This window comes from Malania oleifera, chromosome 1, assembly GCF_029873635.1.
Source record: "Malania oleifera isolate guangnan ecotype guangnan chromosome 1, ASM2987363v1, whole genome shotgun sequence".
Classification (NCBI taxonomy): Eukaryota; Viridiplantae; Streptophyta; class Magnoliopsida; order Santalales; family Ximeniaceae; genus Malania; species Malania oleifera.
Window position 1 is genome coordinate 110,616,646 of NC_080417.1, and position 72,089 is coordinate 110,688,734.

General features: G+C 36.4%; 2 protein-coding genes across 3 annotated transcripts; one reads left to right on the top strand and one right to left on the bottom strand.

The window, feature by feature from the left end:
* The first annotated feature begins 378 nt into the window (after positions 1-378).
* On the top strand, positions 379-26,640 carry LOC131164030 (translation factor GUF1 homolog, mitochondrial). 2 transcript variants are annotated; one of them, XM_058120947.1, is made up of 11 exons: positions 379-890; positions 3,495-4,245; positions 5,128-5,284; positions 5,400-5,454; positions 24,288-24,355; positions 24,432-24,536; positions 24,626-24,697; positions 25,073-25,186; positions 25,640-25,780; positions 25,871-25,930; positions 26,292-26,640. In XM_058120947.1, the coding sequence occupies exons 1-11, from the start codon at positions 558-560 to the stop codon at positions 26,455-26,457; spliced, it is 2,022 nt and encodes a 673-aa protein (XP_057976930.1). In that variant the 5' UTR covers positions 379-557; the 3' UTR covers positions 26,458-26,640. The 2 variants fall into 2 exon arrangements, with proteins under 2 accessions (XP_057976930.1, XP_057976938.1); XM_058120955.1 differs by having other exon boundaries at positions 382-890; positions 26,030-26,640.
* A 19,792-nt stretch (positions 26,641-46,432) lies between these two features.
* On the bottom strand, positions 46,433-50,453 carry LOC131159195 (probable WRKY transcription factor 72). Its single transcript, XM_058113916.1, has 6 exons — positions 50,219-50,453; positions 49,879-50,109; positions 49,295-49,375; positions 48,489-49,055; positions 48,246-48,359; positions 46,433-47,480 (listed from the first exon to the last, which is right to left on the bottom strand). Exons 2-6 carry the CDS (start codon positions 49,987-49,989, stop codon positions 46,656-46,658), a joined length of 1,698 nt encoding a protein of 565 aa, XP_057969899.1. The 5' UTR covers positions 49,990-50,109; positions 50,219-50,453; the 3' UTR covers positions 46,433-46,655.
* Between the last annotated feature and the right edge of the window lie 21,636 nt (positions 50,454-72,089).

The window sequence follows — 72,089 nt, forward strand, 5'->3', positions numbered from 1 at the left end:
TGACCAATCTTCTAAAATTGAACTCACGCATCACGGTATATTTAACAACATTAAATTCCCCTTATCAACGAAGATTTACATCCTCTCCTAACCATGTGTTATCCATCAGAATGACTAACCTAGGAACACGATGGAGGGATGGACTTAGTGTATAATTTCCCTTTCCAAGTGTCTCTTTCAATAAAATTTATTTTATATTTTGAGAAATTTTAAATTTTAAATTAAAATTACAATTAATATTGAATTTAGATAAGACATTATATATATGTTGAAATTTGTCAAAATTTAAATCAAAATCAAAGTTACAAATCTACACTTCTAAATGCAACTTAAAAATCTCCCGTTACTTTTAATGTACCATTAAATTGCTGTTTAATTATTGTTTACGAGAAATAAGGCAAACACGCCCTAATATTGCGAAGAGCTTCTCTGTCTCTATCTTCGGAGACGAGGCTGCGCTTCTCTTCCCCTTCGAACCATCTCTCCCAACTTCGACAATGCCATGTAGCGACAACCTCAGTTCTACTCCCGGCTAGCCTTCGCTCGTAAATCCCCAAATGGGTCTTCTCTATAGAGCTTCGAAGACCCTTCAATCATCCAAGAATGTGCCCTTCACGCTTAGCCCATTTTCTGCCATATTTGGAGCCAACCCAGTGAAGAGCAGATTGAATAGGCCTTGCTTCGGGCTGAGTCGTGCTTTGTGTTCTCATTCTCGCCAAATTGCCAGAGAAAGTGTAGATTTGAGCGAGTACCCTCCAGATAGAATTCGAAACTTCTCAATCATTGCACATGTTGATCATGGAAAGAGTACGCTCGCTGACCGCCTTCTTGAGCTCACTGGGACTATCAAGAAAGGCCATGGTCAGCCTCAGTACCTTGATAAATTGCAGGTATCTATCTTTTTAGGATCATTTTTGCCCAAACGATATCACTGGTTTGAAGGTTTTTTTTTTTTTTTTTGTTGTCTATGTTATTTTTTCCTTTTGTTTTTGTTTGTACTCTCTTTGTTTTTTGTTTCTGTTTTGTTTTGTTTTTTGTATTTTGTAAAAGCAATACCAGTAAGAGGAACGAATGGTCAAAAACGGCAAGGATATACGGCACCCAAAACAGCATCCTCAATATATCAGAATGCCCTCACGACCTTAGCCAGAAGCACAATGCACCACTCTATACGCCTTCCAATAGAAATGGTTTATGTGAATTCATACATTGCATACTTGAAGTCGAAAACATGAATTTGTTATGGTTCTTGCATTGATTTGAATAGATTATTTTAAGCGTTTGTTTTGAGTTGAATAAAATGCCGTGTTAATTGTAGTTTGAAATTCGAATAGGAAGCTTTGCACCGGTCGGGTTATATCTTGACTTTTCTTAGTTGTAGCTGGTGCATTGTGTTTGGTTGTTTGCAGCCCGTGTTGTACTTGTTCTTTTGGTTAGGTAAATTGCCTACTCGTGCTAAAAATTGCTATTGTAAATGAAAATTTGTATTAATGGATTCTTTGAAATTAGTGCGGAAAATTATATTTTCAACTTTTTGGATTTGGCATAGAAAGTCATTTCCATTTCTTTTTAGCTGGGAATACAATTGTTGCTGAGACAATAGGAATTTGGCTGTTTGGGAATGTTTTTGCTTGCCTGTGCATTTTCAATGATATTGGAACTCATCACAATTCATCTTGTAAACAGCATCCTACCTTGTGCAGCCAAAAAGCAAGTAACGTAGAGTTACAGAACATATAGGGCCTTTAATCGCCTTGAGAATGAGGTGCTAGTGTCTGGGATATTGGAAGTTGGAACACTTGTGAGCATTGCTGCATTTGTATGTTGAATGAAAGAAGATCGTTTATGTGTAATGTCTGTGTCTTGCACTTTATTTTGCTTTATAAGTTGGAAAGAGTGCAAGTTGTTTATATTGCTAGAATATGTGCTGCTTGTTTGAGGATTTTTTTTTTTTTTTTCAATTAACAATTTGCATCCAAACTTTTTAGGAAAATTAGGGATGTTTTTTTGACATTGTGGGTACTATAATATAAATAACTCTTATAAAAAGTATTTAAGTCTGAGTATATGTATTTTAGCAATGTTTTTTTTCTTTTTATTATATGTTATAAGATTAAATTGATATTTGATGAGGAAAACCCAATGATTCTACCCATTATTTTTTTTTCTTTAAACATAAAATATTTCTTTGAAGTACAATTGTTGAATAACTCCACGAATGGCACATTTTGGAGATGTATTTATTGGAAAAGGAAATTGTATCTACCTTGAGAAGGTGACAGAAATTTATAGTGATTTAGGTTTATTGTTTTGTTTTGAACTGACAAGAAAATATGTGACCAAAAAATAAAATAAATAAGATAAAAGGATTTTTAAACAAAAATAAGGATAGGAACCTTATTGTACAGGTTCAACATCGTTTGCCCCATTGTTCTATTTAAGGGTGGAGTCGGTGCACTGCACTTTTGACCCCCATAATTAGTTTCACACTTTCACTTCAAGCCCCAATGCCTCAATTTTAACACGTAATTCTTAGATTATGCTTGGTTTGTGGAGGATAGAATGAAATAAGCTGGGAATGTTGTAAAATTATATAAGGATATAATAATAATTTAGGAAAATGTCACCCATGCAAAAATTTGTCTACTCTTCCAACATAGGATAGGAACAAATATTCACGTCGTAAAGTTTGGAAATAGTTAGTCCTTATCCATTCCATATTATAGGTTAATAAAAAATTTTACACTGTCATTTGCTCCATGATGACAGCACATTTGCTTCGCAAGCTATCAAATTCCATTTGGAATAGACATTCCAGAAATCAAAAGCAACCTTAAAGTTAAGTAATTGCTTCTAAATTTTAGTAATCAAATCTATCCAACATATGATGGGCTGGATGGAAAAGGTTTGGGAGCATCTTGTGATTTCTAACATGTGCTTAGGAGATGGATTACAACTGTAAAATTTTTGATTGTTCAAAATTAGTACTTGTTCAATGGATGACAATTAGTTCCACATCAATTTATGCACTTCTCTAATTCAGTGTTTTATTACCACAATTTGTTTGTGAAATATGTTAAAAGGTCATATGGTGCTAACACGAGTCTTTTCCATCAATAAGTAAATGCTTGTTACTCATTAGAAATTTAGAATGATCTGAAAGAATTTGTTAATTCAAGGGTTCTATGTGTGAAAATTGAAGAAGGAGGGTTAAGGGTTTAATTATATTTAGTTAGTTGAAATTTAAAAAAAGAGTTATATTCATTTTCTCAGGGGCGTTATTAGTCCCTTGAAAAAACCCAACCTAGGCTTTCTGTTTGCTGTTTTTCACTTTTGAAATCTCTAAAATGCTTTACCAACTCAATTAACTTGAGATAATGGACTTTGAAATAAAATGTTTTATGCTGTTATTATTATTTTTTAATAAAAAATTAAAATCCTTCAGCACTTGCTTATATTTTTTACAGTGTCTTCATCCATTTGAATTTGTTTAGGTAGAAAGAGAAAGGGGAATAACTGTTAAAGCTCAGACAGCGACAATGTTCCACAGGCACAAATTTCATGGCCCTGACAAAAGTGATGCTCAAGAATCGCAGAGTTTTTTACTGAATCTGATCGACACACCTGGTCATGTCGATTTCAGCTATGAAGTATCTAGATCCCTTGCAGCTTGCCAGGGTGCCCTGTTGGTTGTTGATGCTGCCCAAGGTGTTCAGGCACAAACTGTTGCCAACTTTTATCTTGCTTTTGAATCTAACCTGACTATAATCCCTGTAATAAACAAAATTGACCAACCAACTGCCGATCCAGATCGGGTTAAAGCTCAGCTAAAGTCCATGTTTGATCTCAACCCTGGGGATGCTCTTTTAACATCTGCTAAAACTGGTCAGGGTCTTGAGCAGGTACTTCCTGCGGTAATAGAGCGGATTCCCCCTCCTCCCGGAAATAGTAGTTCACCTTTGCGTATGCTTTTGTTGGATTCATATTATGATGAGTACAAAGGAGTAATCTGCCATGTAGCTGTTGTTGATGGAGCTCTGAGCAAGGGGGATAAAATTTCATCTGCGGCAACTGGCCAAACTTATGAAGTATTGGATGTTGGTTTCATGCATCCTGAACTCACACCTACTGGAGTTCTTTTTACTGGGCAGGTGGGATATGTTGTGAGTGGCATGCGTTCAACCAAAGAAGCACGTGTTGGAGATACTCTATATCATAGCAAAAGCAGTGTAGAGCCCCTTCCAGGTATTTTATCACCTTTTCCCCTCTTGTAGATGCTAAATTTTGGTTCTTGAAAATGCAACATCAGAATACTAGGAAGTTCTGGCAACCTTTATTGCATTAAGCTAATAGTTGCTTCTTGTTATCATTAAGACTTAGGGAATGTTGAGTTACATGTGTACTAAGGTTGACTGGATGGTTTACTTTCCTGAAGCAAAGAAGCACTTTTTTAGCAATGTATGCATATGTAATTCAGACATTTTGAGTTGTGGCTCTTATTCAGAGGGTTCTTTAGTGGAAATCTTTAAGAGATGGGAAGGTTTTGTGTGGAGGGCTAGAGGCCTAGAGAGACTTGAGCTTGGGCATAGATATGGTGGTATTTTGGAGTTTTCACATGGAGCTTTATACGGTTGTAGCTGAGGATTGAAACCTATGGCAATTCATTTTACAATATACTGTAGATTCAGCAGGAGCTCCATGGATGTAGGCATGCATCAAATTACATAAATTTTCTGTTTTCAATCGTTCCATGTGTGTGTGCATCCTATGAGATTGTTTTCAAAGCAATACAAAATAAAAAAAAAATGTTTCTGTGCCTCAAAGTATGATATAATAACAACTTTGGACAAAGGTGAACCCTGCCGCCTGCAGCGCACATCCGCGATTTACCTCCTACGTGTTGGCTGAGGGCACAGCTGGCGTAGGCGTGGGATTAGTCTGGCGTGCAAGCCTAGAAAACTTGGCGTATCAAAAAAAAAAAAAAAATAACAATTAAAAATAAGGACAAGGTGGTAAATGGAAATTAGACAACATGTGAATCCAAAGGAAGGGAAGTTTATTACTTGGAAAAGATACAAAAAAATTTAAACCTTCCTGGTCCTGAAACTTTCTTTTTGTGCATTTTAGGTTTCAAGCCTGCAAAACACATGGTATTTTCTGGTCTATATCCAGCTGACGGGTCCGACTTTGAGGCACTAAACCATGCAATAGAGAGATTGACATGCAATGATGCCAGTGTTTCTGTTACAAAAGAGAGTAGCACAGCACTTGGTCTGGGCTTCAGGTGCATTATTCCATTGAACAATTTCTGTTTACTATTACTTTTGAGGATTTCTATTCTGCTTATGTTTTCTCTTTCATTGGGAGTGTTGGTGAAACACGCAATGTTATTGGTGCAGATGCGGTTTCTTAGGCTTACTTCACATGGATGTTTTTCATCAGCGGCTTGAACAGGTAGTGTTTCCCAATTCTGTGATGGCATTTCTTGTAGTTCGAGTAATGATTCAATGGTTAAATTATAGTCTCATTACATAAAGTTATTTTTACTAATGAAATATTTGGGAAAGTAGCAATTATTGATGCATTTGAGGATTATATCCTGACTAGGATGAAATCACTTTTATTTTTACTAATGAAATATTTGGGAAAGTAGCAATCATTGACGCATTTGAGGATTATATCCTGACTAGGATGAAATCACTCAGCATTCTACCCTAAGATTCTTCTTTTCTATTGGGTGCTGGGCTTCTATCCTAGGATCTCATCCAAACTCCATGGTTAAGCATGATTGGGTAAGAGTAGTCAACGTGAGATAGTGAGGAGAGAAGAAAGAGAAGGAAGAGAGACAATTAGAGGAAGAAAGGAAAGGAGGATTGATAAGGGAAGGGAGAAGTAGTTGTGACTTGTGATGGGGAGGAAGATAGAATCAGAGAGAATGATCTAAAATTAATTCCGTACATCCAGAAGTGTATATTGTTTAAAAAATAAGAAACCTTAAAGAAAAAAATAATTAAAGATTACAAAATAACTTCAAAATAATCAAATATTATAAAATAACTCCAATGTAAAGTATCTGCCTTGATGTTCAATGAAGATTCTGTGGAACTCTTATTTAGCATTGTTCAGTTTTGTTGTATAGTTCTCTTTTGTTTTGATATATATCCTTTGTAAACTTTCTCTTCTTTCATGTTAAGCCAATATAATCATTCTTACCTTTTCCCCAAAAAAAAAAAAAAAATCTCCGATGGAAAGTAATTAAATATCAGAAGAATTCGCTAAAACATCTAGAGTTCATAAAATCAGCTGTCCCAAACTAATATAAAACTGTTAATTTTCTAGGCATGTGCTTCTTACAAAAATGTATAAAAGAGAGCACAATTGGTTTTGTATCATACTTTCCTGGTTGAAAAGAATTAGACTTTGGAGAGTTTGACTACAAATACCACTCTGCTGTGCGCTAAACAAAACTAATATCTATATGAGTTGGCCCATATGTATTAATTTTAAGGAGATTGGTGGAGTTGCGGTTTTTTTGGGTGTTCATTTCTGTGGAGTAGTATAGTGTTGTCTATGAGTTTTAACTCAAACTTCAAATTGCAATTTCATCTTAGATCACATCCACTTGTGCTACCTCTACGATAGTTAACTTTCACCGTCATCAATTCAAACATCCATTAGGCCCATGGAAAAAAATATGACTTACGCCATCATCATTGTTACCTGATTTTACCCAATTGAACCCTTGCAAACACCATCCCCACTGCCAATCAGTCTTAACAATATCCCTTCAATAGAAAATCTTCAATGTTCAATTGGTTGAAATCTAGCCCCACAATTGTACCCAAATTCTTTGACTCATTGACTGATCATGGTCCCAACCCCTTTGGTTAACATCCCAATTGAAACACTAGCACTGTAAACACGAGCCAACTTAGATCATTTCAAAGACCTAATGGAAGAAGAAGATAGAGATGTCATTAATCTGGCTAACATCATGCTAGGTTCAAAACTTGCATCACCTTTGACAAGGAATCTTGATTGTTTGAAGCTTTTAGAGTCATCATTCAAAGCAAAGTTGTCAGAACCCATTTGACTTCCTCATATTTTCACTTTTGTGTCATAATGCGCTTCATCCTTCTTGATTCTTGATAGGGATTGTGTTTCTTGGGATTTCACTTTTACATGAATGTTTGATAGGGAGGCTGTGGAGCTTTCTTTCGCTTCTTAGTTTGTTGAACTTTTTTTCTGAGGTTGACTCTTTGTGGCACATGGTTATTAAAGCAAATACGGAATGCACAGGAATGGGTAGGGTACTAGGGGTAGCGGCATTGTTTTTAATGCGGCTATGCCAGCCCTAGGAAATTTATTTCGCAGCAACACATTTCTTTTTTCTTCTTACCTGTTATTTTGTAGGGAAAGGGAATCATTCGGTTGGGAAGATGTTTTGAGTGGGTGAGGTTTCTTTGGAATCTATGTTCCCTTGTCTTTTCAGATTGTTTCTCTTGCATAATGTGTCAATTGGTGCTTTTTATTCTTTTAAGGGGGGATCTCTTTCTTTGGATTTTATTTTCTTTAGAAATCTCAAAGAGAGAGAGGTTGAGGATATGACCAAGTTTTTGCAAATGCTGGATTTTTGTTCCTCAAATGGGTGGTGACTAGAGGATTTGGATTAGGGATACTTCTGGTTTGTTTTTCACAAAATCTTTTCTTGCCCAGTTGTTGAAAAGACCAAGTCCTTATAATTTTCCCTTGAACCATTTGATTTGAAAGGCCAAGGTTTCCTGTAAGATCAGGGCTTTTGTGTGGACTCTGATTCTTAATAGGATTTATACTAATAATTTGCTGCAAATGAGGATACCATACAAGGCCATAAGTCTGAATAGATGCGTCATGTGTTTGGAAGTGAGCGGGATCAAAGATCAATTTGTTTCTCCATTGTAGGGTGGCCAGGCAGCTTTGTGTTTTTCTCTTCTTGTTGTATGAGGAGGCTCTGGTGCTTCCTAGTGTGCTGATATTTTTCTGAGTGCATGGTACAAAGGTTTTGGGAGGAGTAAGAGGGGAACAGATTTTTGGAGATGTGCAGTTTTTTAGCATTTTTTGGACTCTGTGGAATGAAAGGAATGCAAGGATCTTCAATGGAAAAACAAATTCCGTGCATTTCTTTTGGGATAAAGTTGCTTTTGAGGCTTACTATTGGTCATTCAGTGGGTTTCTTTCAAGGAATGTTGCTGTTGGATCTTCAGAGGGATTGGGTAGGGGCTTTGATGTAATTGTTTTATTTGTTTCCTTGGTTGCTATTGTTTTATGAGGATATCTTATCCTCCTTTTTTTCTAATCAATTTTTTTTCAGCCTTCTTATTGAGGGATGTTAGGACTTGGACATTGGATATTTCTATAAATCTTTTTGTTCTCTTTCGATTCATTCATTTATCCTTTTCCTCTTTTTGATCATTTATGGAAGGCTAAGAGACCCTCTAAGGTTAAGGCTTTTGTGTGGATAATCATCCTTGATAGAATTAATACCAACAATCTGCTGCAGATTAGAAGACCCTACATAGCGTTGTCTCCTTGTGTGTGTTGATGCGTTAGGCTAGTGATGAATCTCATGCTTATTTTATTTTGCATTGCTATGTGGCATAGAATTTATGAAACAAGCTATTAGATTTGCTTGATTTGTGCTGGGTTGTGCCCTAGTTCTTTGGAAGCCTTCTTATTGATGCCTTTTAGAAGTTTTGGGTGCTGTAAGGATGTGAGAAGGTTATGGTGATGCATAGTTCTTGCTGTTTTCTAGGTGGTCTGGTTGCAAAGGAATTTGTGATCGTTTGTTAATTATCATTTGATTTGGGAGAATATTGTTTTTTTTTGCATCATTGTGGGCATTTCCTCCCCGTTGTTTTTGTGGCTTTTGTCTCTTTGATCTTCAAAACAATTGAATGCTTGTATTAGCCTAATTTTCTTCTATTTCGTTGGGTTTTTCTTTCTTTTTGTGTTTTGATGTGGAGGAATTCTCTTCCTCCTCGTACATTCTTTCTTCTTTCAATAGAGTTTCTTTTTCTATTAAATGAAAACACTTGAAGCCCAAACAGTCAGCTTATTCTGCAATCTTTTATTTTAAAGTTTTAACAAATGATGATCCAGCACATTCACCCCTTTGTGCTGTTGAGTTCTTAATACACAACTTGCTTGACCTAAATAGGCTAATATCTTAGCACTATATTTGGTTCTTTAAAAAAATGATGATTAAATTGGCCTCTTCCATAGCTAAATGGGACATGCTTGAATCGCTTGATTCTAGGATGAGCAAGATTGGATATATGCTTCTCATTATCATATGCATCATTTATCGTAAAATGGATCCGGTGAATAATGAATCGGTAGGCTTTCCAAAGAGGAGGTAGTCCAGAGAGCAGAAGCTGTTCCAGAAGCTACTATTGATATTGAATAACCACCTAAGAAATTAATGAACACATCGAAGCTAGAGCCTGAACCACGAGATGTTGAATTCATTACTCCATTTAAATTTGTTAGCTGCACCATATATTTAAAATTCGAGGTCAAGTTCTTTCTAATTGGGGGAGAATGATGTAGCGCACTATAGAAATTATTTTATTTTTATAATTTTTATTTATATTTCTGTTTTTTCTTTATTTAGGGTATTTTATTGGGATTATATCATTTAGGTTCTAGAATATCATTTGTTAGGAAAGTGTACAAGGTATTTTCTCTCTAAGAAAAATGATAATGTTGTGCTCTTCCTCTCCTCTCTTCTAGCCTTTGGATTTGTCTGGTTTGTGTTTGATCATGCATTTTTGCTTGCCATAAGAGAAGGTGTCTCTAATGGGACTGTCCGGAGTGAAAAGAAATCCTTCGATCTGCATTTAGAAAGAGTAGGGAAGATGGTTTCATTTTGTTCTTTGAAAGGAGCCCTAACCGAAGGTTAGGGTTTCCCTTGTGGTAGCGAAGGGGTTTGTCAATGGTTTGTGTCTAGTATTTGAGCTGGTGGGGAGTTTTTCTCGTAGTTAGGTGAAGGAGGAAGTATACGTTCTTGGAATTAGGGGGTTGGGGTGGAATTGGAAAAGGTTCCCCATCTTCATCTCATGTGTGCTCATTGTTGATAGTCATTTTTTATCCTACAAGACGAAGATAAAGTTGAATATATAGAAAAATTAAGGAAAAAAAATATAAAAGGAAAAAAAAAAATAATATTTGGGGCGGTTGACTAGCCCCATTTCCCATCATTTTCTAGTTAGGCACTTGCGCCCCAATAGGTGGTCGAGCAGCTCACTCAGGCAGCTGATCGGCCCCATCAAAATTCAAAATTTTGTGTTGTTCTCTTGTGATTGGCTGGGGAATTTGCACATGTGATCTGTCCCAATGATACCACATGTCAAGCAACAACATTGACATTTGGTGGTTGGTAGTTATTGGTAGATAATTTTGAATGTGATTTTTAAAATTCAAATTCAAAAGGGGTTTTCCCTCCCTTTCGTTGGAGGTCTATAAAAGGACCATTTTGGGGGGGGGGGGGAAGAGAAATGGGTATGACCAAGTAGGGCAAGGGGAGATTTTCCTAATTTTATATAAGGTTTGTATAGGGGATTTGCTTAAAGGAAAGAAAGAGGGAAATTCATTTCTCATCAATTTGCTTAGGGGTATTTGGGGAGTGATTTGAAAAAGAGGGGTCCACCACTTGATCTATAGAGTTAATTTCTTCATCAAGGTCAGTGCCTAACTTTTTTTTTTTTCCTTAATTTTCATTCATTTTCATGAATTGTTGAATTCATGATGTATGGAAGCTTTTGGATGTTTATGATTAGATGTGTTATGTTTTTGTCATCATTTCATGTTAATAATTACATGTTAGTGGTGTTAGGATGTTTTTGCCTCAATTCCACAAGAAAAAAACATGTTAAAAAATAAAAAAATGCATTTATATACGATTTTGGTCTATAGGCAATTGATCAGCCCATCAGGCGGTTGACCACCTCTTTGCGAGTGGTCGACTGCTAAATCCCGAGTGTATATTTTTCCACTTTTTCATGTTTTCCTATGGGATTCTTCATGTTTTTTGAGTCTCTACACTCATTAGAGTGTACTTGGTTGAGTCTGACCACTATTTGATTGAGGATTTTCATGGGGATTTTTTTTTCTTTTTTTCATAAAAAATCATATTTCGCACGTCAAAAACAAATTCACTCAAGTTTTCTCAGAGTTCTCTAGTTTTTGCAAAAAATTTCAAACTTTCTTGGAGTCATACATCCGTGATGTGGCTTTTGGATGTTCTCCAAATCGTCAAACATATATTTCAAGGCAGGTTTGTGGTTTTCCCACAAAAAATCCACAACTTTTTTAGGTTTAAACAATGAATAATTTTTCAAACTAATCACTAATGAAGTGGCTCGATGGTGGAAAAAGGATTTTTTTAAATATTTTAACTTGATTTCAATCTTTGTTTTACAGGGTTTTCATTGAAAAATCAGTTTTCTAATCTAGAACAAATGATTTTTCAATAAGATTTTAAGTGTTTTCAAAGATTTCTAAATGTTTTCTAGTGTTTTCTTAAAACAATCAGCAAAATCTTTTCTAAAACCATATATTTTTTTGCAACTACAAGTTTCTTGATTCCTTCGATGGAGGATATGTAGGCAATCTACCTTTGTGGATTCAGCCACAACTTAAAACCTTAGTGCTTTTCTTTGTTTTTCTTCTTTTCTCTTTATTTTTGTATGTTTTGTTTGAGGAGCTTGCTAAGGCATCCAAGTAGTGGGATTTCCATGGGGTTTATACCTTTGTGTGAATTCCATGAAAGCCTTTTTAGATGGGTAAAGGGCAGGAATTTCGAAATTCAGCATACAAACGGAGCAAAAAACCAACAGGGGCATAGAGCGGTCGACTGCCTGATGCTGCAAGCCTTAAATTGGGTTGTTTTTCAACCTTTTCCTCAAAATTTTAAAGTGCAACTTACACGCACTCACATAGGATAAGTGCTGCAACCATTCTTGGAATCGGTGCTTAAGGGTGCTAGACCTTTAAATCTCAAATCAGAGAGATTTAAAAGACTACCTTCCCTATTCACAACGGAACTCCTGAACTAGATCTTTTTCTAAGAAAGCTTTTCCTTTATTTTACCTTTTCAAAAGTCAAAATAAAGTGCTGACTTAGTTATAAATAAAAAGAGTATGTAAAAGAACCTAAGAATGGTTCATTTTACTTTTTTTTTTTTCCTAAGTCACCAAACGTTGACAACAAAAACAGGTCCTCTAAATCCAGTGTGGCCACTTGTGATGATGGTTGATGGAGTTTTGTGAGAGGGCCTTGTCTGTTGGTGGTGGATTCATGTAATGAAGATAATTGTACTGTGATTGGAACTTCTATTCGAGGGCAGTGGGCACCTCAATCATGGAAGGAACTCATGTCGTCAGATAAAGTGCATCTTTGTGAAATGTATGGTGAGAATTCGCAGTAGAAGACAACTAGTGTTGTGATGGGACAATTGGAAGGTCAAGCTGAAGGGCTGGGATCAGGCCGGTAACTAGAGGTGGCTTAGGGTTTCACAAGAGCTAGTCTAGGATTGAAGATGAGCTGGTATGGACTTGGATCTCTCACTGTTTGTGTTAAATTATATTACTTATTTGAGTCCCTTCGAAGTTTGTGTCTTATTTTTATGATTATTTCCTTGCAAAACTCTAGGATATCGTGGGTAATGGGGAATTAATTCATCTTGGGAGGACCATTGGGTGGGGGAGATGCCGCTGGCTATTACTTTTTCTTCTATTCTCGGTTATCTAATCTTCATGATATCCCTATTTCTGCTTTTCTTCTTTTGCAAGGGGATGAACTTTCTTTGAACTTCCATTTTGGGAGAAATCTTAATGAGAGAGAGATTAATGAGTTGGCTCTCTTAACCAATTTGCTTGACTCTTTTCATTATCATTTGGGTTCTTCCTCTTCTTTTTTCTAGCCTTTTGATTTGTTTGGTTTGTGTTTGTTTGTTGATTCTGCTTGCTATAAGAGAAGATGTCTCTAGTGGGATTGTATAGAGTGAAGGCAAATCCTTCAGTTTGCATTTAGAGAGAGTAGGGGAAGGTGGTTTCATTTTGTTGTTTGAAAGGAACCCTAACCCTGGGTTATGGTTTCTCTTGTGATAGCGAAGGGGTTTGTCAATGGTTTGTCTCCAATGTTTGAGCGAGTGGGGAGTTCTTCTTGGAAAATAAGGTATGGGAAGGTGGATTATTGGATGGTTGTTAGATGGAGGAGGAAGGATAAGTTCTTGGAATTAGGGGTTGGGGTGGAATCAGAAAAGGTTCCCCATCTTCATCCCATGAGGTGTTTGTGATGATGGTTGGTGGAGTTTTGTGAGAGAACTCTGTTTGTTGGACTTATGTAATGAAGATAACTGTACTGTGATTGGAACTTTTGTTGTAGGGCAGTGGGCACCTTGATCGTGGAAGGAACTCATGATGTTGGAGAAAGTGCTTCTGTTTGAAAATTGTGGTGAGAATCTATAGTAGAAGACAACCAATGTTGTGGTGGGACAATTGGAAGGTCAAGCTGAAGAGGCTGGGATTAGGCTGGCAGCCAGAGGTGGCTTGGGTTTCACAAGAGCCAGTCTAGGGATTGAAGATGAGCGGGTTTGGGCCCGGGGTCTCTCACTATTATGTTAGATTCTGTTGTGCAAATCAATGCTCAGCGTGCGGAAACCAATTGTACATTGCAGCAATTAACGATGAATAATACAGAAACACAATCACATAGATTATATGAAAGCAATAAAACAATGACAAAGGATTTACGTGGTTTGGCAATGCCTACGTCCACGGGAGCAAACGGCTGTAATTTTCACTATCTTGTGTCAAAGACCAGAGTTACAACATACAACATTGTATATATGCTAACCTTTTTCAACTCCCGGAGGTTTTCCCCTCAAAATCCCAACCTATACAATTTCTCAATTCAAAATTCAAAAACAGCGCTGAGTAACTGAGCAAAATTGTCGGCGGTTTCAGACATACCGTCTATGGTTTATTCCTGAGACCAAACCGTCAATGTAACCGTCGATGGTCTCTGCCAAACCGTTGACGATTTCTTCCTGAGCCTGACTTCGTCGATTCAACACTGCAAAATCGTTGACGGTTTCCTCTGCAAACCAGCTTCTCTATTTTTATCACCATGTTTTCTTTGTACATGTGTTCCACTCTATATATGAGCCATATATTACAACAAATTCTATTACTTATTTGAGTCCCTTGGAAGTTTGTGTCTTAGAGTTATGATTATTTGCTTCCAAAACTCTAGTAGATGGTGGGTAATAGGGAATTAATTCATCTTGGGAGGACCATTGGGTGGGGGAGATGCCTTTGGCTATTACTTTTTCTTCTATCCTCAGCTATCTGATCTTCACAATACCCCTATTTCTGCTTTTTCTTCTTTTGCAAGGGGATAATCTGTCTTTGAACTTCCATTTTGGGAGAAATCTCTTTACTAGTTTGCTAGACTCTTTTCATGTTCATTTGGGGAGTGATAGAAGGCTTGGAATTAGATCCTTTTGGGCAATTCTCTTGTAAATCTTTTTTCTCCTACTTGACTCATGACTCTAATGCAGATTCTTTTGCTTTGTACTCTTAGGTCAAGAAAGTTACAACTCCCTAAAAAATAAAAGATTTTATTTGGATTGGGATTCTTGAATGGATCAATACAAATTATTTGCTTCATAAGATGAGGCCTAATAAGGCCCTGTCACTCAATGTTTGTGTCCTTTGTTTGAGGAGTGGATAGACTTGCTCACATTTGTTTCTTCACTGCCTTTTCACTTTGGCTATTTGGATTTTGGAATAAACTATTTGGTATATTTGGCAAAAACTGTTGTTTGCCCTGCACTGTTGTTTGGCTATTTGGAATAAACTATTTTCACATGTGTTTTTTGCAAAATCACTTTCAGGGTTTTGACAATGGAAAGGATAGGAAACCCTTGCGGTGATGCACTGTTATGGCTATTATTTGGTGCGTTTGGTTGGAGAGCAACGCTAGGATTTTCAAAGGTGTGGCTACTGCTAACAACTTGCTTTGGAGTAGAGTAGTTTATCTTGCGTTGCTGTGGGTGTCGGCTAATGGCTTTTTTGGCCACGTTTCTTTGGAAGACCTGCAGCAAGATTGGTTGGCTCTGCTTAATTGAGTTGGATTTCGGTTTATGGTGTGTTTTCTTTGCAACTAGTTGCTTTTGTGTAAAAGGAGGATTTCTTGTTCTCTTTGTATTTTCTTTATTTTTTATTTTCTCATTTTATTTTTTCTTTTTTTCTTTTTTGGTTGTATGTTCTTCTCCTTCTATATATTTTGTTTATAAAAAGTAAAAACACTGTTAGGTAACTTGGTTTCTTCAGGTTTAGGCCTGAATAGGGCTTCAATGTCCGACCAGTTGGGAGTTAAGGAGGTCCATTGTGTTCAAGATAATATAGAGTTAAATAGGCCTCCAGCTGAGGCGCAAAAATATAATATGTGTCAAGGTTATCAGCCATATATTGGGAAAGTCTCTCCGCAGCAGGTTCATATTTCTCATGCTTGGGAATTTGGACCTGGTAGCAATCAGGTCCATAGCTCATGTTATTTTTCAAGTCGGCAGCCTATGAATTCATTTCTTTCTCCAAAGCAGTCCCAACTCCCATATCCTGTTTTGCAGCTGGAGAAAGAGCAGGTGGCTACCTCTTCTTCAGTGGGAAGAGGTTTCAGTTCAGCTAAGCTTGAAGGAAAATATTTGGTGAGAATCAATTAACTGTGGGTGTTTGGCTGATGTTGCTGGGCCTTTAGTGGGAGAGGGAACTTGGCATAGGAGAGAACTATAAGGGGGTCTTCAGCAATGGCTGTTGATAAAGGCGGTATTAGTAAGGATCTAGAAGCTTGTGTTAACATGATTCTAAGGAAGAATGATGGCTCCTGCAAGGACCCTCGGGGTGGGTGGTGTTAATCTTGGGGCCAAAGGTTTACGCTTGTTGAAAGGCAGTCAGGTGGGTGCGAAAATGAGGAAACAATTTGAAGAGGAGGGTGTTCTGGTGGAACAGTGCCCATGTTTTAAGGAATGATACAGAAGGAAACTTATGTGTTGTCGAAAATCCAAATGTTTAGAAGGGTGCAAGTAGTGAGAAGGGCGGCAAAGGAAAGGAGGAGAAGAAATGGGGGATCTCTAGGGTGATGATAGTGAAATCCTTAGTGAGTTTGATTGTGATGGGAGTTTCTTTTGGATAAAATCTGGGGACAATATAGATGTGGTTTTGATTGTTTTGGTTTACTCGGGGAAATTATTTATGTGCCCTTGTCTTTGATGGAAGGTTTGGAAGGGATTTCTATCTTTGACGTTAGTGGAATGGATAATAAGCAATAGTGTAAGGATGGTACTCTACCTACCTATGGGGGAGATTTCTAAAAAGGAGTTAGAAGTTGACAATTGAAGGATAGGATGAATTTACAGTTGTTTGATCCGGGAGGAAACATAGTTTGACATGATGGTGAGTAAAGAGAAGAAGGGCTAGTGGGAACTAGCTAATTTGAAGTGCTCAATGAACTATTATGGAAAGGTTTAGTTTTTTCCCCCCTTCCTTTTGTTGATGTTGATTTTTAAATTTTTGGAGGACTTTTTGTTGTAGACACAAACACTCTTTGGATTAGGATAGCTAGCTTAAAAAGATAACAAAAGAGATTTTAGGTGAATCAAGGGGAAGATTAGCGAATAGCAAAGAAAGTTGGTGGTGGGTTCAATATGTCCAAAAAACTGTAATGACAAAAAGAATTTGGTATAAAACATGACAAAAATGTAGAAGCATTGAAAGCTTTGAAAAGTATAAAGAAGCAAGAAAAGGTGCAAAAAAGGCTGTTAGTGAAGCTAAACATGGACCATTTAATAATTTGTGTGCTAGATTAGATACAAAAGAAGGGGAAAGAGACATATTTAAACTTGTTGGAGCTAGAGAAAGAAAGAGTAAGGACTTAGGTAATGTAAAATGTATAAAAAGTGAGGATGATATTGTCTTGGTTAAGGAAAAAAGCATAAAAAAAATGGCGAAGTTACATTAATAAGCTATCTAATGAAAACCAAGTAGAAGGCTTAAACTTAGAATTGTCAAACGAAAAAAAGACTAAAAATATGAGATTTATTCGTAAGATTATAGTTAACAAAGTTAAGGAGCTACAAGGCCTTCAATTCTCTATAAAGCACCAATTTAGAGAAGGTAATCAGGTGATGGATTACTTGGCTCGTCAAGGCGAGGGAGGCAACACGAGGAGATATTTTGTAGGTGATGTGCTGCCGAGTAAAATGAGTGGTCTAATTCGTATGGATAAGATGAGTATTCCAAACTTTCGTTTTTAATTGGCATCATTTGGTTCTCCTACGTTTTTCTCAAGTTTTTGTTTTGCAGATAATTGTCATCAGTTTGTAGGTTTTTTGTTTTTGTGTGTGTTTGTTTTGTTTTGATTCATATGATCATGTTTAGTTTGTTTTAGTTGGATTTGGGATCGCGTTCTGTTAGGTTTGTTTTGGTCTTGTTGCTTGGGATGGTTTTGCTAGTTTAATTGTAAATCCCTTGTGGCTTGTTTGTAACCACGGTTTTCCTCCATCGTAAGTGAGGGCTATCAATAAATTTGAGATTTTCATTAAAAAAGAAAAAAGGTTTGCGCTAAAAAAGATGAAGAATGGAAAAGCTATAGGACTGGATATTATTCTAATTGAAGTTTGGAAATGTTTAGGTGATAGCGGAATTATATGATTAACTAACTTATTTAACACAATTATAAAAGCTAAAATGCCAGATGAATAGAGGAAAAACACTTTAAGACCTATATATAAAAATAAATGAGATATTAAAAATTGTAATAACTATTGTGGAATTTAAATTATGAGTCATATAGTGAAATTGTGGGAGTGGGTGGTTGAACAAAGATTAAGGCTAGAAATGAAAAGTCTCAGAAAATCAATTTTTATGCTTATGAGATCTATACAGAAGTTATATATCTTTTAAGAAGATTAATGGAAAAGTTTAGGGAAAAGAAAAGGGACTTGCATATGGTATTTATTGACTTAGAGAAAACATATGATAGGGTACCTAGGGAAATTCTATGGTAAATTTTTTTAAAAAAAGGGTGTACATAGTATGTATACTAATGTCATTAAAGTATGATGGAGTAATGACTAGTGTTAGGACAATAGGTGGAGTGACTAGAGAATTTCTAATCACAATAGGTGTACATCAAGGATCTGCTTTGAGCCCTTATTTTTTTGCTTTAGTGATGGATGAACTAACTAGGAGTATCCAAAATGAGGTTCCATGGTGTATGTTGTTTGTAGATGATATTGTCGTGATTGATGAAACTAGGGGTGGAGTAGAATCTAAGTTAGAATTATGGAGAGAAGCTTTAGAATCTATTGGCTTTAGGATAAGTAGAATTAAGACAGAATATATGCAATGTAATTTCAGTAATAGTAGGAGGAATGTTAGAGATAGTTAAACTTGATGAAGAAATCAATAGCACTAGTAGATCTTGATACCTTGGATATAGTATGAAGAATATTAGAGATAGTTAAACTTGATGATGAAGAAATCAATAGCACTAGTAGATTTCGATACCTTGGATCTATTATGCAAGTTGAAGAAGAAATTTAAGAAGATTTAATACATAAAGTTAAAGCAGGTTGGGTAAAATGGATAAGTGCTTTGAGTGTACTTTGTGATCGTAGAATACCCTTAAAACTAAAGGGAAGTTTTATAGGATGGCTGTAAGACCAACCATGCTATAAGGACTAGAATGTTGGACGACTAAGAAACAACATATCTAAAAAGTAAAAATTGCTGAGATGAGAATGCTTAGGTGGATGAGTGATATAATGTTAAAAGATAAATTAAGAAATGAACATATTCGTTGTAAGTTAGGTGTAACTCTTGTAGAAGATAAGATAAGGGAGGGATGACTTAGATGGTTTGGACGCTTGCAATGTAGGCCACATAGTGTGCTAGTGAGGAACAGTGAATTAGTTACTGTGAAGGGCAGTAGAAGGGGTGAGGATAGGGGTAGGGGTAGGGTAAGACGTAAAATAACTTAGGATGAGATAGTGAGTAAGGATTTTATAGCCTTGAATTTGTCGAAAGAAATTGTCCATGATTGCATAAATTGGCGGAAATGGATTCATGTAGTTGACCCCACCTAGTGGGACTTAAGTCTTGGTTTTGTTGTTGCTGTTATTGTCCTTGCCTTGATTGTCATTTCTCTTTTTTGTATCTAATACATCTTCTTTTATTATCAAAATTTTTTTTGTTATTTAAGATTGTACTTTCTTTTCTCTTTTATGTATTTAATACATCTTATTTTATCATAAAAAAAATTTATTACTTAGTACAGTACTATTTTTATTTAATTGAGATATCTTTCAGATTTTATGATATTATTTAGGAAAATGATATTTTAGTTGGGTTTTCCAAAAGTTTTTTTCTTGCCACAAGCATTGGAAGCCTATAAAAGGCCCTTATGTATTAATTTAAAGTTGAGTTGAATTTGGATTGAAATCTTGTTGGACATTTGTCATCATGCAGCTATAACCTTGTGTTTGGGAGCTTGGATTTCAAGCAATGGATTTGGATTTATGTGGATTTGGACAAAACCCAATGCAAAATTGTATTGAATTTCACCCAAATCCAAGGCCCAAAATCCCACTCCCCAGCACTACCTTGAGAGTTTTGGTGGGTTGGAAGGCCCAAGGTCTTAAATGATTTCGATTCAAATTTCGAAGCTCCAAAAGTATGAAAATGTCGATTTCGATTTGAAAAAATAAAGGAAATCAGTAGTAAAGCATGGAAACTATGAAGCTTTAGAAATGATTAATAGACATAATAGTTTTAGGACTAATATATCTATACTGTGTATGAGGTGGAGAAGTTGTAATATAATATGTGCATCAAACATATTTGTATGATAATGTACATTAATCATATTTAGTGAATCAATTAATACAAATAAAATTCATAAATCATTTAAATATTATTTATTATACAAATAATGATAATTTAGACATGAATGGTTGAATAAAATGTTGTTGTAAGTTTATTTTTTCATATAATTTCAAAAGCATTTGTAATAATCTTTTGTTTCGATAAAAATAAATAAAATAAATTGAGAGAGAAATTTCCTTCGTTCCTAAATCTCTCATTTGAATTCCGAGGAAATTTCATTGCATAGTTCAAATTTTGACAAGTTTCGCTAAAATTTCAAGATTTTGATAAATTTCGGATGATTTGTTGAGATTTCAACGGAAATTATGCAAGACGGAAATTGACTGCCATTCCGATTTTGAGGGAGACGGAAATAGGAAATTTCGACAATATCATGGAAATTTAAGACCATGGGAAGGCCATACATGCGTCCTTGTTGATAACAAATAGTAATTACAGCAGTCCATGGAACCTCTTTTTTAGGAGTTTAATCAAGGTTGTAATCCCAATTCCTAACAGCCATTAGAATGCTAAATTCTCAACTTCTTATTGATGTAAGAATGGCAGATCCTGTATCACAGTGGGCATGAGTAATCCTTCTATAGCAAAATATTCCTCTTCGGTGGCCTGAAAGTTTTGTTATGCTTTTCCAGTGGAACTCATGTACACAGGCTTGATTGTTGGAGAAGTTTCCATGCAGGGCCAGAATAAGATTCATTGAAGGGATGCAAAACTGAAAATTGGAGAATGTGGGTAGCCCTACTGGGGGCCTGCCACAAACCTGGGTTTAATGTCTGAGGATTGAGTACCACCTCTACGTGCTAGACTTCACTAGTTCACTTAGCTCACTAACAGAAAGATGCATGCCAATTCTTACATCCAAGTACTGCCCTGTCCCCCTTAATTTTTTTTTTTTTGGGGGGGGGGGGGGGGGACCACACATGCACAAGGCCAAACAAAAAGAAAAGGGGGACGAAAGGAGAAAATAAAAATAAGAGGGGAAGCTTGACAGTCTGGTTTGATCAAACATCTCTATGAGTGCAGCCATGCCATTTTAACCAGACCTAGTTCAGTATTCTCTTGAGGGATTTTCCAGTTCAGTCCTGTTATAAAGCTGTATCCTGACTGAAGTCTATTGATGGTAGTAAGTTTACTGGCTTTAGAGAATATCTGAAATACATATCAAAATCATTCCATGTTTTAAGAAGGCTTATGATAGAGTTAGTTGGGAGTTCTTGGATAGGCTGCTTAGGAGGAAAGGCTTTGGAGTTAGGTGGAGGAGTTGGATTGGGGGTGTATGATGCTTATTTTTCAGTTATTATTAATGGGCGGCCTAAAGATTGATTTACTTCTTTTAGGGGAGTTGCACAAGGGGATCCATTATCCCCATTTCTATTTTTCATTGTGGTGGATGTGTTGAGTAGAAAGGTAGGGCTGTAGATGGGCAGTTGTGAGGGGTATTAAGGTGGGTAAGGAGGAGGCTTAGCATCTCTTTGCAGTTTGTAGATAGTACCACTATTTTTTTAGATGGCTATGTTGTCTTTTTATTTTTGAGCGGGTCTCTGGTCTTAGAATATTTATTCTTTTTTGATAGCAAAAGATGAGATTTCATTAGAAAGAGAAGAATTTACAGAGAGGAGAATAAGACATCTCCCATCAAAATTCTGGGAAAATCCAGAAGAAACTAAAAACAGAAAAAAATTCTTTAAAATGTCAAAGCAAAAAATTTCTCTAATCTCGCTGAATTTCCGAAAAGCTTGCTTCCTTAAAGCATGCAGAGCCAATGGGTCATAAAGAAGCCAAATAATGAATCTTCTCCCATACCAGCTGCCTGTTCAATTTTATCCGTGAAAAAGTCTCTGCATTGAGCTCCAATCATAAACCCCAAAGCACTGCAAATATTCCACACTTCCACGAGCAGCCCTATCCCTTCTTCTTGTGAAGACCTCAAGAGAGCCAACATTCCATCCACCATCTTTGCACAAACCCAAGCTTCTCCAACATGCTAAATAAATAAATTATTCCAGATGCTCCAAGCAAAATTACAGTGCAACAACAAATGAGGAGCTGACTCAGACTTCAAATAACAAAGCGAACAAACATCTGGAAATAAGGCCTTCAAAGGTCTCCTAATTTGCAACAGATTATTGGTATTGGTTCTATTAAGCACAGTTAGCCAGATGAAAGCCTTAATCTTTGGGGGAGCTTTTGCCTTATAAATACATGAAAATATAGAACTAGTGTTGGAACAGGTCAAAAACTCAAAAAAGGATTTACAGGAGTATACCCCCGAATGATCCAAAGCCCAAGACTGGGTATCCCTAGCTGAAGAAAGATGACAATTATTCAATAAGGATGAGGAGGAGAGTTCCAATCTCTCTATCATTTAGAGGTAGTCTGAAAATTCCAAGAAACCAGAGGGCTAATCGAATTGACAAAAAAAGAAATCATACTATCTTGCCAGTTAATTTGGGCCAGTTAATGTTAGTCCTGACTCCCGACTCCTGAGAGGCTTTTGGAGCTGACCTCCCTGACTGGGTGTGGTGTTCTAGAGTGGCTTTTGATCTATTTAGGAGTTCCTTTGGAAGGTAAGCCTCATTCATTAGCCTTTTAGGATCTGGTGGTGTCTAAGGTAGCTAGGCAGTTGAATCGTTGGAAAGGAGTTTTGTTTTCTTTTGGTGGTAGATTACTCTTGTTCAGACCAGCCTTTCTACTATTCCGCCATATTTTTCTCTTTTTAGGATTCTAGGAGGGGTAGTTCAAAAATTTGAGAGGATTATGAGGATTTTCTTTGCGCAGGTGTAGGGCACAAAAAAGATCATTTGGTTTGGTGGGAGGTGGTGTGTAGGTCAAAGGAAGAGGGTGGGTTGGGTCTCGGTAATGTGGTGTCTAAAAATACGAGTGGCTGTTGAGGTCTCCCTTGCAGGTGAATTCTTTTTGGTATGTAGAAATAAAAAGTGAATATGGCTTACAAAATAATGGGTTAGATGCTAATTTCAGTGTTAGAAGCTTTTTAGAGTCCTTGGAAGTTCATTTCCCAGGTTTATCCTTGTTTTATCTTACTCTTACAAAACTTCAATTGGGTAGCAGTAAATGTTATTAGGTTTTGGGAATATGTTTTGGGGTGGGGGTGTGAAGAATCATCTTCTTCCTTTGCTTGTTTGTATCATCTTTCTTCCTGCCATAACAATTTGTTTCCTCATTTATTTTCTTGAGAGGGATTCCTTTTCTTTATGCTTGCATTTTTGAAGGGTTTGGAATGATAGAGAGGTGTGGAGGAGCGGTCTTCTTTACTCATTTTACTGATGGGTTGCCATATCTCCGCAAGGAGAGATAGTAGAGTTTGGTCTTTGGATTCTTTAAGGGATCATTTGTGTAAATCTTTCTTCTCTTATCTTAGCTTGATGTGGTTGTTCTCCCTCTATCAGGGTATTTGGGAGGCAAAAATTCATTCTAAGATAAAGGCGTGTGTTTGGATGGTGCCCTTTAATATAACACCAACAATCTGCTGCAGAGTAGGAGGCCTTTTAAAGCTTTTTTGTCGGATACGTTGTGTCTCATGCATGGAAATTCATAAGATGCCTCACCTTTGTTTATTCATTTTTCTTTTGTTTGGAAGTTGTGGTATACTCTTTTTGGGGTGTTTGGTGAGATTTGGTTCGTCCAAAGTCGGTAAGATCTTTTAACTATTTCTTTTTGGTGGTTTTGGGAAAGGCAAGTATGTAAAAAGGTTGTGATGTCTGCTCTTTGTGCTGTATTATGGGGAATTTGACTGGAAAGAAACGATAGAGTTTTTTCTGTTCTCAAGATGTCATCTGAGACTGGGGGGCTTTATTAAGTTGATGTAGTTCTATTTTCTTTTTTCTCTGAGTAGGACTTCTTGTTCTCTCTCTTTTTATGTATATGTACTTTCATACTCGTGAGAGTGGACCAATGTATGCAATGTTTGATAATTCTGTGGATATGGTGGTTTGTGGGGTGGGGATTTCAACCTTCAGTGAGCACACTTTTTAATAATTATTTCTTCTTCTGCTTATCAATAAAATTTATTTTTCTATAAAAAAAAATCTTTCCATGTTTGCTACAGTGTTGAAAGACTATAGTCCATAATTTGGAATTAGTTGATATCAAATTTTTAAAAATTAATAAATAAAAATGAAGTCATTACAGAATTGGTCAGCTTGTCTCTTGGAAGTAATTTTCATTACGCAAGTGATTAGAGTCTAGAAAATTTTGGCTATGATCTAGATGACAGTCTACCCTCATTACTAACTTTCAGAGTAATCTTATTCACGATGCTTATTGGATTGTGATTGATAGGAGTATGGAGCTCGTGTAATTTCTACCACTCCAACTGTACCATATATTTTTGAATATTCTGATGGAAGGTATGTGGTAAGTTATTGTCTGCTCAAGAGTAAGTTCCTATGAGCTTTACTAAGGAACCTTTTGTGCCTTGTATAGCAAAGCACAAGTCCAGAATCCTGCTGCATTGGCCTCAAATCCAGGTAAAAGAGTGACGGCTTGTTGGGAGCCTACAGTCATAGCTACAATTATTATTCCTAGTGAGTAAGCTCTCTTACCTTAAAATTTTCCAACTACTGTATCCATTGTTGCAGCATGAGCATTTATTCATCCACTTTTCCATCTACTTGAAGGTATGTGGGGTCTGTTATTACCCTTTGCTCTGAGCGGAGAGGGCAGCAGTTAGAGTACTCATTTATTGACAGGTAAACTTTGTGCCAACTGCCAAGATGGTTGATGGTCTTTGCTCATATGCCAGGAAATCCACATGCTGTTTTTCCTAGTGGTTTCAGAGCCTCTGTTTTAGGCATGACACTTGGATCTTTGGATGGTTAGATAGTATTCGACAATTTCACTTTTCTGGGGATGAAGTGAATTGGATTTTACATGGATTAATAATGTCATGTACTCTTTGCTAATAGATTCTTGGGCCCTTATAATTGCATGTACACTTTGTTTCCTGGAATTTTCTTCATTCATTGGAATCACTATGTATTAATAATTTAATATACTTGTGCATTACCCTTTGATAAGACTGAATGATAGTTAGAATACTTAATTCTTGGGTTTCATTTACGCAGCCAACGAGCTTTTATGAAGTATCGCTTACCTTTGAGGGAAATTGTTGTCGACTTCTACAATGAATTGAAGAGTATTACATCAGGATATGCCACGTTTGATTATGAGGATGCAGAGTGAGTTATCTCTTTCTTGTACACGCATGCTCATGCACACATCTGCATGCAAGATTTCATGTTTTGTGCCCTAGATGTGGTGTGATGGTGCATGGGGTTCTAACTGCTAAATAGCTGAAATTAGAATCAATAGAATGGGCAAATTGATGGATGTTGCTTTGGGTTTAGCAGCAAATAGCAATGGAAGTGATGCATTTTATGCTTTGGATTGGATATTGGAACAACAAAGCACCGAGCAAAACTGCCTGTTGTTCCTTTATTAGTCTAACTTGAGTATGTTCACTTTTGATGTCACTGCATTTTATATTTGTAATAGAAAGAAAACTGCCATGTTGTATTTGTCTAGGCAGTAGATTTAACTTCCCATATATGCTTGTCATTTGACATGTCTTCTGGGTTTACATTAAAAAGGCCGATTAGTTTTGTTTCATTGTTTCATTATGGTTGTTACAGATATCAAGCCTCGGACTTGGTGAAACTCGATATCCTTTTGAATGGACAATCTGTTGATGCGATGGCAACCATTGTTCATAATTTGAAGGCACAACGTGTTGGTCGTGAACTGGTTGAGAAGCTTAAGAAATTCATAGACAGGTTTGCTGGTTATAAAGGAATCTTAGTTCAGCCATGTACACAATTTTTTTTTTTCCTGAATAATTCCTCGAATATTCTGATTTTGATCAGGCAAATGTTTGAGATTACAATTCAAGCAGCTATTGGGTCGAAGGTTATTGCAAGGGAGACGTAAGTTGCCTTTTTGTTTTAAACTCATAGTCATTTCCTTGCTAAATATTTTTTGCAAAAGTTCACGTCATATTTTGATTGATCCTATACCTCAAGAAGACTTTGCGGCTCATATTCTCGAAAGAAAAAAAAGAAAAAAAAGAAAAGAAGGGTGACACATCCAGATTTAACAGCCAGCTCTGGGCTTTATGGGGCAGACAGCCTGCAGGAATTCATAAGTTGTTGCGGAAACAACTCTTCCATATCATTCTGTGACAACTGACAAATGATCTCGAATGAATATTCATAAGCTTTGGTGGGTTCACACGGGCGTTTTCTTCATATTTGCTCCTTTTCTAAGAATTTCTTTGCTTGTTTTCAGCGTTTCGGCCATGAGAAAGAATGTTCTTGCAAAGTGCTATGGTGGGGATGTTACTCGAAAGAGGAAGCTCTTGGAGAAGCAGAAGGAAGGAAAGAAGCGAATGAAACGCGTTGGTTCAGTTGATATACCTCAGGAGGCTTTTCATGAGCTGTTGAAGGTTTCATGAAGAATTTTGTGCCAAAGAGGCCAGTAATCCCCCACCCCACTTCATTTCTTCTCTTTATAAAATGCAATTTTCACTTTGTAAAATTTATATTATTTAGCGGCATGGTACTCCTAAATTTTGTGACAATTGATAGTAAAAAAAAGGAAAGAAAGAATAAGAAATGGGATTGAATTGTTCTTTTCAGAGGGCTTTTCTTTTTTCATTCCCTGGAATTCCTTCCTTCTGTGTCCAGTCCATTACAAACTTTGTTCCACGGCCCAAACTCACTGTAAAGTTGTCAAAGAGCAAGGTCAGAGTTGGTTTCATTTTTAAGAATAAATTGATCCGAATTCTAAAGATTTGATAATTTGCATTGTTATTATAAAATAAAAACAACACGAACACTTTTATTAAATATTTTATGAATCAAATATAACTTGTTTGTGGCGCGAATGATATAGACAACAGTTGGTTCGAATGGTGTCGAAATATTGCCAAGGGCCTGTGCAGCAACTATGGTCCTTGATCGTGAAACTACGGAGGGTCATTTTATTTACGACATCTTTTATTATGTTTAAAGATATGATGTTTTATGACGTTTTAAATCACATTTATTTTGTGGCTTAAAATTTGATATCGTAATATCACATTGCTTAAGAATGATGGGTTTTATAAAATAAAGTGACCGTGTTCTTATGCTTAGGGACTATTTGATACACCACATTGCTTAAGCATTCTTGAGAATGTGACGGCCAAAGTATTCGGTTCCTATGTTTGGTATATGAATTCAAAATTCGGATGCATTCTCCTCCATTGTTAAGTTTAATGAAAATTTCATTTTTAGAGGTATTTTCTTTTTAGGGTATAGTTGGGTATTAATTATGCCCCTACAATATAGTATTATTATGTGCAGTACTTATATTAGCAATAAAAAAAGGCATTATAATAATTGATAAAGCCCCCATTATTTAAGTTAATTGGAATCATGGATTGAATTTTATTATTAACTATGATTGTTGAAATTCTTGAGAAGTAGATTTAATTTTGTACATATATTTAGTACATTTTCAGCTTAAAATATGATTATTTTTCTTGCATTGGCCATGATCCATATAGTTCAAGGGTGTAACCATAGTCCTTTTGAAATGCATGTTCAAGCTAGATTTCCTTTTTGGGAATATTATAATGTGAACTAAAACAAAAATTTTTTCATGAATTAGAAATTCAATTCCTCAAAATGAAATTCCCAAAAAAGTTATGTTAGGAATATCTTTTGTCTCAAGAATTAAATAATACCTCATGGGATAAGTTTCATAGCAATCTGATTACCAGAGGTTTTCTAATTCTAGGACTAAAAAAGCACCCACTGTTTTGGCCTAAATGCCCTATAATATATTACTATTACGACATCCTATTATATTATTTATAAGAATAAATTATTATAATAAGTAAAAATAAAAGTAATAATATTATTGTATTAGATTAATGTAAGTTGAAATTTGTTCGAGACCTAATTCCCTATATTTTGGTTAATAGGATTCTTATGTCTTAATTAATTAATTTTTTTTTTTAAATTTATGAATGCTGAAAAATATGATGAAATTTGTTCGAGACCTTATTCCCCATATTTTGGTTAATAGGATTCTTATGTCTTAATTTTTTTTTTTTTCAATTTTGGGAATACATGATTCTTCATATGTTTGTATACATGCCAAAGTATATATAGTATTTTTCTTCTGGTCAGAATTTGTATGTTAATTAAATACTAACATAGATATTTTGGGCACATATTTGAGAATCTTATGGTAATGTGAACTAAATCAATCGATTTATATAGAAATGCCATTTTATGAAAATATCATTGATTTTATGAATCAAATGGAACTTAGGGTATGGGTTTGTGTGAATCCCTCATGGACAACATCAAAATCATCTCTAGGATTTGTGAGTGCCTTTAGTCAAACCTATAACCAAAACTTAGGAATTCAATTTGGACAATTCACTTTCGTTCATTTGTACATTTTATTGCTTTTCTAGATTTAGGTTTTTTTCTTTTTGCTTTGAAAAAATAAACACAATTAGAAAAATATCAACTCTGTTGTAGTTAGTGCCTCATATTTTGAGTGGAACATATGTACAAAGAAAACATAGTTAGGAAACATAGAGACGATGGTTTTGCAGAAGAAACTGTCGACAGTTTGGTAGAGATCAATGATGGTTTGGTCTCAGGAGGAAACCATCAACGTTTTGTCTGAAACTATCGATAGTTTCAGTCTTACTGAGAAACCGTTGACGGTTTGTCTGAAACGGTTGACGGTTTTGCTTGATATTATTTTTGAATTTTGAATTGGGAAGTTGAATAAGTTGGGATTTTGGGGAGAAAAGCTCTTGGGGTTGAAGAGGGTTAGCATATATATAATTGTTGTAACCCTTGTTTGACAAGATAGTAAAAAATTACAGCCGTTTGCTCCCGTGGATGTAGACATTGTTGAACCACATTAATCTTTTGTGTAATTGTTTTATTGCTTTCATATTATAAATATGACTGTGTTTCTGTATTATTCATTGTTGGTTGCTGCATTGAACGATCGGTTTCCGCACGCTGCACATTGATTTCCACAATAAATTAGTATGAGAACTATCGCGACTTCCTGGGAGCGAAGCTCAGGTGACGAGGGAATAAAAAAGTGTGATTTTTGAATATTTTGAATTTGGAGTCGCCACTAACCTATTTTCTGTGGTGCAGTTAGAATACATAATTACTATTCGAAAAGTAGTCACGATTTGCGTATATCGGGATTGGGATTGAGAGTTCGGTTATGCGAGGAGAAGGTATTCGCACCCCCTACACACCCGTTCTACGAACGGTACCTAATTAATTAAAAATTATACTTAAATTGATTTTAACAACCTTTTAATTTACTCATTTTAAAATAAACGAATAAATAAATTAATAAAAAAATAAAATTAATAGGACATAAGACAAAAATTGGGTGTGTGAGTTGGATTTTTTTAAAAATTTTGCGAATAATTTAACCAATTCACCAACAATATCCCAATCAAATTTAAATGCGTGTATATAAAACAATCACAACAATAAAAACATAAAACATACACATGCGGAAAATTAAAGAGAAAAGGGATAGAGAGAATAACACCGAGATTTTTACGAGGTTTGGCTATTCTCACCTACTTTCTTGCTCAAGTCCTCGCCTTGAGCAAACCACTCAAGGATTTTCATTAAACCACTCCTTCAAAACCAAGCAGAGCCACCTGTTACACTAGTCCTTATAGGAGGACCAACCTCTCCAAGCGATACGCCACACTCGGTCTACTCCTTCAAGGCCAAGCCACTTCTCCAAGTGATATCTCCTCACTTGGTCTACTTCTTCTAGGCGGAACCACCTCTCCAAGTGATGTACCCTCACTTGACACAGTTCACAACCCGAACCGCAAAGGCAATGATTTGAAAATAATTTTTTGTACAAGGAATGTTTCTTCAAAAGCTAATTTGTACAATGAAAAACTATCTATATGAACTCTCAAATAATTGTAAATATGAAGCTCAATAGAGTTTGTGACTGAAACGATTTTCTCAAAAATTGACCTTTTAAATATTGAGAGTAAGAATGCTTTGATGTAATAAATATGAGTGAAATTATACTCAAAGCTTTCAAGACTACCTGAAAGGATTTTCTCCAAAAATGTTTTCAAAGAGAGAGTAGGAGAAAATGATTTCTTCAAGATTGACCTTTGAAATATCAAATTGCAAGAGACTTTCAAGCAATATATATGAGCGTGAATATATGCTCAAGCCTTTCTTGTATAACTCAAAAGAATTTCTCCAAAAGATTTTTCAAAATGAAGAGTAGGAGAAAAATGAATTTGATGCTCAAAATAAGTATAAAATATGTTTGAGAAACAAAGAATATGCAAGTATGCTCCCAATGTATTTCCCTAACCTTCTCCAAGTAATTGGGAAAGGAATATAGGCAAATTTGAAATACGATTGTTATATGACCGTTAGGTATTATAATAATAATTTATTTCAAAATTTTATGACTGTTTGGAGCTTAAAATAGCTAGAACTTGAGAGGTCCGATTGACTGACCCGAGGTCTGATCGACCGGCCAAAGGGTGATTTCCCTTTTAGCACGGTTTGGTCAGCTGGGCTCATGATCCGGTCTGTCGCATCATCCCTATATGAAGTCCGATCGACTGGCCCCTTTTTAAAAATGAGTTTTGGCTAGTTGTTTGATTTCAAAAATCATTTCAAACCTTTTGTGTAAGTTTAACATTTTTTAATAAAAAAGTTTTTCATGTAAACTTGGAGATCCTAAGGTCAATCTAAGATTAGGTAAAGCTTCAATTTTAAATCAAATGAAATGCATGCACAATTAAAACCTAATTACAATACCAAAAAAAAGAAGAAGGTCTTCAAGCTTTGCTCTTTACAAGTCCATGGAATACGCTAGAAGATGTGCTCGATTAAGTACTTCAAGGCTTCCATTTTGCATTGGACATTTGTGCTTACAGAAAAATAAACCTGTTAATACACTTAGCGTACAAATGAGATGTTGTAATTTGTCATTCTTAAAATGGGGTAGGACTCAAAAAGTCAACAGGGTGTGACTTAGAAATGTCTAATAAGAGGTCCAAAAGAGGGGATCTTGTTAGAAAACCCCGCCTTAGAACTAATACATGTGAGGTGTAATATACCTCATTGCTATTTTTAAAATCACAGGGACACACCCACACAAAAATCAAGAAAATTATCAAAAATATATCTTTTTTTAAAACATCTTCAGATTTTTTTTTTTTTTAAAAAACCTTCGTAGAATTTTTTTTAAAAATTTTTTAATATTTTTCTAAAACTTATGGGAATTTCCACAGATTTATTTTTTATTTTTTTATTAGGTAAAAAGCCATATCAAGATAATTGCGTTTGACTTTGACTTTCAAACATCTAATATGCAAAGGATATTAAACAATTAGATATTTCATAAACAATAAGATATTTCAAAGACCTCAACAACCATTGGGGTAACATATATGGAAAAAAGAATAAAAAAGGAAAAAAAAGAAGAAAGAGAGAGGATTTAGCTTACCATAAGCTGTGTGAGCAGCCCAAGGTTTTCATTTAACTTCAATTATGACTAGGTTTTCATTGAATAAAAACCCTAGCCACTGCCCCCAAGCGTCTCTCCTTAACTCTAGCTGCCACTAGCTCCAAAGAAAACAACCCGTGTCTGCTGCTTTCATCCCGGAAACCTTCCTAAAAGAAAGGACCAAGTTGCCTTTTTTATTTGCCGCTATACAGTCCTAGAACTCCAAACTAAGCAGCCCCAACATATACAAACATTAGCCTTATTAGCTAGTGCCCATGGATCAAAATAAAAAGCAAAGAAAATCTAGTAAAACCTTAGAAGCACCACTCGACCACCAAGGCTGCCACGCGAAGTTACCAAACTCCCTAACTCCCTTCAAAGCTCACTCCTTAAACACAAATACACAAGATAAATTAAGCAAGCAGCAAGCAATCATTAAAGTGTAAACATAAAAATGCTAGTTTGCATAGAACTCATACCTTCAAAGCCCACTCCTTTAAACACAAATATACAAGATAAATTAAACATGAAGCAAGCAATCATTAAAATATAAACATAAAAATGCTATTTTGCATGGAACTCATACCTTCAAAGTTCACTCCTTTAAACACAAATACACAAGAGAAATCAAACATGAAGCAAACAATCCTCAAAGTACAAACATAAAAATGCTATTTTGCATGGAACTCATACCTTTTGAAGATGAACTCCTTTTGTGTGCTTTCTTCTCTTTCTTTTCTTTTTATTGGTTTGCAGCCCTAGCTTCCCTTTCCTCTTTCTCTCTTTGGGAGGCCATGCTCCCCTAATCTCGAAAACAAAGCATAAGTTAGCATGATAATAATAGAAAAGGGATTACCTTTGAGAACCCAAGTGTCGGGCATCCTCTACTCTTGGAGCTGCTATTGCAATGAGGCTGCTGTCCGAGGCACAAAAACAATGTGGCAAAGCTCTAAATAGTAATTTGAATAGTCAGAACTAAGAAGAATGAGTCATGAACAACCTGGTAAAATTTCAGCTTCATCAAACAAGAAATCACCATCCGATCATCCACATCAAGCTAACTGTGCAGACACCTCCCATCCTGAAACTGCTGTAATGAGGCTGCTGTACAAGGCACGAAAGCAAAGTTTCAAAGCTCCAAATAATAATCCAACTGGTCAAAATTAAGAAGAATGAGTATGAACAACCTATTAATTAAAATTTTAGTTTCATCTGACGAGAAATCACCATTCGATCGTCTTCATCAAGTTGACTGCGCACGCACCTCCAATCCTCTCTCTTTCTATCCTTGGGATGGCGTGCACTCCCCTTGTAGATGCCTTCTTTTTATAGGGATAGGGCTTCATCCATCATTAAATAAAATTAAACCATCTAGGGCAAAATTTTTTTCCTTCTATGTGTGTTCTTTCCATTCACAGAGAGTTTCTATTATAGGCTCCATTAGATTATTTCTTTCCATGAAAATATCAAGCAAATCAATTGAATTAGGAAAAAAATAATCGTTCTTTATTGTAAATCATTCAATTTAATTGTAGATCAATAAATTTTTAGGAAATAAATTTCTTCTTTATTGCTTGATTTTTGCAAATCATTCGTAGAAGAGGTATGGATAGGCAGCGTGGTAGACTATTCTAGTTTGAGAGTGTTTGGATGTCCAGCCTATGTGCACTTTTCTAGTGAGGTGAGATCAAAACTTGATGCAAAGTCAGTGTGAAAGAGTTCAAGTTGTGGGATCCAAAGGCAAACAAGGTGGTGATCAGTAGAGACATGGTTTTGGATGAGAAAGTCATGTTGCAGCATACTTAGGAAGAAGAAGAAGAAAAGAAACAAGTGCCAGAAAACTACAGCAGTAATAAACATGTGGTGCAGGTGGAGTTAGAGACTCAGGGTAAATATGAAAATGTTAAGAATATAAGAATTTCTAGCCCGGGAGACCAGTAGCAACATAGTATAACTATACACATGACCAGACACACTATCAAGCCACCTAGGTGTGGAATTGAAGATTTGTTTTCTTATGCTCTCATTATTAGTAGCAAGGATCCTACTAATTTTCAAGAGGCGGTGCATAGAAAAGAGAAAAGTAGATGTATGACTGCTATGGTGGTGGAGATGGAGTCATTGCATAAGAACCAGATGTGGGAGTTGGTGCAGCTTCCAGAAGGGAAGAGACATATATGATGCAAATGGGTGTATAGGAAGAAAGAAACGGTATTAGAAAAATAAGGAGAGAAGTTCAAGGCTTGGTTAGTAGCAAAGGGTTACTCACAGAGGAAAGATGATACGGAACCCTAAGAATGAACGTCAAAAGACCCCAAATCAGATTTATCAAAACCACAAACCCAAAATAATATTCGACATGGTAGTGGATCCTTGACCTATTGCTTGACGTGAAGCACAAACCAAGAATATCAAATTAATGGATGAAAGCCACGTAGGTAGCACCTTTGATAAGTTTGGTGAAAGTTCAACGAAGAACTTGAAGAGAAATAAACCTCACTTGGAATTGTATTCAGCCAAAAATATTCATTTTTTCAATACAAGAGAGAGTTGGCTACTTATAGAAAATAAAAGAAACCCATGACATTAGCTCAGCCAATAAAAATAGGCTATGACATCAATGTGGCCAATAAAATAGCTCCACATAACCTTAAGCATGCCATGTCATTTAATGAAACATGTGCAAGTCACATGCCATGTATCATGTCATTTAATGAAACATGTGCAAGTCACATGCCATGTTTAATTGACACAGTTGGCCCACTATTTAGCCCATACTTTAATTTAAATAATAAAAATTCCCCAAACAGCCCCTATTAGCTTAAGGTTCCAACTTCACACGTCTTTAGATAATTTACCATCTTAGGATCTTCAAAAAAGTCCTTTTCTTTAGTGTCCATGGTCCTCGTTGACTCTTGCTCAAGCAATTTCTCAATTAGTCCTTGCATAGCCTCCTTGATCTTCTTGGCTCTAGCTCTTGTGATGGGTCCGCTTGGCATGTACAGATCATCCTATGCAATCAGAGCTTGTTGGTTCATATCATTCCCCCTCTCCTAAAAAAAATTCGTCCTCGAATCATCACCTACGTCAAAAGGGGATAAATTAGAAACGTTGAAAGTTGCATTGACCTTATACTCACTCGGTAAATCCAACTTGTAAGCATTGTTGTTGATCTTTTCTAGCACTTGAAACGGTACATCACCCCTCGGGTGTAGCTTTGTTTCTTTTAGTAGGAAACCTCTCTTTTCTCATATGCACCCATACTAAATCTCCCGGTTCAAAAGTAACAAACTTGCGCCTCTTATTGGCTTGATATGAATATTGTTGGTTCTTCTTTTCGATGTGTTGACGTGCTTGTTCATGGATCCTCTTCACCAAGTCAGCTTTGTGTCGTCCGTCTAAGCTAGCTATCTCATTCACAAGTAGCGGCATCAAATCCAATGGAGTCAAAGGATTAAAACCATAAACAATTTCAAATGGAGAAAAATTAGGAAAAGCATGTATAGTTCTATTATAAGCAAACTCAACAAGTGGTATGCATTCTTCCCATGATTTTAAATTCCTTTGAATGACCGCACGCAATAAGGTAGCTAAAGTCCAATTAACTACTTTGTTTTGACCATTGGTTTGAGGATGACAAGTAGTAGAAAACAATAGCTTAGTTCCTAACTTTCCCCACAAAACCTTCCAAAAGTAGCTAAGGAATTTAACATTCCTATCACTCACAATTGTCCTAGGAATGCCATGCAATCGCACAATGTCCCTAAAGAATAAATTGGTTATATTTGTGGTATCATTAGTTTTATGGAAAGGAATAAAATGTGTCATTTTAGAAAATCTATGAACCACCACAAATAGAGAGTCCATACCCCTTTTGTACCTAGGCAAACCTAATATGAAATCCATTGAAATATCTACCCAAGGTTCACTAGGTACAGGCAAAGGAGTATAAAGGTTATGAGGTAAGACCTTAGACTTAGCTTGTTTACATGAAATGCATCTAGAACACACTCTCTCTACATCTCTACATATATTTAGCCAGAAGAAGTGTTCATGTAGAATATCTAAAGTCTTTTGTACCCTAAAATGTCCCATCAAACCCCCGCTATGTGACTCACGCACAAGCAATTCTCTTAAGGAGCAATTAGGCACACAAAGTCTATTCTCCCTAAACAAATATCCATCATGCTTATAGAATTTATGAAACACAACTTTATCAGATGCCTTATACACATTAGCAAAATTAGAATCTTTAGCATATATATCCTTTATGTACTTAAAACCCAATAGCTAGCTTAGTGCTAAGTGTAGTAATTAAGGTATACTTGCAAGAAGGCGCATCAGCCATGAAATTCTCTTTCTCCTGCTAGTACTAAATGACATATGGGAAGGTTTCGATGAACTCTACCCATTTGGCGTGGCGACGATTTAGCTTACGTTGCTCCTTCAAACACTTTAATGATTCATGATCAGAGTGAATCACAAATTCTTTGGGCCATAAGTAGTGTTGCCACATCTCCAATGCCTTTACCAAGGCATATAGTTCTTTATCATACGTGGAGTAGTTCAATGTTACCCCATTGAGCTTTTCACTAAAATATGCAATGGGACGCTTATCCTGCATCAAAACAGCTCTAATACCAATCCCGGAGGCATCACATTCAATCTCAAAAGTTTTAGTGAAATTACGTAAAAGCAACAATGGAGCAGAACATGTTAGCTTTACCGTGATTGCGAGAGAGGGGGGGGGGTTGAATTGGTATTTTTAAAATTTAACCCCTAGGTATTCCTCCTAACATCAGTATATTCACAACCCTATGGTCAATCTAGTGCAAGTAATATAAATATATTAGAAATTAAATGAAGTGATTTAATTAACAATACATGCGCCAGAAAAGCAATAAAGTAAGAGTGACACACAGAAATGTTATCGAGGTTTAGCCAATTGCCTACATCCCTGCCTTGGCTAACAAGCACAAGGATTACCACTATAGTTGCTCACTTAAACGAGTGGAGCGACAACTATACAAACCAGGTCAATTAGCACAGGGCCGACCTCAACCTTTACAACAATCCTTACCGGGCTGGATTACCGCCCCCTCAGGCCATGCCTGAAATCACTTAGATTTTACAATCAAATGGTACAATAGAAAAGTGTTTTCACGTAAAGCAGATTTGTACCCAAATGCGTTCAATCACATACACCACAAATGATTTAATATGTAAGCTCAGTGTGGTCTAAATAGTTCAACTCTCAAAGGTATTTTCTATCAGTGTAATGCGTACGTGAGAGTGTCAACAAGCAATCTTTGTATTTCAATATGTTCTTAATCAAGGTGCTCAAGCAAAGATATCACTCAAGTTTCAAATATTCCAAGTAGCAGAATATGTCAATCACGCAAATAGTGTATATGCTTGGTTTGCAAGGAATATGTAATCTTTGTATTCAACAAATGATGTATACTTGAATAAATATTGCAACAAAGATTAATATCACAAACACAAATATCTTTTCACAAATATGTCAATATAAATACCACAAGATATTTGAGTAGGTTTTGAAAAATAATTTTGCAACCCAAAAAAAAATACAAGCTTCCTAAGATATTGCAATATAAGTGCAACACTCAGAAGCTTAGACAAGTTTTCTTAGGATAGGCTTATGAGCAAAGCCCCCTAAGAGAACTTAGGTTTTGCTCTCATAAAATCGAATCACTCAAGCACGAATGGGAGAGCAAATCTCTTTGCACAAAACACTCAATACACTTACAAAGGATTTGGAGAGATGTAGAAAGTAAGATTGAGTGGGTTTTCAGAGTATGTGAACAATACAGAGATTTTTGGCTTGAGAGAGATTTTTCATTTTTTGGCTTAATCAAGTTGCTAATTTTCCCAAATGAAGGTGTATATATAAACACCCCAAGACTTATAACCGTTTGGGGCATAGTAGGGATTATTAGAAAAGTTTAATGATGTATTAGCCATTTTAACCCTATTTTAAAATTATTAACCACGGTAAAAATTCACAGCAACCCGAGAGGTCCGATCGACAAGAAACCTTTTCAGTCGACCGAAGTTCATATGGTTCGGTCGACCGGGCCATTTTTGAACTGGGGACTCGGTCGACCAAACGAGTATGTCCGAGGCGATTTTTCCATTTCTCCGAGATTCGGTCGACTGAACCATTTTGAATTGAATGGTTCGATCGAACAAACCATTGGGATTTCTCCTAAGGACCCTCAGTTGACCAGGTTGGTGTAATATAAAATTTACTCGATTGACCGGGAGGTCAAGATGTTGACTCCCAGGTGGTTCGGTCGATCGGGGGCTAATTGAACTGTTTAGTTTGGTCCACCGGGACATGGTCAAAATGTTGACCTAGACCTAGGTTCAGTTGACCAGGATACAAACGAACTATGGGGTTCGGTCGACCGGGCTGAGGTATTGTTGACCTAAGCCGGATTCGGTCGACTGGGGTAGAATGAACTGCCAAGGTCGGTCTACCAAAAGTGCACAAAGTGTGCATTTCGATCCTATTATGATTCACACAAACCCTATTCAAGTGCCTAACATTCATAGGTGCAATGGTGAGTGTCCTATGGTCATTTTTGAGTCCTTTTGAAGACACTAAAAAAATCTGGTGTCGGTAGACTGAAGGGTAAACCCTAAGGTCTTTCTAAGGTCACTTTAGGTTGTATTTGGTTTGAGCTTACATAATAGATCATGCATGTGATGTGTGTGCTTATTACAAACCAAAGATCCTAATTATTATTACAGACCAATTACACAACTGAATATATATTACAATTGAAAACATGAATTGGTCTTCAAGCTTTATTTACTTTCACGTACATCTTGATCTTGACAATTTGAGGTTCCTGCACATAATCTCAAATACCCATTAGATATTATGAATATTTTTCATAATCAAAATTGGGCGTGGCCTATAAGGTCAACATAACATAACCTATATTTAAGCATTTTAAAGGCATGTTCTTGTGCATTACCCCATTTAAACCCCACGTTCTTTTTTATCACTTCAGTTAAAGGTGTAGCAATGGTGCTAAAATCTCTCATAAACCGCCTAGAAAAACTAGTCAACCCATGAAAACTACGTACATCAGTTACACATTTAGGTGTTGGCCAATCTTTTATTGCTTTCACCTTTTCCTCATCCAATTCTACGCCCTTAGTACTCACCATATAACCCAAGAAAATAACCTTTTCCATGCAAAAATTACTTTTCTTTAGGTTAGCAAACAAATTTTCTTTTCTTAGAACATCTAGTACACTTTTCAAATGATCCAGTGATCATCAAGATTCTAACTGTACACTAGGATGTCGTCAAAGTAGACAATAATAAATCTACCTATAAATGCATGCAACACATGATTCATCAAGCGCATGAAAGTGCTAGGTGCATTGGTGAGACCAAATGGCATAAACATCCATTTATACAAACCGTACTTTGTCTTAAATGCAGTTTTCCATTCATCACTCGGTTTCATTCTTATTTGATGGTAGCCACTTTTTAAATCAATTTTAGAAAAGATGCAATAACCATGCAGTTCATATAACATGTCATCTAGTGTAGGGATAGGATGGCGATACATTACAGTGATTTTATTGATGGCTCTACAGTCCAAGCACATCCTCCATGATCCATCTTTCTTCGCTACCAATAGCAAGGGTATCGCACACGGACTCATGCTCTCCCTCACATGCCCCTTGGAGAGCAGATTCTCAACTTGTATTTGAAGTTCCTTAGTCTCCTTGAGGCTACTCCTATAGGCCGGACAATTGGGAATCGTAGCCCTAGGGATGAAGTCAATCTGATGCTTAATTCCTTTAATTGGTGCCAAACCATTGGGCACGTTTACAGGAAATACATCCTCATATTCCTGCTGCAAAGAAACAACAGCACTAGGCAAGGAAGAGGTGAGTTCGTTAATGCTCGAATATGCCTCCTTGTACATGAGTACAACTAGAGGTCTTTGTGCATCAAAAGTTTTCTTGCACTCTTTTTATTTTGCATAAAAACTCACTTTTTCCTGTCTCACTGTTTCTCCCTCGTTTTTACCACTTTTTTTTTTTTTTTTTTTCTAATTTTAGCTCCTTTCTTGCCCTCATTTTCTATCCTCTCCCTCTTTTTTTTTTTAAATGCTCTCTGCCTCTCCTTTTGTTTTATTCTCAGCCTCTATTTTGTTTTTCTCATCATTTGATCTTTTTAATCTCACTTGATCTTCATACACTTGCTTAGGAGTCAATGGTACAATGGTCACACTCCTTCCATCTTTTATAAAGGAATAGCTATTCTTAAACCCATCATGAGTGACACGTCGATCATATTGCCACGGCTTGCCCGATAAGATGTGACTAGCATGCATAGGGACCACGTCACATAGAATCTCATCATAATATTTTCCAATTGAAAATACAATCAGCACTTGCTTATTCACCCTAACCTCCCCACACTCATTCAACCATGGAAGTTTGTAAGGTCTAGGATGTTTTATGCATTGCAACCCCAACTTCTCTACTAATGTGGTACTAGCTACATTAGTATAGCTCCCTCCATCAATGATCATGCTACACACCTTATCATGGATGTAACATTGAGTATGAAATATATTCTCACACTGCTTCTCATTTTCATCTTTCACCATATGTATGTTTAAAGCTCTCCTAGTTACTAATGCCTCACCATGGATAGCATACTCTACATCACTAGACTCTTCTAGTGAAGGCATGGACTCATGATCACTCTCTTCATCATCGGTCTCAATAATACCATCATCTCTCATAATCATTGCTTTTTTATTTGGGCATTGTGATGCAATATGACCAGTCCCCAAACACCTAAAATACTTGGTATTTCTGTACTTACTAGGTTGAGAAGAAGTTGTACCATTTTCATGGCTGCCCACTTTGTCTTTGCCTTTCTCCTTCTCTTCCTTGGATTTGGAAACAACCCTTTCTTCTTTTGATTTCCACCAATTCGGTTTCCATGTGGAATGGGAAGCCGAAGTTGTTGTAGCATGCTTATTTCCACCCTTGTGTTTGAGTTGCCTCTCCACTTTCATTGCCATATGTACCATGTCCTTTAACTCCACATAGTGCTGTAGCTCCATTATATTAGCAATTTCCCGGTTCAACCCACATAAGAATCGTGCCATTGTAGCTTCTTTGTCTTTCTCAATATTTGCCTTAATCATAGTCATTTCCATCTCCTTGTGGTAGTCCTCCACACTTTTGGTACCTTGGGTAAGGCTTTGAAGACATTGGTGTAAGTCTCGATAGTAGTGGTTTGGTACAAATCGCTTTCTCATCATCGCCTTCATTTTAGCCCACGTCTCAATAGGCCTTTCCATGTTTCTACGCCTACTAAGAAGAATTTGATCCCACCATACCAGTGCATAGTCAATGAACTCCACAACTGCCAATTTTACCTTCTTTCCTTCGGAATAGTAATGACACTCAAAAATGAGCTCAACCTTCCTCTCCCATTCAAGGTATACATCCGAGTTATTTTTCCCTTGAAAAGGAGGGATCTTCATTTTGATGCTTTCGATGTTTCTATTGATGTTATCTCGACCCCTTAGCTCCCATCGAGGTTTTCACTCTTGCCTAGCACCTTAATAAGAAAATCTGCCCATATCATCATGTTCATCATCACTTGCTTCATTGCTACCTATATCATGTTCAAATTCAGAAATCGGAGGAGTATGTGGCCTTCACCACCTTTCATTGGATTGCGCTATTCTCAGTCCATCAATTGCAGCGTCTTGTCTATCCAATCTATCTCTGAACTCCTTAAAAATCGTATCGAGTCTTTCAAACTACTGTTGAATGGCTTGCAAGGTGAATAATGAGTCTTGTGGAGGGTTCTCATTCTCACTACTCTTGCTGGAAGTTTCAACGCCAACTGCCTTTCTACTTATGATTTCAAACCTGCAAAAAGGATATTAGAGAGAAAAAAATCCCTCACTCACTCCCTTATGTGTTTACCCTCAAACAATGACACAAAGCTCGTGTTTTGACACTACTTTTTTTTTTTTGGCTTTTTCCCTTTGATACGCTCACACACTCGTGCCTTTTACCACTCAGGATTTCTCTTTTAGTTCTTTAATGAACTAATCCCAAACAAACCAATAGTTCAACCAAATGTAGCAATTGAATCAATGAATTAGAAACAAGATATCAATGAAAATAACAATAGAACAATTAAATCAGGACACAAAACAACGAAAGAAAGACAAAAAGAAGTCAAGAAATCAATAATGACACAAACAAAATAAGAAGAAATTCAATGGAACAAAATAACCAACTCGACCAAGGATATATTCAAACACAAATCAGAATAATCAATCGAATAGATTTTAGAATGGACTACGATAAAGCTAAAGGAGAATCCAAGTTAAGTGCAACAACAAATTGCACAAACCTTAAAGCTGGTGCCTCCTTTTTTTTTTTTGAATGCCAAATACTGCCTTTTTTTTTTTTTTGAATGCACAAAATGGTTTTTTTTTTTGGTGCTCTAATCGGCCTTGCTGTTTTTCTTGCGATTTCCAACCACAAAAGATTTAATCTTGATGATGGATGATATTAAAGAAGAGATGGAAAATTTCAAAAATAAGAAAACAAGATAGGTAGATTGGATGATAGAAGAATATGAAATAAGGATAAATGATTATAAGATAAAAGAATTTTCAAAAGCAAACAAGAAAAATAAGATATATAGAATATGATTTGAACCTGACTCTGATACCAAATGATGCGGAACCCCAAGAATGAATGTCTGTAGACCCCAAATCAGATTTATCAAAACCCTAAACCCAAAATAAGATTCGACATGGTAGTGGATTCTTGACCTATTGTTTGATGTGAAACACAAACCAAGAATATTAAATTAATGGATGAACGTCACAAAGGTAGCACCTTTGATAAAAGAAACCCATGACATCAGCCCGACCAATAAAAATAGGCTATGACATCAATCTGGCCAATAAAATAGCCCACATAACCTTAAGCATGCCATGCCATAGTCACATGCTATATGCCATGTCATTTAATGAAACATGTGCAAGTCACATGCCATGCTTAATTGACACAATTGGCCTACTATTTAGCCTATACTTTTATTAAAACAATAAAAATTCCCTAAACAGCCCTTATTGGCTTAAGGATCCAACTTCACACGTCTTTAGACAATTTACCTTCTTAGGCTCTTCAAGAAATTCCTTTTCTTTAGTGTCCATGGCCCTCATTGACTCTTGCTCAAGCAACTTCTCAATTAGTCCTTGTGTAGCTTCCTTGACCTTCTTGACTCTAGCTCTTGTGATGGGTATGCTTGACATGTGCAGATCATCTTGTGCAATTGGAGCTTGTTGGTTTATATAAAAAGGGGTTGACTATGATGAGATCTTCTCCCCTATGGTCAGATACACTCCCGTCAGGGTAGTGTTGGGATTGATGGCGCATTTCGATATGTATTTGGAGCAAATGGACGTAAAGACAACATTTCTCCATAGTGATTTGGAGGAGCTGATTTACATGCATGGTACAACCAGAAGGGCTTAGTCACCCTGGATAGGAGCACTTGGTTTGTAAACTGAGGAAATCACTTTGTGGGTTGAAGCAGTCTTAGAGGTAGTGGTACAAATGTTTTGACTTCTATATGATCCGGCTCGACTACAAGAGGTGTGACTATGATTGCTGCGTTTAGAGTTTTGATGATGGTTCACTTACTTTTTTGTTGCTTTATGCGGATGCTATGTTGATTATTGCAAAAAGTATGACTGAGGTTGATCAGTTGAAAACTCTGTTGAGCAAAGAGTTTGACATGAAGGATATGGATGCGGTCAAGAAGATTCTTGGGATGGAGATTCGCAGGGACAAAGCTGCAGGGTGATTGTGGTTATCTCAGGGTTGTTATGTAGTTGAGAGCGTGTTGGAGAGATTTAGCACGGATAATGCAAAATCGGTGAGTACACAATTGGGGAATCATTTAAGATTGTCTACCGCCCGGTGCCCAAAGACGTATGGTGATGTTCTTGACATGTCAAAGGTCCCATATGCTAGTGTAGTGAGGTGCTTGATGTATGCTATGATATGTACAAGACTGGAACTGGCACAAGCTGTTAGCGTGGGGAGTAAGTTTCTTTAAAATCTAGGTTAACAACATTGGGATGCAATCAAGTGGATTTTCAGATATTTAAGGGGTACTATAGACTATGGCATCATGTTCGGCAGACTATAGAGTGATCCTTCTGTTGTGGGATATGTGGATGTAGACTATGTAGGGGAGTTGGATGACAGGAGGTGTACAACAAGGTATGTGTTCACCCTTGTGGGAGGGCCTATTTGTTGGAGGTCTATGGTACAATCTCTAGTTGCACTATCTACAACTGATTCAGAGTATATGGTAGTGGCCAAAGCTGCCAAGGAAGCATTGTGACTTACATGATTGGTCAAGAAGTTGGGAATTCAGTAGGGTGGAGTTTATCTATGTTGTGATAGTCAAGGTGTCATTTATTTGGTGAAGAACCAGGTGTATCATGCGAGAACCAAGTACATAGATGTGAGGTTTCATAGGATCCAGGAACTGGTTTCTTCTAGTGAACTCTTGCTTGAGAAAATTCACACTTCTGAGAATGCAACAGACTTGTTGACAAAACCTATTACCACAGATAAGTTCAAGCATTGCTTGGACTTGATCAATGTATCCAAATGCTAGACAGGAGGTCTCCAAACCTATTGTCCCAGGTGGAGCTGCGGGTTATGTTTTCATTTTCTCCTACGGGGTGTATATTCACCAAGATGGAGATTGTTGTAGTATGCGGCTCATATTTTGAGTGAAACAAATGTATAAAGAAAACATGTTTTGGAAAAATAGAGAGGTTGGTTTGTAGAAGAAATCGTTGACGGTTTGCAGAGTTGTATCGACGGAGTCAGGCTCATGAAGAGACCATCGACGATTTGGTAGAGATCATTGATGGTTACATAGACGATTTGGTCTCCAAAAGAAACCGTTGACGTTTTGTCTGAAACTATCGACTGTTTCACTCTTAGTAAGAAACCCTCAACGGTTTGTCTGAAAACGGTCAACGATTTTGGTCGGCGTTGTTTTTGAATTTTCAATTGGGAAGTTTAATAGGTTGGGATTTTGGGTGGAAAACCTTTGGGGGTTGAAGAGGGTTAGCATATATACAATTGTTGTAATCCTTGTTTGACAAGATAGTAAAAAATTACAGTCGTTTGCTCACGTGGATGTAGACATTACTGAACCACATTAATCCTTTGCGTCATTATTTTATTACTTTCATATAATCCGTGTGATTGTGTTTCCATATTATTCATCATTGGTTGTTGCATTGAATGGTCGGTTTCTGCACGCTGCACATTGATTTGCACAACAAACTTTTAATGAAAGTTTATCTCTATACTAAATACTATATATTAATAATAAAATATGATTAAAAGTTAAATAAGGAAGCAAAAGTTAGCAATATGCATGTAAAATCAAAATTTTACTCGACTTACTATATATTTTATTTTATTTTTTTCATTTTTGTTTGATAATCAAACAGCAGAAAATTGGGTTTTTAGCACTAGTTAAAACTATTGATATATTGTGCCAAAGCCATTAATGTAGCCTTTAGTAGCAATTATCAAAATTGCCGCTAAAGAACTGACAGTCACTGCTATAGTTTTTGTACCTGATTCCATCTACTAGTGCTTTTCAAAAGCATTATAGCAGATAGTCTATAGCAAGGGTTATGAAAAATCTTGGCAAAAATTATGAAAATTGCTACTTTAGGAGTAGAACAATTTTTTTTTTTAATATATATTTAGGAATAGAAGAAACTGCCAAGTAAGAGTTAAATATTACAGGTGGAAGTGCCTGAAGGCAAAAACATTGATTTGTAATTCTTATGAACTACATAACTAGGACAAACCAATCAAAATATGTAATAACTATGCTTATACAAATAGAATTAAATTAGAAACTAAATTTTATTGACAAAGTTGATTCCTAAATATTTTATTTTTCTTTTTCTGATGTTTTCAAGTTTTAAATGAATCTAATATATTAAAGACTAGTATGCCAGTCTTACAGATTGAGTTTAGTCTTTTTTTTTTTTCTCCAAACCTCTCTATACCCTATAAAATGTAAGTTTAAATTTGAAACCCTTAACATATCATCCAAATCATAGCATGTCCCATAATAAACAAACTTAACTATTTGCCATTTATTCAAAGTGTATGGCCATCAAACTATCATTTCATCACTAACCACTACTTTTGGCCTATCTATGGTTTTGGTCGGCTCTAATTTCGGTTGATGCCCACTTTGAATCAATAGGTTAAATTGAGTTAAATTGACATCACAAAATATTTGAAATCGGATTGTTTTAAAAAACTTAAGCTTGAAACTTGATTCTAACTATTCAATCTTAAAATTGTTGAATTACAGAAAATTTAAAAACTGTTGCTTGTTCTACCAGGTTTCTTCTTAATAATATTCTTTCCTTTTTTTAATTTTTTTTTTGAACTAGAGAGTTATACATTGACTTTGTTGTATACCTAAAAGTTTATATTGACTTAATCAAGTTTGATTTAATAATACTAATGTTAATATGTAATCAAACTCGCCAAATTAGGCCAATGACTAATATCAGAAAGCTTGACTCGACTTGTTAAGCTATTGTAATGGTTTGAATTTTTCTCAAACTTGGATAGAATTAAGCCTAAAAGATATTGATCATATTTAAGATTTAAGCATAATTATACTGTTGATCTATTATGAGGTTAAAAATATTAACTTGGCAGTTTATAATTCTTGTGAAAACATATGCATGCGTGCGGGAACAAAGAGGGAAAGAAATGAAACGGGATTTCCCCCAAAAACGGTGCTCTCAACTCTCATATTGAGAATTAATGAGTTCCATACATTAACTCTATATGTGTACTTACATAAACTTTGATAAAAAAAATGAAGAAAAAAAGAAGTATAAAACAGTTCCGTGAGATCTCCACCACAAATGAGTAAACAAAATCCAAAAGCATTTGATTGATTTAAAACACTGTCAAAATACTCAAAGCTAGCAATTAATTGGTCTGGTCTCTATTATCAGAACCAGCTGATCCAGAAGTGTTCTTGGAGATGGCAAACGGAAATGAAGGCTGGACATGCATCAAGCTCCCCGTCTGCGAATTTGAAGACGACGATCTGTTTAAGTAGCTGGATGCGCAGCCGTTCCCGTTCTGCCCACGAGTCTCACCTCCACCGCCCACCATTGACGCAATTGCCGCAGCTATTACTGACTGGAAACTGGGATCCGACGCAATTGCCTTTGTCAAGGTATCTGTTAAGGACTGCTGGGAAGAAGAAGAAGAAGAAGAAGAAGAAGAAAAAGAAGATTGATATACATGCTCATGGGATTGTTTTCCGGGATTCAAATGCCCATTGATAGTGTGGGTTTTGTTGTAAGGCAGTACCGAGGTATGGCCGAGGTACCCGTTGCCCCAAACTGTGGGAAGAAGGTTGGTTTCGGAGGAAGAGAAGCTGAGGCTCGTAGAAGGGAGTCTTGGGGCGAAAGGGAAGGAAGGCGGTAACCGGTGCGGCGGCGCGGTTAGGTCTAGAGTAATTGTTGGGAAGGCAGGGGATGAGGAGTGACTGAGGGAGTAGAGATGTCTTGGTCTAGAGTTTATGTGATCATTAGTGAAGGGTACTGTATTATTGAATTGCAGGCCATGGAGGTGATCAGTGGGAGGAGGTGTAGTGTTGGGGGAGGAGGAAGAGCCAGCGTTTAGCATGGAAACGGCGGCAGAGGTGGTGGAAGCCATGGCTGTGGCTGCAACTGGCAGTGGGTGGTTGTGTGTTCCCTCGTAGGTGGTGATCAGTATGGACATGTCCTCAGCACATCTTTGCACCTGAATTGAGTTTCAGAAAACAATAAATTAAGAGTTGGATTTTTCACTCTTTTTTTTTTTTTTTTTGAGGAAAGTGAAAATTAGCTTTATTAATCAATGGGGATTGCAAAGAATTAAGGAAGATTCTTTTAAAAGAAGAGTATTAGAGACAATGTTTGGAGACCCTTCTAGCAAAAACTTAAAAATGGTTCGTAATGGAATTGAAGATTTTTGATGAGATCTTTGGAGTTCAAAATGGGTGAAAGCAAATTCATTGAAATGAGTTCTTCAGAATTAAAATATTATCAACAATACCTATCACGTTGACTACTTGCGGTTTTACAATTAATTCTATATGTTTTTTGGGGCAGAAATCTTGAGTAGACTAATCTTTGAGAGATTGGAGTGCTAAAAAAATTACGCTCTAACATTCACTGCAAGAAATGGAATGAAATTGGGAGGAAATATAATCGAATTTATCTTGATTTCATCTTACTCTCCATTCAAAATTTCATTCTATCCTTACCTAATTTCATTCTACAAATTACTTTTGTACAAAAACTTTGTAATTGTTATAAAGAAAGCTGACATATAATTTTCTCCTCAACCATTTCGAAGTTTATTGAGTAGGTTGTGTGTAAACATCTTAATAAGTGTAATTATAAAGTCTGCATATAGTAGTCAAGCTTTGTTGCTCTATACAATAACTTGTTGGACACACAAGCTCTTTGATTTCCTTATTTGATAGGTGCACAAAAACTTTCAGTAGAGAAAAGAAGATGGTACCTGTTTTCTTACGGGGCACGCTGGTGCAACCGTGCAGCGATAATATGCTCGTGGGCATGGATTCCCTTTTGCAATTTTCTGTCCATATTTCCTCCATTGGCATCCATCATTCATCTGCACAAAATCAATTTAAAATTTCATTGGATTTACTCAAATTAAGCACATCTAATGCATGTTAATTAATTAAGATATATACATATAATAAAATTAAGGAGATCATCAAGGTTTTATATATGGACGAACCGTTGGTGTATCACATCTGGCTCTCACAGAAACCCTAGCTCTCTTCACTTGGGATTGTTCTGAAACATCACCATTATCATCTCCATTTGATCTCATTGTCTTTGGAATTTTACTGGGTGGCCATGTTTCTCCTGCTTCCTCCATGTCCTTCGTTCCTTCTGAGCTGTTCTGGCTTGGCTCCAAATCTGCCTTCTTAGTAGATACATCAAATTTTAAGTCTAGTCCAAGACCTCCAAGGCCTTCCTTCAAGCACTCCTGTTGTTCATTATCTCTGCTTGTAGTTTTGGGAGAGTTGTTGCTCATGCTGTTGTCATTATCCTTTTTAGGCTCGTCATGACTCGGACTTCTTCCGAGTCTGAGAGATACAAGTTCAGGCTCATCCTCGTCGATTTCTACATGGGCTATTGCCGAGTTGGTACGTTTCTTTGATTCTTGTTTAAGGACATCAAAAAAACGTGTTTGGAGAGACCGGTAATCTTTTTCGATCTGTTGTAACATCGTCTTTAGCCTTTCGTTTTCTTTTGTCACCTCACCCATTTCCGCTTTCGCTATTTGGAGTTCATCCTCCTGTATTAAGCAACAGAAGATATATTACTTATCATATATGATTATAAGAACTTAAATTTCGCCCAATTTAAATTAATTAATTTAGAAAAAAAAGCAAGGATAAAATGAAAATGAAAATTTAATAGTTGCACAACTTAATTGGATCCTTTGCTGACAATATTAGAGAGAGACTAAACTAATTTTGTTCAAAATTCATCATCAAAGTGGGTCTTATATATATATATATATTAATTATTTACCTCTTCGGTAGTGCCTGAATTAATCACGTGGTTGGGTGATGCCTTTAAACCTTCCTTATAGATTTGTACTCCAATTCCAACCTATAACACAATAAAAGGCAACAATAAGGAACTCCATCATGTTGAAATTCATGTATAAATATATTTGCGGCAACCCTAATTAGCTACAACTGCGAATTAAACTAAACATGAACTACACAAACTACATATATGACTAAATTAAACATTAGAAGTGTAGTTTGCCTAGCTTAATCATGAAACCTATTAACACATCCCCACCGAAACAGAAAAGAGCATGAGGGGAATTGAAAGAAGGTAAAATCAAAGTCTTGACATATGTTCTTTCATCAAATAACACTATATATAGATCGACCATGTTATTCAACAAGGATAAATTAGGCGAACAATTGATCCCGGCCCCATATCTACTACCAAGCACCCATAGAGAATAAGAAAAATCTTGAGTTAAAGAAGAAGACTAAGAAAAGCAGCAATCAATTCATGTTCAAACAAAAACATGGATAGGTATACATACATGTGATAAGGGTAATTAACAAGATAAGAAAGACAACTACTATACGTACTCCTTGGGAAGAGCAGGCATCTTGATCAGGGGCATGTGCAATCATATCTTGATGATCTTGTGGTGCACCTGCAGGTGGGCTGCGTGTCTTCAACGTACACGAGTAATCCATTATTACGACTGGTACCCACACAATTGACTTGCCTGTACTCTCTGAATCAAGTTAGCTCTGTATAGCTCTTTCTCCTTTATCAGTTTGCAGCCCATATATCTGATGGACATCTCAATCTTTCTGCCTCCATATTTATATATTTCTTCAGTTCATATGTATGGTAATATATATATATATATAATAAATATTGACTAAACTTTTATAAGTAAACAAATCAAAATCCAAGTACCCATCTTTCACCCATTGCGCTGGCACCACCTCCCCATTGTCAACAGCTACCCGCTCTCTCTAGTTCCTCCTCCTCTGCTTTTACTTTCTTGTTCTCCATCATACACTTATAAAAATAAAAACTATATAATATTTATAATAAAAAACTAACTTCAGAAGAAATGTTCAACTTCAACGTTTAGACGAGAGAGAGAGAGAGAGAGAGTGAGAGAGAGAGAGAGAGGATGTAAATGAGCGTTAATGTCTAATCTAGGTTGGACTATATATCTAATGTTTGAAGGTTCGTACGGGGAGGACGTCACATGGAAGGGGGGGTGGCGGTCAAAGGTCAATGGTTCTCAAGGGGAGGGGTGGTGGGGAGGCGGTTGCCGGTGACTTGTGCGCGTGGGTGGCTCATAGCTTAGCTTGTTGCATGCTGTATGGGGTTGGATTAAGACTACTGGTGATGTCAGGTTCCGGTCAATGCGCTAGTATTAAAAAAAAATTAATTAATTAATTAGGCGCAGGGAGACGTGGTTAATTATACTATTGTCTAAGAGAAGCCATTGACCTCTCTTTTTGTTTACGCCTTTTAAAAAAAATAAAAATAAAAAATTAAATACCTCCTTATCTGCATAGATTAATTAGTAGTTAATCATATCAAACAGCTCCCCCCACCATAATTAAACAATTATTTACAGTTATTATAATTATAATAATGTTATTACTTAATGATAATATATGTACCAAGTGGGATTCTCTGCCCCTAGGTCAACCTCTTTGAAATAATATGGAGAAAATTTACGACTCAGAAGGCTTAGTTTTGTCATGACATGTGATATTTTTGTTTTTGTTTTTGCTAGGCCATGTACAAGAGAGTTAAGCTTGATTTATACTGCAACTTTTTTGATTGTGATTTATTTGCACAAGGAATGTTGGGAATTAACAATAAATTTCCGAAACTTGTAAGAAACAAAATAGAGAAAGAATACATATCAAAGAAAAATCAATTACACGCACAACACAGTATTTACGTGGTTTGACAATTTTACTTACGTCCACAGAGTTGCAGAGATTTCACTATTATTAGGAAAAAAATATAGAGAGTGCGACGGTACAATACTCTCTCTCTTTCTCTCGCTCTCTTCGCTTCATGGAGTAAGTCTTAGGATATAAATCTTTCATTAAAGAAAAGTTGGGTCATCATCCAAATCGAACGCAACTAGGCTCTACAAATTCCAACAAGGAAGTGACTTAAATGCCTGTTAGACGTCTAAAAACACATGAACCAAAATAAAAAGACAAAGAAACAAAAATTGTGACAGAAAATTCGATACTTTATTTTCTATTTTTGTTCCTTTAACATGTTTTATGAAGTCACAACCACTCATTTTTGTTAGATCAACAATTCCAGTCTTGTAGCATCCACATGACAAGAACAGAAATAGTAGATAGATGAAGATAAAAAAGACACCGTATAAAAAAGTAGACATATTCATATGCCTGACGCAGGTTTAATCATCTGAAATTATCGTATAATATTATATGTAGTATATAAATGTGATTAATATTGATAATATTATTGCTATAGTAAATTAAAGTAATATGACATCTATAATTTATTAAATGGCCAAGATGAATAAATTCTACACATTTTCAAAGAAAAGTTAAGGATTGTATTTGTTTCCATAGCCTATTTTCCAACTTAACCGTCCAATAACCTCACTGAAGGATCAATATAGATGTAACTCATATGATTTCTTTCTATGTTAGAATTATGCACAGAAGTTTCGAAATCTTGAGACTTTATGATAAGTATAAATAAGAGAGAATATATGAAATGTAATTTTAGTAATGGGAGGAGGAATATTAGAGACAGTTAAAATGAATGATGAAAAAATAAATAGCACTTCTAGATTTTGAGATCTTGAATCTATTGTGTAAACTGAAGGAGAAATTGAAGATGATGTAATGTATAGAGTTAAAGCAGATTGAGTAAAATGGAGAAGTGTTTCAAGTGTGCTTGGTGATCTTAGAATATTTTTAAAATTAAAAAGGAAGTTTTATAGGACGACTATAAGGCCAGGTATGCTATATGAATCATAATGTTGGGTGACGAAGAAATAGAATATCCAAAAAGTAAAAATTATCGAGATGAGAATGTTTAGATGGATGAGTGGTATAACACTAAAAGATAAATTAAGAAATGAACATTTTCGTAGTAAGTTAGGTGCAACTCTTATAAAAGGTAAGATAAGGGAGAGATGACTCAGATGATATGGATACTTATAAGGCAGGCCACATAATGCGCCAATGAGGAAGATCGAATGAGTTAGTTACTGTAGGGGACAGTAGGGGTAGTAGACCTAAAATAACTTGGATTGAGATAGTGTGTAAGAATTTAATAGTCTTGAATCTGTCAAAAGAAATAATCAATGGCCATAAAAATTGGTGGAAAATGATTCATATACCCGATCCCACCTAGTGGAACATAAGGCTTGGTTTTGTTATTATAGTTTCTGTACTTGATTTAAAAGAAGATTTGATTTTTGCCCTTCAAATCTAAAATGATCTTAATTAATCTAGATGTTTTATTCAACTTTAAATATCTTTAGTTGGTCGAATTAATTTAAATATAATATATTTATTTTCATTCTTGATTTAAAGTCCTAATTAGATAAGTTGGATGATAAATGACATTGAAATTGAAGAAGTCATGCACTCCAAGTCTTGACCCCTCTCTCTAACAACTACTTTTTGAAGGATAGATGCATATGTGGAGGTTCAAATTGAAGAGCACATTAAAAACTAAAACCCTGCAATATAAAGGTATAAAATATTTGAAAAATGGGTCATCCTTTATTTATTTATTTATTTATTTTTGTGTCTTTGTGATTTAGGTCCTTGTTGAGCTAAATATTTGTGGTACATGCTTGGATATGAAAACTCTTACTTCAAAGTCTTGAGTGAGAAAACATGTAACCAATATCAGTATTATTTTATTTTATTTTATTTATTTATTTAATTATTATTTAAAAAGAGTTAGAAGCCACCCACATAGCGGTCTCGTCCCAAATTTATTAACAATATCAGTATTTTTTTTGTAATGTAGAAGTTTTGGTGATTTTATTTAGATTTATATTTGAGTGCATTTAGGTGAAAATCATAATTATATAATGCACTTTACTCATAAATCTAGAAAGGTTTAAATTCAAAATTCTGACTCTAAAGTTATATTGCAATTGATCCAAAACCCATATCTAAATCTAAGATCTCAAATCTATACTCTCAAATACAATATTACGATATTAGATTTGAATAAGATGAAATATAATATCATATTGAAAATTATTCAAATCTATGAAATTCAAATTTAAGGTTTGTAATCCAAACGCTTACAGAAGGTATTACAACACTTCCTTGATGATTTGTTGGGAATAGTAATTTTAATCTTCATTTTGGTATTGAAATGGACATAAACCTCAAGATAGTTGGTCGAGGAGTGCATGTGGAGATTTGGATTAAACCTTGCATTTGGATTAAGAAGGGGGGAGTGGTCCAATTATATATGTTATAGTATTCTGCAGCGTTGACCATCCACCCATCATTCCCACCCCTCTCTATCTGCCCCCAATACACAACATATCTCTCTTCTAAAGTTTGAGATTCACCACTTTCAAATTATATACATGTATATAAAAGCTGCAATTAATAGATCTTGGTATCTGAGTTCCCAGCTTATACTTTGTTTTTATTTCGATTTACTAAACAAATCTATCTCATGCACTGGAGTTGAAATTAATCATTAAAGTCAAACAAAATCTATCTTATAACTAGCCAGTCACCGTGCCAAATGCTGGTCATCATGTTCGTACCTGATTTTTACATGGCAAATGACTTCCATAAACTTAAAAATTACCTCTTTCAAAACCCAATTTTTATAAAAAAGGGCTTTGATAAGCCTGTCTCTTCCTTTAAATGCACTGCACGGCATGGCGAGGCCGGGGTTAGCCTTTCTTCAATAAGAAAAAATGGTTCCCTCTCGGTCACCCTAAAGGCTAAAAGGGCTCTAATTTTGAGAAAAAAATTATAGAAAAAATTGCACAGGCCATTCTCTCCATGTAAGATTTGAACTCACAATTATAAGACGTTACGAGAGAATAAGAATTGGCATGGGCCTTCCATATAAGAGATTCAATTGCAAAGAGAGAGAGAGAGTTGCCGCACAAGAGGCAATCCAAGTACCTTTGCCTTTATGCTTTATATATATATTGAATACAATTGGAACTAATGAACAAACCTAACCCTAATAATGATACAAAGACTAAAGTATCCCCTAACTAAAATATTACTTAAATATATAGGATATTATCTAACATCTCCCCTCAAACTCAAGATGACGCACCGAGAAGCATCGAGAGTTTGTCGAGTAGAAACTGGAAACGACTAATAGTGTAAGACTTTGTGAAGAAGTTAGCCAACTGCATGATAGAGGAAATGAATGAGAGAGAGCTGGTACCAAGGCGAAGATGATGACGTGTGAGATGACAATCAATTTCAATATGCTTAGTATGTTAATGAAAGACAGAGGTATGAGTAATATGAATAGCACTGGTGTTGTCATAATACATAGGAGTGAGTTCAGCAAGAAAGACACCCATGTTAGCAAGTAACCAATGCAACCAAACTATTTTGGCAGTAGTTGAAGTCATGACACGATACTCAGCCTCAGTCGAAGAATGAGAAATTACAGATTGCTTCTTGATTTTCTAGGAAATGAGGGAGTCACCAAGAAAAATGCAAAAACCAGTCGTGGACTTGCAGTCTGTAGGATCTCTAGCCTAATCAACATCAAAATAAGCATGAAGTTCTCAAGTTAATGTAGAAGAGAGTAATAAACTTTGATACAATGTCCCTCTAATATAACGTAAGATATGAAGAACAGCAGCCTGATGGATCGTAGCGGGAGAAAGGAGACAAATTGGCCGACAATATGAACCACATATGTAATATCAAGTCGAGAGATGGAGAGATAAACCAAACTGCCAACAATAGTACGGTATATAGTTGACTCTGCCAATGGAACCCCATTAGCAGAGGTATAATGAACATTAAATTCAAGAGGAGTTTCTACAGTTTGAGTATCAGTAAGACGAGCTTTGTTTAATGACACATGCTGCATATTTAGACTGAGAGAGGCGATAACCTTTAGGAGAGTAGGCTGGCATTGGAGTCCCAAATCTTTCATTTCAAAGTGGTGGTGTAGCTCTGATTTCAACTTTGCAATCCCATCTGTATCATCTCCAGTTAAAATCATATCATCTACATAAAGGAGGAGAATAATACGCCCAACAGATGTAGATGAGTAAATAAGGCAAAATAATGATCACTTGAGCAGAAGCCAAAAGAACAAAGCACTTTAGAGAACTTCTTAAACCAAGCCATAAGAGCTTGTTTAAGACTATACAAAGTTTTTCTCAATTTACAGACCTCCCCTAGATGATGAGGAACACTAGGGGGTGGAGACATATAAAATTCTTTTTTGAGACCCCTATTTAGGAAGACATTCCTTACATTAAACTGTGAGAGGTTCCACTAGTTAATAGAAACTACTCTAATCAAAGTACGCACAGAATTCATCTTAACAACTTGTGCAAATGTCTCCTTATAATCAAAACCAAATTTTTGAATAAGCCCTTTTGCAACCAAATGGGCCTTATATCTTTCAACAAAACCTTTAGACTTAGTTTTGATCTTGTAGACCCAGCGACATCCCACTATCGTTTTACCAGGAGGAAGAGGTACCAACTCCCACGTGCTGATCTTATACAAAGCAGCAAGTTTTTCATTCATAGCCTGTTGCCAAAGAGGGTCAAGAGCTGCCTCTTTATAGGAAGCAGACTCACAATGCAAATGAAGAGAAACTAAAAAAGTAGCAAAACTAGAAGAATAACAAGAATGAGACGTAAGAACATATGAATCAAGATGAGAAGGGGGTTTATGAAGTCACGTTGGATTACGAGAAGATGCAGGTTCCATATAATCAAAAGATAAAGAGGAGTCTGCCAAGGAGGATGGGGGACTTGTACCTGCAGGAGAAAATAAAGGACAAGTAGAAGAAATGGGAACAATTGAGGAAGAATTTGAATCAATATCATAAGTAAATAGATCAATATTTACAAGGTTAGATTCATTTAAGATGTTAAAACTTGTTGGAATAGAGAAGAACCTATGTGTTCAAGAAAGACGAGGTGATGAGAAACATAGAGTTTTTGTGTTTTCGGATCATAACAATGATATCCTTTTTGTTCGTCACCATAACCAAGAAACACACACATAGAGGATTGTGCAGACAACTTAGAATGCTCAGTATGAGGACGAATGAAAAAGCATGTGCAACCAAATACTCTCAAATAAAAATACTCTGGAGCCTTGCCGTAAAATTTCTCATAAAGATAGACTCCCAAAGTAAGACCAGTAGGAATTCTGTTAATCAAATATGTGGTAGTAAGAACTGCTTCTCCTCGGAAAACTTTGGGAACATTACTAGAAGGAGAAGGGATCGAGTTGTCTCAATGTGCCTATGTTTTCTTTTAGCTACACCATTTTGCTCAGGAGTTTCTATGCACGATGATTGATGTATGGTACCATCAGAGGTGAGTAGGGTGAAAAACTTAGTAGAATTATATTCCCCCTCCCCCACATCGCACCTGAAACATTTAATGATAGCTGAATGTTATGCTTGAACCAAAGAATGAAACATTTTATAGATGCTAATGAAATCAAGAATGTTTCTTCATAAGATGTATCCAAGAAAAATGAGTATAATAATCAATGAAAGAAACATAATATCGGGATCCTCCCTTTGAGGACAAACATCAAAATGAATTAGATCAAAGGGTGCAAGAGACACTAATGTACTTTTATTAAAGGGCAAAGTAGAGAATTTTGCAAGCTTACAACCACTACAATCAGAAAGGTCATGAGAAGATAAATTTCCTAATACTCCCGTGGAAGCCAAAAATCTCAGTCGAGAACTAGAAATATGTCCAAGGTGTGAATGCTATAAATAAAAATTAGAAGACTTTGAACTCAAACGAAATGAAGACAAATCAACACTAGAACTAGAAAATTCTTTGACTTGAAGTTTTTCTAGCACATACAATATCCCCCTTTCCTACGGTCTTTCCCAATCAACTTCTTAGAATGTAAATCTTGCACAAAACATGAGATTGAAGTAAAGTAAACACAGTATCTAGAATCACATAGTTGACTAATAGAAATCAAATTTAATGAAAGTTAAGGAATACAATAAACATCAGAAAGACACAAACAAGATGAAATGATGGAACGAGTACCTACCAATGGCATTAGGGCACCATTGGCAGCCAAAACAGATGAAGGTGTCAAGGTAGAAGATATTGATGTAAATATAAAGATGTCATTTGACATATGATGAGTAGCACCTGAATCAAATATCCAAGTGGATGGAGATATACTTGAAGAGGATGAGAAGGAAAAACCTATGGAGGGAGAAACAGATAAGACATTTGTCTTTGATGTAGAAAGAAACTTTTGCAACTGATATGTAATAATATATAGTTTAGGCACGGTGGGAGGCAATTTTTGTAATGATGTAGTGGCTGCAGTGTGATAATACCTAGGCTTTGAAGCATGTTGTGTCCCTTGCTTAATAATAATGGACATTGAGTTTTCCAATGACCCTTCTGCTTGCAAAAACTACACTCATCAATAACAAATTTTCTGACGTCAATTTTGACCATTAGAAGATTGCTTAGATGAGACAGTTAAAACAGTTTGAGTGAGAACTAGGAGAAGACCTTTACCCACATGTGACTTGAGATGCACTTTCTCTGCCATTAGTTCACTAACAATTGAATAAATAGAGGGAAGAGGGCTCTGATGAAGGATAAAATCACGAAGTGCCTCAAATTCATCTTGAGGTGCCATAAAAAACTGAACAAGTTGTTGTTCCTCTCTATAAGTGGAGTAAGACTAATTCAAACTAAGATCTGCAGATTCAGTTTATGCCAATTCATCCCAAAAACTAGTTATACAAGTGTAAAATTGTTGAATACTTTGATCTCCTTGCCTTGCTGCTTTAATGTCCATCTCTAACTGATATCATTTAGCAAAATTGGATTGCATGTATAATTTTGCTAATTAATCCCAAACTTGCTTAGTTGTAGAAAATTTAGCTACCTGCATACCAATGGACTAATCAACGGAATTATTATTCCACGTAATAATTTTAGAATTATTCACCTCCCAAACGACTAATAATTCTACATAATTCTCTTTCTTACTTTTAGAGGGCATAGGCAGATTACCAGAACCATATCCCTATAAGTTTTTTCCAATAAAAAAACTCATCATAACATATGCCTAATAGGGTTTTGTCTAGTCAAGGCTTGGGTCCTTAACTACCAAAAATAAAATTTATAAACCCAACTATTCCCAAGTTCAGTAGAACAGTGAGAAAGTTGGGTGTCGATCCTCGGGGACTTAGATGCAGTTATCAACCATTTTGAATTTAGTTTATTATAGCTTTGTGTAAAAGAAGGTAAAAAGGAGAGATTTTTAAAAGGTTTTTCTAACAATCTACTGAAAGCATGTAAATTCTATACTAATTCTACTCTTACAAAGCAGTGCTTAGTTTATGAATCCGACTTAAACTATTATGTGCGTAAACTACGTTCAGTCGGCTATCCGTATTAGGCTAGATGGTGAAAGGAGCCATTCAAGGGCATAGGGTAGCGAGGGTGCACCAATCGTTCGGGGTACGATTGGGAACTGGAGTATACCCTATCCAATGATCATGAGAACTTAGTATCCATAGCCTACTACGTATAATTGACTGAATCGATAGTAGTGCTATCCTATCCTCTAAGACTTCATCATAATCCAAGCATTAGAGGTGCATGAAAGTAAAAACATGGTATTGAAATCAAAGCAAGTGAAGTGCAAGGTATTTAAATGAAAGCATGTAAAGGAAAGCAATAAAGATGGCTTCATATGCAAACTTAATAGTTTGTCACTAACAATCAAGAATACAACTGTGAACTAGAATAGGAATGTAAATTGAAAGCAGTAAATCTAATTTCCTTTGGCTCTCAATGAAGTTTTAGGTCTGTCACTAACCCAAAATAGGCCAAAAAGGAACCCTAAGAACATCTTTGAAGCTAATATTTATACCCAAAAAGGTTTACAAGTTTTGAATTTCAAAATAGGAAAGTTTTGCCAAAATCTCGCATAGAAGATTGTCATTGTCGACCTAGTTGCACCCATGCTTTCTCTTGGTCGCGCCTTGGTCGAGGCTCGTGGGAAATCAGGAATTTGAACTTTAGCATCTTCGACGTAATGGCTCCAATGGGTCTTGCTAGTCGAGTTGCTAGTCGAGACTTGCAATATCTCAACTTCAGGAACTCGACTTGGTCGCTCGTCAAGGTCTCTTGGTTGAACACTTGGTCTAGACTCTTGGTATTTTTGGGCTTAGTAGGCTTTAGTATCTCAACCTGGTCAGCGTTGAGGGTCCTTTGGTCGATCACTTGGTCAAACCTTGAAGCATTTCTTCTTTAGTATGAACCTTGGAGCTTGTTGCTTGTGATCTAGTCGCCTCTGTGTTAGCTGGTTGCACCACATGGTCGAACAAAGTCTTTTCTCCTTTGATGAACTTTGTGGATCTAGGGACTTGGCTAAATAGCTGATTTATCTTTGTGTACTCCAATTACTCCCTTGGCTTCTTGTACTGCTTAACTCCACAGTTTTAACCTGTTTTTCTTAAAACACGAACAATCCTTGCATAACTCCGAACTATGTTAACAAAGGGTATATACAAGATAGAAGAAGACAAAAAAAAAAAAAGGTAAATAGGGGGTTAAAATAGTGCATTTTAGGGACTCATCACAACCCCCAACTTACACTTTGCTAGTCCTCGAGTAAAGCAAAAACTAAGAAAAACAGAAAATTCTATCTACCTTATTTTTTTCACGGGAAACACGGTTGCATTTACTGTATGCAACAAGGTTTTAAACCCCTAGGTTGACCCTAGTGGATGAGTTGTAGTCTCGTGAGGGTTTTTAGGGTGATATCCACAAATACCAATCTCAATGAACATAAGATAACATGTAACACAGTTATATCATTTCATTTACAAGTATATAATCTAATTACACACAAGCTTTTTCATACATAACTTCATTATAAACACTTTGCAACAAATTACTCATGCAAGTCTCAACAGTGTACAACCATCATGAAAAACATAACTCACAGAGAATCAACCAGCAATTGCAATTCAAAGTTAATTTCATCATGTAATTTCAAGTATGGATAGGCCACATCACAAGGCATGTGTAAAGTGCATGATTCGTTACACTTAGGTTACCCTTGGACACCTATAGAACGGTCGTCTTGACTCAGCCTCACTAGTGTACTCTTAAAAATACTCAAGAAGATAGGTCCACTCTTATATGTGAGGGAGAATGTCATGATCAAACATCCCACATATTTTGAAGAACTAATGCTAAAAATGGAGAACTAGTCTCATAAGAATGGGATCCAGCCTATTAATAAGGTGTCAGGTCCTTCACCCTAGCACCTTCTCACCTACACGCCACATCCAACCAAGACTACCCTAGATTGACCCATTTATAAACCAAGCGTGAATACATCATATGCATTGGATAACTGATGAAATTTATACGTGTAGAATCATGTGTGTTGTGTCCCTAGCTTGACCCTTTTGTATTCAGAGCATGTATTCTATGAATTTTTCATCTTTTTTTTCTTTTTTTTTTCTTTTCTTTCTTATGCTCATTCTCTTTATATTCTTTCTTTCTATGGTCAGTTAGGACAATTTTCACAACTTTTTTGTCTTCATACTACCAATGGAAAATTAAGCTAAAAAAGAAGTCCATGAACTAAGTCTATCTCTAGGGGTGATTTAATTTTCACGTCTTGAGTAGGTTACAAGACCTAAGTTTATATCTCCCCACTATACATCACCTATAGGCTCAGAAATGCAAGAACCGATACTAGCAGGCAAAGAAAATCTAGCAAAGGAAAGTTGCGTTCCATGAACTCAGAGTTCGACGTCAAAAACTCAAGAAATAAACGAAAGGCTCAATGGTACCTCTTAAGGTGTCATAGTCACCACAGTTGTTCTCTCAGTGCTCTCAAGGAACCCTAAGTGATACGAATCACGTGTAAGTGCGTTTTTTGCCTCGTGAAGTACCATGTAAATACAAGAGCTTACACAACAATATTAACACAAATGAATCATTAGTCAATCATCATAGAGTAAGAAGATAATATACTGGCTATAGTTTGTGAAACTACACATAAGCAACTCACTACATCGTTAGTGAGCATAACAAGGTTATATAAATGATGGGCCTATGCATGTATTATATAGGTAATATAGAGGTATGCAAAGGATATAAACAGTGTTAACATGACATGAAACAGATAATGTTCACTGAAAAATTTTAAAAAGTGTCATTTTTGTGCTTAAAGTGTGCTATGTAGTGTTTTCCTACCCCTTACCCCACAACTTAAAACTTTAGTGTCCTCACTGAAGTGTGTGGAAAGAAAGAACTTGGAGAATGGGAGAGGAAACACTGCATGGTGCAATTAAATCAACTAGTATACTCGCATAAGAAATAACCATAAAATCTAGAAATAGCATGCATGAAATGATACACTAAAGCACATAAGACATGTAGACCAAAATTTGGTAGGGTTTTGTCCAGCCAAGGCTTGGGTCCTCAACTACCAAAAATAAAATTTGTAAAACCTAACTAGTCCCAAGTTCTGTAAAAAGTGAGAAAGTCAAGTGTTGATCCTTAGGGACTTAGATGCAGTTATTAACCACTTCCAATTTAGTTTATTATAGCTTTATGTAAAAGAAGGTAAAAAGGAGAGATTTTTAAAAGGTTTTTCTAACAATCTACTGAAAGCATGTAAATTCTATATTAACTTTACTCCTACAAAGTAGTGCTCAGTTTATGAATCCGACTTAGACTGTCGTGTGCGTAAAATGCATTCGGTCAGCTATCCGTATTAGGCTAGATGGAGAAAGGAGCCATTCAAGGTCATAGGGTAGCAAGGGTGCACCAATCGTTCAGAGCACGATTGGGAACTAGAGTATACCCTATCCAAAGATCACGAGAACCTCTTTAGTATCCGTAGCCTACTACGTATAATTGACTGAATCGATAGTAGTGCTATCCTATCCCCTAAGACTTTATCTTAATCTGAGCATTAAAGGTGCATGAAAGTAAAAGCATGGTATTGAAATCAAAGCAAGTAAAGTGCAAGGTATTTAAACGAAAGCATGTAAAGGAAAGCAATAAAAATGGCTTTAATTGCAAACTTAATAGTCTGTCACTAACAATCAAGAATACAACTGAGAACCAGAATAGGAATGTAAATTGAAAGTAGTAAATCTAATCTACTTTGGCACTCAATGACGTTTTAGGTCTGTCACTAACCCAAAAGAGGTTAAAAAGGAACTCTAAGAACATCTTCGAAGCTAATATTTATACCCAAAAGGGTTTACAAGGTTTGAATTTCAAAATAGGAAAGTTCTGCCAAAATCTCGCATAGAAGATTGTCGTTATTGGAATTGGTGTATTCCCAAGAGGGAGGGGGGAGTGAATTGGAATTTTAAACTTATTCATAGGTTAAACCATATGCTAACAATATTTCACAACCTAAGGTCTTTCTCAAGAAATGTTATCGGGGTTCGGCCAATACTGACTACGTCCCTGCCTTAGCTCACAAGTACAAGAATTCAACTAAGGCTCTCTTTACGGATGGAGCGGCACTGATTACAACACCTTACTAGGATGGTGCATCTAGTTTTCCTAACTGGGTCAAAGCCAATCCTAAACTTTTCACAGGGCAAGTCTCCCTCTTCAAGCCCATGCCTGGAATACAACCAAATCACAATACAAGATGTGTACAAAATATATGCTTCTCAACTAAGCAGATTTGTACCAGTATCAATCAATGCACATTAATAATATAAGAACTATAAGCTCAGTGCTATATGTGTGCAATCAACACTCAATATAATGTCTATATTCAATCAAGCACAAGAGTGTATTAACAAGCTAATCTTTGAAACAATGTATAGATGTAAATCTCAATCAGAGTTTAGGGTTTCAAAGATTTTCACAGAGTGTAATCAAAATACCTCTAAAAATATTTTCTCAATATTCAAGCACAAGAGATATTGAAAAAATTAGCTTGTGAAAAATTATACTCGCACAATAAAAAACACAAGCTCAATGAGTCTTGCAATAATGATGCAAAGACTCACTACCTACAAGATTTTTCCCACACAATGATTTATTAAATAAAATTGGGGGAAAAAATCTTTGCTCAACTTTCAATCCAAAAATCAAACAAACAAAGAGCACAATGAGAGTTTCTAACAAATGAGAATAATGTATAATCACTCAAAGTACTCTCACAAGGGTTGATTTAGCAAAGGAATAGTAGTATGAGAGTGTATGGGAGTTGTGTTTTGAAAAATATCTCTCAAAAATATAGAGAATATTTTTGCTAATCAAAGTGCTAATTACCCCTTAATTGAGCAAATGAACATGTATTTATAGACTTGGCCGAAATTATAATCGTTGGGGATACATAGGGAATTATTAAATTTTTTTTAAAGAGTTTAAGAAAATTAACCCTACTTAACCCCAATTAACCTCGGTAAAAGTTAGGCCAACCCGAGAGTTTCAGTCGACTGAGCCATAGGTTCGGTCGCCTGAATAGACACATGAAAAAAAGTAACTTTTCATGTTCGGGTACCTGATTAATTGTTTAGTTTGCTGACCAAGGCAATTTTCCAACCTGTTTGAGGTTCGTTCGCCTGGTCTACAAGTTCGGTTTACCGAACTTATACTTTCGGCCGCCCAAGGGTATTTTGAACGTAAACATTCGGGTGCCCGAGTTTTTGGAAAAGGTCAGAATATGAGTTCGGTGACTGAAGATGCTAAATTCTTTTTGGTTCGGTCGCCCGAAGTCAAGTCAACACTTGAGTTCCCAATGGTTCGGTCGACCGAGGTGTTTTCAATGCCAATGTTCGGTCGCCCGAAGCCTTTACAAATTAAGGACCTAAATTTTATATTTACCCCTAATTACATATGTGATAGTGGGGATTAACCTAAGTGCTTAGGCAAGGTCCTAAGGTATTTCTAAGGACTTTTTGAGCTAACCCTAAAAATCCAACGTTGGTCAACCTCCCTAAGGTCCATCTATGGTCTTGAACTTATAGTCCCTGCATGCATGATATGCATCAATTATTACAGACCTTGAAATAGTTATTAAAGACCCAATGAATTGAATATAAATTACAACAATTAAAACACTTTGGGTATTTATTTTCCCTTTAAGTCATCATGTGCCACCAATATGATTTTGCTAATTGATCCTGCACACAAACTCGGCAAACATTAAATACCAATGTATTTGTCATGATCAAAATAGGATATGACCCATAAGGTCAATAGTCGCTGTTGACCTAGTTGTACCCATGCTTTCTCCTGGTCGCGCCTTGGTTGAGGCATGCGGGAAATCATGAATGTGAACTTTAGCATCTTCGACGTAGTTGCGCCAATGGGTCTTTCTAGTCGAGCTGCTGGTCAAGACTTGCAGTATCTCAACTTCAGTTTAGCTTCAGGAACTCAACTTGGTCACCCCTCAAGGTCTCTTAGTCGAACACTTGGTCGAGACTCTCGGTATTTTTGGGCTCAGTAGGCTTCAGTATCTTGACCAGATCGCCCTTGAGGGTCACTTGGTCAATCACTTAGTCGAACCTTGCAGTATTTCTTCTTCAGTTTGAGCCTTGGAGTCTGTAGCTTATGACCTAGTCGCTTTTGTGTTAGCTGATCACACCACATGGTCAAATAGAGTATTTTCTCCTTTGATGAACTTTGAGACTTTAGGGACTTGGCTGAATAGCTGATTTTATCTTTGTGTACTCCAGTTACTCCCTTGACTTCTCGTATTGCTTAACTTCTCGATTTTAAACTATTTTTCCTGAAACACAAACAAACCTCGCATAACTCCAAACTATGTTAACAAAGGGTACATACAAGATAAAAGAAGACAAAACAAAGGTAAATGGGGGCTTAAAATAGTACATTTTAGGGACTCATCAATGCCCAATATAAATAATTATTTCCATTTGTTGGCCTAACAAGGCTTAGAATCTTATTTTGATGATAACAAATCAAGGGTCCTTAACATATTTGGTTAAGTGAAGTTTTAGGGCTCAAATATTTTGATAAAGGATCAAGATCTCAAGTGCTTGATGAGTTCATTAAAAGCTTGGACTTAAAGATAGAAGATCAGTTGAAACTAAAGTCTATTGAAGAAAGAAGTCAAGATAGACCCAAAGAATGGAAGCAAATGCATGAAGACTTGGTGCTTATAAAGTTATAGTTTATAAGAAGTTTTATGTAAGTACTTCACGATTTCAATATATTTGTTTGAAGCTCTTAGGACCTATGTTTGACTTAGAGACCTATTTTTGAAAACCATGGAAAATACTTTCTAAAAGTCTCATTTAAGTTGTCCAAGATCAAAGGTTAAAGTGTTGAAATCAAAGTTTTTGAAAATACATTAAAGTTGAAAGCTTAGGCTATTGACATAGTTTGATCACGAGACTGACCTTTTTATGTTGATAAAGTTAAGCAAATAGAACCGAGACAGGCAACTAACCACTCAGGATTAGGCGAATGACTTAGCACCATGTTTCAAAAATTCACTAAACTGTAAAAGCTCAGGTGGTTGACCCTCAGGTCATAGTCGATTGACTTTCGTATTTTAAAATTTTAAACAGTGAGGGAAAGTTTCCAAAATTGATTTCTTGGACTCCAAACTTGGAGAAAACTTGGGAAACACTACAAACAACTTGGGGAACATGAATGAATGATTTATTACTATTGCGACTTGCTTCCTTCTATTTATTTTATTTTATTTTATAATAATGATAAATACTATGAAATTCCACTGCTCTGATACCTTTTAATTCAAAAAAACCATCAACTTAAGCAGCGAAATGCTGAATTCATATAACCATAACCATATATATACAATACCAGAATGCCAAAATATTCCCAAAGTATACATATACAACTATTCCCAAATTACCCTCAACAGAAGCTAGGGCTATACAAAATAACCTCCCAAAGTACTCACCTTCAGATAGGGCAGTATTGTAGCCCCCTCTATCTGCGAGTCTGATCTGCTCGCCTAACTAGATCACTTGAAAAATATTAAATTACTGGGATGAGACAACGCTCAGTAAGACAAAATATGCTATCACTAGTGTGTGGCAATTGAGTTACATATCTATAAAATCTGATTTAGAAATATCATGGATAACTGAATTTGAGGAAACATGTATAAATAATATACAATATAGATTACACCTTTGTTACTTAACATAACCATTCTTATAAATTCTCTATTCATACTACTTCTAATATTCATAGTACTTCTACTATTTCTATAAATTGGAGTATACGTATAATAACTGAGAAAACTTCCCTAGATGGATAACTGCTTGCCATGATTTAACCCCTCATGACAGGGTTATGCGGCCTGTAGGCGGGACCTAACCTGGCTGGCCAACCAGGAGAAGTCAACTGAACTCTGAAAGTCAGATCGACCTCCTCAATCCTTATTTGAAGGGGAGCCTATCCACAACGTAGGGGCGATCGACTTCTGAATACCACATACTATCTGAGTAATGTGGTTGCACTCTAAACTAAATATAGCTACAGTACCATGCGCTGAATACTGATTTGTAATGGTCCATCAGGGTCTGATACTATATAATACATTTCTATATAAAATTTATCAGGTTTATCATGTTTCTTATATAACTGAAATAACCATAAACTGATCTGAATAAACTGTATTACCGAATATCTGAAATTTTCGAATAACCGAATTATTTGAATAACTGACAGATCTTATTAATTGAAATAACTAAGTGTAATGGTTCTGAAATTTGCATATCATGGTATTTTGAAAACTGTATAAACTTTGTATTGATCTAATATTAACTCATGCCACAGAACTAAATAAATGAAAAACCATGTACTGAAATCTGTATTTACTGGTAATAAAAGTAATTTATAATCTGTAGAGTTTTTCCTGAAGCACATATATATGTTACTAATAAAATTCCTAAGATTTCTAGCATGCTACCTTATTGTATATTTGGTCTCACACTCGCAGGGTTCCCTACTCAGCATCCTGAAAACCACATCTCCCAGAACAAAACATCAGTATTTTTGCGTATACTATATTTCATATAATTGTGGGAAAGGAAAATACTAAATAAAATGCCTTACCCTAAAATTGGCATGAAATTCAAACCACTTCCACCAGCGATTCACTCCGGTAGATTTGTAGAGAACTTCCTAGGAGCATTGTGGTGGCCTCAGACTGTCGAAATGGTGAGAAACGGGGCTGGAATCTAAGAGAGAAGGGGAGAGGGACGTTTTAGAGAGAGAGAGAGAGAGAGAGAGAGAGAGAGAGAGAGTGTTTCCTGCGCTAGTTTCCCGTGAAAATTCGGTTTTCATTGTACTTATAGACCCGGATTTGTCGAAGAGACATGTCATCTCGTCGATGAGTCCTCGAAGAAAGTTCGTCAATGAACCCGTATCCTTTGTCAACGAATTTCAGACTGCCAAAAACTCCTCTCTCGGTATCTTCTCATCGACAAGACATGTCCTCATCGATGAGGCCCTCATATGTTCTCATCGAGGAATCCCCTATTTTCGTCAACGAGACCTTGTTTAATTATTTGGGTTATTACATTCTCCCCTCCTTATAAAATTTCGTCCTCAAAATTTGCTGTCTGTGTTGAACACCATCCATTAAGGAAAATAGTCTACTTATTTTATTACTTACCCTTGCTTATGGCGGAGGAGTACCGTGGTTACATAAGTAGTTCTGGGAGATTACAATTAAAAGAAAATTCTCCCAAAACCCAAAATACTACCTATCCTATAACCTACATTACAATTACACTGTACTAAACAAAATAAAATTATCCTTACTTTAACTTACATATTACTACTGTAACCCACTAAACATGTGGGGGTATTTCTATCTGATTTCATCTTCAAGCTCCCAAGAAGCTTCTTTTACCACTTGATTCCTCCACAGGACTTTTACTAGTGGTATCTTTTTACTGCGTAATTCCTTTTCTTTTTTATCCAAGATCTGCATTGGAGCTTCTTCATACGCAAGAGCATCACTGAATTCTAACTCTACATAACTAATAATATGAGAAGGATCTGGGACGTATTTTCTTAACATAGAAACATGAAATACGTCATGTATTTTGAATAGAGCTGGTGGTAAAGCTAGCTGATAGGTGACTGGCCCAATTTTCTTAAGTAACTCAAATGGGCCAACAAACCTAGGGCTCAACTTACCCTTCTTCCCAAACCTTATGACTCCCTTCAGTGGTGTTATTTTGAAGAACACATGATCCTTCACTTCAAATTCCAATTCTCGGCGGCGAGTATCCGCGTAACTTTTCTGCCGACTCTATGCTACACTAATTCTATCTTGAATAAGTTGGACTTTATCATAGGCTTGCTGCACTATTTATGGCCCCAAAACTCACCTCTCACCAAGCTCACTTTAGTATAAAAGAGATCTGCATCTCCTGCCATATAGCGCATCATAAGGTGCCTTGCCTATACTAGCTTGATAACTGTTGTTGTAAGAAAATTCCACTAGTGGCAAATACTGGGTCCAACTACCCCCAAAATCTAATACACGCGCTCGTAACATATCCTCAAGTATTTGTATCGTTCTCTTTTTCTAACTGTCTATCTAAGGATGGAAAGTAGTGTTGAATTCCAACTGAGTCCCCAAAGCCTCATGCAAGCTTTTCCAGAACCGTGATGTAAAACGTGGGTCACGGTTTGAGACTATAGATATCGGCACTCCATGGGGCCGAACAATCTCCTGAATGTAAATCTCTGCCAATCTTTTCATAGGGTAGCTAACTTTAATGGTTAGAAAATGATTGGATATGTGGTAGCTAACTTTAATATCGGCATTCTAACCATGCGGCGTCGGCGGTAGCCCAGTAACAAAATCCATGGATATGTGGTCCCACTTCCACTTAAGGATGTAGAGTGGTTGCAACTGTCCTTCCGGCCTCTGATGCTCAGCCTTAACCTATTGGCACGTCAAGCACTGCTACACAAATTATGCAATCTCCCTCTTCATGCCACTACACCAGAAATACTCTCGCAGATCCTTATACAATTTCGTACTACCAGGATGAACCATGTATAGATATCTGTGAGCCTCTTCTAGAATTGTTCTCCTAATATCATCATCTGCAGGCACACACAATATGGTGCGAAACCTCAGAGCCCCGTCATCTGAAATGCTGACCATCCTGTATTCTGGCTATCACTTCTGCTAATTATGGTTTATTCCCCTGAGCGACTTTAATATTTTCATATAATGTAGGCTGCACAACCAGACTGGCAATAAACCCCTGTGGATCATCTTCCACTAACTCCACGCCGAGCTTTTCCAAGTCCATCTGACTTGGGTGCTGAATTGCTACTGCTAACTGTGCTGTATCCTCTGATTTACGGCTTAGTGCATCAGCCACCACATTTGCTTTACCTAGGTGATAACTGATGGTACAATCGTAATCCTTGATGAGTTCCAGTCATCTTCTTTGGTGCATATTCAACTCTTTTTGTGTAAAAAAGTACTTTAAACTTTTATGGTCAGAAAATATTTCACATTTTTCACTATACAAGTAATGTCTTCAAATTTTTAGTGCATGTACCACTACAGCCAATTACAGAACGTGGGTAGGGTAAATCTTTTCATACTCTTTCAACTGCCTGGAAGCATACACTACCACCCTACCATGCTGCATCAGTACACAACCAAGCCCTTTCAAAGATGTGTCACTGTAAATTACATAACCATCACCTCCTGATGGAATCATCAGTACTGGTGCAGTGACAAGCCGTTGCTTTAATTCTTGAAAACTCTGCTCGCATTCTTTATCCCACACAAATCTGGCATTTTTCCTAGTCAAACGCGTGAGAGACCCTAATAAGGCTGAAAATCCCTCAACAAATCGACGGTAATAACCTGCCAATCCTAAGAAACTTCTAACTTCCTGAACGTTCTTCAATTCACCACCGCATCAATTTTACTGGGATCCACGGAAATACCATCCCATGAAATCACATGTCCCAAAAATGACACTTTCTCTAGCCAAAATTCATATTTACTAAACTTGGCATACAACTCCTTCTCCCTAAGCGTCTGCAGTTCCTGTCTCAAGTGCGCCTCATGATCCTCAAAACTCCTTAAGTAAACCAGTATATCGTTAATAAAAACTACTACAAACTGGTCCCGATATTGGTGAAAAAATCTATTCATCAAGTCCATGAACATAGCTGGGGCATTTGTTAGACCAAATGACATAATGAGGAATTTGTAGTGCCCATACCTGGTCCTGAAGGCTATCTTCGTGACGACTTCTGCTTTTACCCTCACTTGATGGTAACCTGATCTGAGGTCGATCTTGGAATACACTCGTGTACCCTGGAGCTGATCAAACATATCGTCTATATGGGGTAGAGGATATCTGTTCTTAATAGTAACCTTGTTTATCTCACTGTAATCAATACACATCCTCATAGACCCGTCTTTCTTCTTTACGAATAACACTGGAGCTCCCCACAGCAATACACTGGGTCGTATGAATCCCTTATCCAGAAAGTCTTGCAACTGATCCTTTAATTCTCCCAATTCAATTGGAGCCATACGATAGGGAACCTTAGAGATCAACGCTGTCCCTAAAGGTAAATCTATAGCAAAATCCACCTTGCATTCTGGAGGTAACCCAGGTAGCTCCTCTGGAAAAACATCTAGAAATTCCTTTACCACTGGTGTATAGTTGAGCTTCGATTCATTTTTTGATACCTTTTTTACAAAAGCCATAAATCCTTGACTCCTGTCCAGGAGCAATCTACTCGCCTGCATGGCTGACACTATCTGTGATGAGGCATGTACACATGAACCAACGAATCTGAATTCCTGTTCGCCAGGGGGTCCAAAAATCACTTCTTTCTGATGACAATCAATACTAGCGTGATTAGCTGCCAACCAATCCATACCTAGTATTACATCAAACTCATGCATATCTAATATGACCAGATCAGCTGGTAACACTCTCCCCTGAATTTCTATTGGATAACCCTTGAGCACTTTTTGACAATGCACTACTGACCCTAACAGTGTGGCTACTGACAATTCCACATCTAAATACTAGGTCTCATATCCAGAAAATTTGACATAGGTCGCAAAAGCAAAGGAATGAGAAGCAACTGAATCAAATAAAACAATAACTTGATATGATAAAATAGTAAAAGTACCTATCACCACATCTGGGGCAGCCTCAGCCTCTCCCAACGTTAAAGCATAAACCCTCGCCGGGACTACATTCCTCTGCTGGCCTCCACGAAGCACCTGATAACCTCCCCGATAGGGCCTGGGAGCTGGGATCTGGATCGGCTGTCCTAGGCATACTCGTGCCATGTGGTTGGGTCTCCCACAATGATAACAAACATCTCTCCCTGCCCAGCACTCCCTCGGATGTCATTTTTCTCACATCTGACATACTGGGTAGGTCTGCATACCCTAATTCTCATGAGGTCCTGTCGTCTGCCTCTGATCTCCCCTATCACGACCTCCTCTCCATGGCCCCCGACTGGACCCTACTTGAAAACTCTGAGGTGTAGGCCTTTTTCTTTGACTTTGAGTTGCAATACCTCGCTGTA

Coding starts and splice junctions, on each gene's coding strand:
- LOC131164030 (XM_058120947.1), top strand. CDS start 558: ATGGGTCTTCTCTATAGAGCTTCGAAGACCCTTCAATCATCCAAGAAT. Junction 4,246..5,127: donor CAGTGTAGAGCCCCTTCCAG/GTATTTTATCAC, acceptor TGTGCATTTTAG/GTTTCAAGCCTGCAAAACAC. Junction 25,931..26,291: donor AAGGTTATTGCAAGGGAGAC/GTAAGTTGCCTT, acceptor GCTTGTTTTCAG/CGTTTCGGCCATGAGAAAGA.
- LOC131159195 (XM_058113916.1), bottom strand. CDS start 49,989: ATGGATTACTCGTGTACGTTGAAGACACGCAGCCCACCTGCAGGTGCA. Junction 49,376..49,878: donor ATGCCTGCTCTTCCCAAGGA/GTACGTATAGTA, acceptor ATTGTGTTATAG/GTTGGAATTGGAGTACAAAT. Junction 48,360..48,488: donor CCAGATGTGATACACCAACG/GTTCGTCCATAT, acceptor GATTTTGTGCAG/ATGAATGATGGATGCCAATG.